Source organism: Pinus tabuliformis, chromosome X, assembly GCF_031772625.1.
Source record: "Pinus tabuliformis cultivar Carrire ecotype Pingquan chromosome X, CPIR1, whole genome shotgun sequence".
In the NCBI taxonomy this organism is placed as follows: domain Eukaryota; kingdom Viridiplantae; phylum Streptophyta; class Pinopsida; order Pinales; family Pinaceae; genus Pinus; species Pinus tabuliformis.
In genome coordinates this window covers 1352841417-1352913505 of record NC_142308.1, presented here as the reverse complement: position 1 = coordinate 1352913505, position 72089 = coordinate 1352841417, and the positions used below count along the sequence as shown (strand labels likewise).

General features: G+C 36.0%; 1 protein-coding gene and 1 pseudogene across 1 annotated transcript; both read right to left on the bottom strand.

Annotated features, from left to right (window-relative positions):
- Window positions 1–42514: 42514 nt before the first annotated feature.
- LOC149145093 (pectinesterase inhibitor 9-like) lies at window positions 42515–43138 on the bottom strand. Its single transcript, XM_089447579.1, has one exon. It carries the CDS (start codon window positions 43136–43138, stop codon window positions 42515–42517), a length of 624 nt encoding a protein of 207 aa, XP_089303705.1.
- Window positions 43139–57001: 13863 nt separating this feature from the next.
- Window positions 57002–67228, bottom strand: LOC149145092 (21 kDa protein-like; annotated as a pseudogene).
- Window positions 67229–72089: the final 4861 nt, after the last annotated feature.

Genomic DNA, 72089 nt, shown 5'->3' with positions numbered 1-72089 from the left:
AGTGGAAATAATACATCATTTCATTACTGTAAAATACTGAAATATGCTTACAAACAGAAATGGAAAGAAACCAACTAGGGCGATGGTAGCTTATCTCTGAGAAGAGATGTGGCAGCTACATGCCTCTGAACTATGTTACAATGAGGCTCGAAGGCCTATTTATTGTTGAGAAACAATGGAAAACCCTTAAAATCCCAAAACCTAACCCTAGAAGATGAAACGCCAACTTGTGGGCCCCGTTTTGGGTAAGTTGGTATATCAACTTCCCGGGGTCATAACTTTGGCACCCGATCTTCGTTTGACACGTACAATAGCTCGTTAGAAAGATCTATCCGAGCAATAAAACTTTGGGAAGAGAAACATCGGTCCATGGACCCATGTTGCTCCAATATTTCCCAAAAAACATCATTTAGGGCCTGAAAAACGGCTTCGGATGTTTAGGACCCAAAAAACTGCTAAAATTAGTAAATTGTGTTACAATTACGGAAACTAAAAAATTGAAAGAGGCAGTTGTGGGGGTCCAAATGGGATAGGTGGGTGGCCACTAATGTCCACTTGGATCATAGTGACAGTGACAAAATGTTGTGTAACAGATGCCCCCTAAAGCGTGAAGGCCGAACTATAGCGAGGGATGAAACACTTCATGAATCAGTGCGGGGAACCGTAGTCTGTTGTCGGAAAAAATGCAAGCAAGTACACATACATATACATAATTGAGAACTATGTCAAATGATACATGAATCATGGTGTGGACACAACCATCTAGAGAATGATCATCTGAATGGATACAAGCATGGGTGTAGCCATCCGTCAAAGAGGATCATATTATTATTATTATTATTATTATTATTATTATTATTACTATTATTATTATTTGGTAATATACTCCTCATCTATCATTTGGCCCAATTTGAGCTCTTATAACTCCTTAGCCTTGCTATCAAAATATCTATCAAATATATACCTTTTCCTAAAATATCCTTCAAATTTGTTCTAGGATAGCTCTTCTTGTTTTATGCTTTATAAATTCCTTAAATGTTCCTACTAGATGTCAGCTTTACCTTTCAAGCTGAAGGTGGCTATCTTAGCTTTCATGTTCTCCGAATAGCTATGAATCCTAAAAAAATTCTTCATTCCAAGGTGACATGCGTCAACATATTTTGACTTCTTCACTTTACCATCAAATGTAGCACACTCAGAATCCTCAAACTCCTCAGGTATATTCTTTTTCCCTCCTTTATTCATGGTGTTCTTGGTTAGGATGTTTTTGTGGTCTTCTATGAGTATTTTCATGCTATTTTCTAGGGGTGCTTTGAGGAGTATCCATCAGCCTCCTTTCACAATCTCTTCATTTGAAAACCTTTTCCTTTTCTTGGATCCACTACCATCTACCCCATTAGTTCTTTCTTCATGTCCCAAACAGATTTCCATGTTTATATGATTGACTCCCAATTCATGTTGCTCTTGCCTCTATAAATCTAAGAGGCTATATAATATCAAAACATTCACTTATTCTTGCCTTTATTCTACTTTGATAAGCCTTTATTGCGCCTCAACAATTCTTTCATTATCAAACTTACAACTCCTTATTTCGTCTCTTAAGCTCCTCAAAGTGTCCATCCAATCAAGATATTTTTCCTCCCTTCATTGTCCAACTGATCTTTCCTCTTCAACTATACTTTCTTATTCATATCGATGTTGTGAATGATCAAAACTATATTGCACCATTCCTTTCCTCATCTCCTTTGAATCGTAGTGTATTCTATGTGATTTCATACACACATATAACTGTTAGATATTAACGAAATGCTAGTGCATAATAAACATTATCACCTTGGATTGTTGTTGGAAATATGGTAATGTAAAGCTACCTACAACATTACACCTATGTTTGCACATCAATATCAATAAAGGTCGGTTGATGCATCTAGTTTGTTTCTTTCCTCTTTCGATACATGAAACTATACGGGACAACCAAAAATTCTAAAATGTGAGACAAGACCTCTTACTGGTGGATACTTCTTTAGGTGTCTTGAAGCCCAAATATTGATGTGGGCATTGTTTTTGTACATACACATCGGTGTTGGCAGCTTCTCCCTATAAGAACTTCAGAAGACCTTGATCCTGAAGCATAACTTGGGTAGCTTTTATGATAGTACGATTCTTCCTTTCGGAAACACCATTTTGTTCAGGAGTATAAGTAGTTGTCATCTCCCTCTTAATGACAACTTATCTACAATAGTCTTTGAATTCATTAGACTCATATTCATCCCCATTTTCGGTCCTGATTATTTTGATCTTCTTCCCTATTTGATTCTCGACCAAGGCTTTGAAGGAAAAAAACCATTTTAATATTTAATCCTTCTTCTTTAAGAAAAAAATCTATGTCTTGCAAGAGAAGTCATCCACAAAAATAACATAATACAAATATCCACCAAAAGATGTCAGGAGAAACATACCTGATAGATCATAATGGACCAACTGAAGAATATCAGTAGTTTGAGTCTCACTTGAGGGGAATGGTCCCCTTGTATGTTTTCTAGATTCACGTCCCTGACAAACACCTTCATGATTTAATTTGAATTTGAGCATCCCTGTGACCATCTTCCTTACATTGGGTAATGCTTTGAAATGAAGGTGAGAAAATATCTGGTGTCATAATTTGGATTGAAGAGAAGTATCACAAGTCATTGCTCCCAACAGAGTTCCTCCAACTTGATAAAGACCTTCAACCCCGAATCCTAGAGTGAATGCATCTCTTGGATTCCTTTACCAAATACTAACCTTCCCGTAAACGAAGGACATCTTAAAACCTTTGTCTTTCATCGCAGAAATAGAAACCAAGTTATTTTTCAAGTGAGGTACATATAACACTTCTTGTAGGTGAAGGGTTTGACATTGATTTAAGTCAAGAGTAATAGTCTCAATTCATTTCATGGGATAAGTGGCATTATCCCCAAGTATAATCTCCATATTTTTCTTCTTTTCAACCAAGTTTGAGAGATTTTCTTTGTACCCAGTGAAGTGCCTTGAGGCACCACCGATGGTCCAATGTATCCAGAGGAGAGGCGGTGGAGAGAGCATAAATAAGATAAAATTATTTTTTCTTTACAACATTAACTTCATCATACCTGGATTTTCTCGAATTCTTGGGAGGACAACCACCTCTATTTCAAGCAACATAAGCATTCCTCTTTCCTTTGTTATTGAACCTGTTGTTCCTTTGATTGCCATTTCCCTCGAAGTTGTTTTTGTTATTATCATCATCTCTTGGAGTATCCTTCTTGTGAGGACACTCTCTAGTGAAGTGGGAAAACCTATTACAATTGAAACACCTTTGTTTTCTTCCTTCTTTGAATCTTGGCTTCAACCCTTGTCCTTGATCATTTGGACCAACATTGTTCCTTCTCTTAGAATGAGCGGAGAAGGTAGTAGGATTGTTTCCATTTGAGGGCTTGTCTCTTTCCATCATCCTTATTTCTTCTTGAGTGCATTTCGCCAATAATTCATCAAATCCAAAAATCCTGTCATTATTGAGAATGGTAGTGTTGAACACATCCCAATCTCTCATAAGGCCCCAAGTGAAATAAGATAAAGTTCCCGGTCACCAGTGATTTCACCTATAGATATGAGATCATTCTTGATCTCAGTAATCCTTATGAATTAGGATTGGATGGATTCTCCTTTATCCATGTTGATATCTTTCAGCTTGTTCTTGAGAAAGAGAATTTCATTTTCATTGTTTACTTTAAACATCCCTAAAAACTTTTCATACATCTCCTTAGTTGTTTACAAATTAGAAATATAGGTAACTAAAGCCTTATGAATGGAATCAACAATAATATTCTTATTTTTTTACCTCACCTTTCTTGTACTTGGTTTGAGTAGTAGCGGATGCATTTGAAGGAGGCTTGGTTATTCTTCCTTTGACATAGTCCATGGCATCATTATCTTCCAAATTCAAATACAAATTCATCTTCCATGCATGATATTCAGACTTGTCCTTAATCTTGTCCTCAAATTTAAATAAAGTAGTAGTCGTCAATGGGACTAATTCCAAGTCCTTTTCCAACATCTTCTCTTAGTGATTGCTTTGATTCACTCTTTCTTGGTATTTTTCTTCACCTGATCTTTTATACCATGTTAATTTTATATAAAAATGCTATGTTATATGCTTAAGCACAATTTACTTCAATGTTCCTTCAGCATCCCAATGACAATTTCCAATTATATCTAGTAGCAGTCACAAAAAATTATAAACATTGACAATAAATGCAGATAGAACATAAAATCATATGCGGAAGACAAGCCAAGACAAGAGGACATAAGATGTGATGGATGTCAGGGACAAACCCCAATGTGGGGAAACCCTTTGATCAAATCTTCTTATTATTCTTCAATAGTTCAGCGGAGAGAGAGAGAGAGAGTAGCCCTAACTAGAAAGTCAATGGTGGCCAAAGCTACCCCAAAATGTCCTCCAAGAAGCTTGGTCAACAATAGTTCAATTTGGCCTTCTAGGAGAGTCAAAGTCAGTGCAAAAAAATTTGGTCAAACCTAGTCAAAGGAGAGAGAAACAATGCTATAATTTTCAGTGGTCAAATCTAAAGTCAATATTGTTGAAACTATCCCAAATTCCTCGATTTTTGTGCCAAGAAATGTGGCCTAGATAATTCATAATTCTAGCCCAAAAACAGAATTCAAAGATGGTCAAATATCCCTTGGTCAACGTTGGTCAACACTAAACTGAAGCTCCAAAATTTCGTCCTGTTTTGAATAGGAAAAACTCAGCCTCCTTCCATAACTACGAAGAAGAGCGAGACTACCTCCAAGAAATACGAACAAAGTAAGAGAAGAGAGAGATCATGTGATATGTGTTGATGTCCAAATGATAGAAGCACCACTCTTCTCTATACAATTTTTTGAGGGTGATGAGACCCATCCATTGGGCTTCATGAGCCTACATTTGACTGAGGCCAACCTTGAAAATTTGACCATAAGAAGAAAAAATTCATAATTCCATTTCTTCTTGTCAGAATTAGATGATACTTATATCAAAATTATACCTCTCTGAAAGAGGAATCCAATGCAATAATCATCTCCATCATATCAGTTGTCTTAAGGTGGAAGCTCGCCCTAGTTTCCAATTTTAACAGAGAATCTCCGGAACTATAGTCTACCACATTGCTAATCATCTTTAATATTATTTTTGCAAGGTATATCATGCAAGCTAAACCAAATAACAGTAAACCAACGTACCTTAGAATAATTCAGGGAGGATACCTTGTTTGCAAGATTAAAAAAACAATGTAATGCATGTATAACCTAATCATGTTAGCATATAGAAATATAACACATAAGTATGTAACCATATATCCATGATTCTAACTAGAGTATAGTCATCAATGCATGCCCATATCAACAACACACACCATGAACTCATGGATGACAACAACAACCATACTAATGTATATTGACAGTATGCAAGCATAAACAACATGTAACCAATCATACACTCATGATGACACACTTCACAACAAAAACATCCTCGTTCATATGATGACAAACTTACAATCATGACTGACACCATGCATATGAAACAAGCATATAAACCACAAGGATGATTAACACACATGCAACCAACATGAATGCATGACCAACAAAAAACCCATCGAGTATAAGGGGTGAACCATGCTTTGATACCACTGTGTAACACCCTCCTCCCACATCTACCCAAGTAATCGACCAATCGAGGTAAACATGTGATGAGAAGTTACCATCATATGATTCAACCTCTTAAGTGACCTCATGGAAGTGGGATTGATGGAAACACACCACACCAGACCTTATGCACCTACTATAGGACTCCCAGAATTAATCCTAGTGATTCCACTGACCAACTCCTTGGTCCCACCGAAATTTTAGACCACTAAACCCCTGGAAACTCCTTTGATATGGATAAGGGTGCATCTAAGGACCTCTAGATGCATGCACAGGATGGGTACGCCAACATCTAGAGAATTTTCTTCTCAGACTTGTGTCTGTGACTCTAGGATTTGTGCCACTTTTCAAGCCCAAAATTAGGGACACTGCCCATAAAACCCTACAGCTTTCAGAATCCATAAATTACATTATGAAAAGACTTATGAATCAAAAATTGACTCCAAGAATAGGCCTGACCATCCCTAATCAGCGGTGACATTTTGTCAAACACTTGGCATCAATACAATCTACAGTAAACAAATATAAGAAAAAGCATAAATGGCTGATACTCACATGGAACTTGACAAGAAGGATCCCCACCCTCTTCCCTTAACTATTTTGACACCAATTAGGTCTTTCATCCTGTTAAGACCTAATCATCAGGATTGGGTGAATAAGTGTAACTGATGTAAATAAATAATAAGAAATATGAATAGTCACTCGGAGATGAAGTGAAGAGTCTCTCCCTCATGTATATAATAAAGACCAACCTGAATGAATATGAATGAATTGTTTTTCAGTATTTACTGCCTAGTCTGACATGGTATTAGAGCCAGTGCCATTTTTGGCTTCTATCTGCCACTGTAACTCCCTTGTGTCATTTCTTCAGAAGTTTGTGAGTTTGTCCTGCATTTTTTTGCCAATTTTGTAACCTCCCATGCTCCTCTGACATAGTCCAATAACGTTGCTCTGCTACGCTACTCGAATTGTGTTAAGAATGTGAATTTGGAACATTGACTGCATTGTAATGAATGTGAGACCATGCGTTGTGTGCTCAAAGGTCTGCATGTAAATGTCCTAGCATGCGCTGAGGGTGGCTATTTAAAGCTTGAATATGTTGAAGTCGTAGAAACCTGCATTAAATTTGGAAATTGTTGAATGGTATGCTGGCACTGTCCCACTATCCAATTATACTATAAGTTGTTCTTTTTAATGGCAGTGCGTTGAAGTGAAAACTATTCAAGCTGATTTATTAATGAATTAACTTGGTATGTTGAAGTGAATACTATTCAAGAATTCATATAACATTATAAATCTTCTCCAATTTATATGCGGTTGAATACGATGTTATTGTTGGAGAGATCTGTAGTTGTGTCTCGTTGATGTCATTGTTGGATACCACGTTGTTGGTCTCCGAATTCGTTGTTGGCCTCCATATCATATCACTCTCCCTCCATACATTGCTCTCTCCATGCTGCTGGCCTCCATATCATATCACTCTCCCTCTCAATACACTGCGTTTGGAATTCCAGTATTACATTGTTGCCAGCGTTCCATTACCAGAACTGAGACCTTCGTTGCTCCCAACAATACGCATTGGTAATACTGCCTCCATATCCCCTCGACATCATGCCTATCTACTCTACTATGCACTGTAACTATGGTGCATGTGTTATGAAAAGACCTCATTAAAAATTGGTTGAAATCTTTTATATGTTGAGCCATATGTGATTGATATATAATGGGCATATAATATGTGAAGTGCACGTCAACTTTAGAAAATATTCTATCAGCAGAAGTATTTTTCCTATCAAAAAAAGTATTTTTACAACACTTAGATTTTACAATGCATTCAATCATATCCATTGTAGGAATAGTTCTCACTGGAAATGAGAACTATCCTCAGTGGTCCTGGATCATAAAACACACGCTCATTTTCAATGAGTTGTGGAAAGGAGTGTGTATTGGAGATAGAGACAAAGAGCCAGAACAACCTACCTCAGATAAAGAGTTTTCCATTTGGGAAAATAAGAACAACAAATCCTATGCATTAATTGCAGCATCTGTAAGTGAAGAGGTGAGTCGCCATATTTCGCCATTTTCAACTGCTTTCAAAACCTTACAGAAGCTAAAAGAACTCTATGACTCACATTCTGCACTTGAAGTTGTTCAACTCATTATTAAACTCTTCACTCTTGAATTACAAAATAATGATCCTCTTTCTCTTGCATCCGAAGTAAAATCTATAATGAATTATATCCAAGACACTAAGGTTGAATTGGATATCCCTTTTATCACTTTTCTCAAGGCACTTTATCCTACTTACTCTAATTATCTTGAGTCATTGCAAGAAAATGGAAATCCCAAAGATATTACCTTTGACTCTCTTGTGAAAAAATTTGCTGAAAGAGAGAAAGATTTTGGAAAGAATACAGCCCCTGAATCTTTTGAAGAGGCTGTGTGCCTTGCTCATAAAGAAAAGAATCTTGCCCAAGATTCTTCCAGAGGAAGAGGTGATCGAAGAGGAAGAGGAAGATATTTCAGAGGTGGGGGGGGGCAGACACTCTCAAGGAGAAAAGGCAGATTTGCACTGCATATGCTGCAAAAGAAATGGATCATATGATGCCACCACATGCAAGTTACCTTGGGACAAAATTGAGAAACAAAGAAACCAACAGAAAGGTAAAATTAATGACACAGAAAAAGGTAAAGCACCTGAATCTGCTCATTATGTTGTGGCACAATGTAATATTGGAGTAAATGAAGACTTATTTAATGCTTCACTTTCTTCTTGGAAAAATTATTGGTTGCTTGATTCAGGAGAAACTTGCCACATGACTCATAGAATTATTTTTTTTGAAGAATTTACTGACAATGTTGATGGAGCAGTATACTTTGCAGGCCAATCAAAAATCAAGCCATCAGGGCTTGGCACAATCAGGCTTAAATTTCCTGTTCTTCCAGACTCTCTTCTGTATCATGTTCTATATCTCCCACAATTGAAGAGAAACTTGTTGTTCTTGGTCCACATCCGCCAGTAAGGTCACTCCATTCATATGTTTGATTGAAAGATTGAGGTGAGAAAAGCATCTGACCACTCACTTGTCATGAGGGGGATAGAAGAAGAAAGGCTTCTCAAGCTACAGGGTACCTCTGCTCGTGCACAACATTTCTCATACAAATCTCATTATGAAGAAGGTACACTTCCATCAAGTTTATTATCGCATGCTAGATTTGGACATTTGAACTATGAGATCCTTTGCTTGTTGAAGAAAAATGGTGTTGCTGGTTTGCCTGCAATTCCTAGGAAACTTAAGCAATGTGATGCTTGTATTCTAGGAAAGCGTAACAAACGGTGTTTTCATGATTCACATTCCAGAGCACATAGAAAACTTGAACTCAAATCTGATGCTTTTCAAAGATTCAAGAACTTTCATACATGGATTGAAAATGATGCACAATCTCATATTGGATCTATTCTCACTGATAATGGAAAAGAATACACTTTAAATGAATTTGAAAACTACCTTCACCAACATGGGATCATACATCAAACAACTGTGCCTTATAATCCCCAACAGAACGGTGTAGCTAAAAGAGTGAATAGGACAATCTTAAATATGGTACGCTCCATGATGTTTTTCAAAAATGTAAAGTTGATGTTTTTGGCTGATGCAGTTCTATGTGTTGTATATATAAAGAATATATGTCCATATAATGCTATCAGAAACAAGACTCCCTATGAAATGTGGTATGGGCACGTTCCTTCAGTAAGGCATCTCAGGGTCTTTGGTTCCACCTATTATGCCTTGATACCAAAGGTACATAGAAACAAACTTGGTGGAAGAAGTCGTAAGTGTATCTTCTTGGGGTATTCAAACACCTCGAAAGCATACCGTTTCTATGATGAAGTCAATAAAAAGTTTGTTGTATCTAGAGATGTAATCTTTCTTGAACCATCCAAAACTGACAATGTTGTTGAGCGGCAACTTGATCGCTTGGATAGATTTGCAAATGCAAAATCATTTCAAGAATTTGATAATCAGATTCCACATCTTGAAGGGGGGATTCCTATACTAGATCAACATGTGGAATCTTCTTCTAAAGAACTCTCTCCCTCGCATGAAACTCCAACAACGGATGCTACTTTAAGTGATGTGATTGATAGAATTGGGAGACTCAATCTTGATTCAGTCCCAACTCAATCAACAAAGCATCCTGGACCATCTGAGAAAGGTCCCCCAAAGTGGCTGACAAAGACACTTGAAAGTTTTCATCCTGATGAGGTTGGAAAGACAAGAACTAGAAACTCAAATAGGCAAAATGGAGGTGATGTTGATGACTCCAATTCACCTGTTGATATGGATGTCTCTTATGATTGTGAATTGAATTTGTCTACAGATTTTGAACCAACTTCCTTCAAAGAAGCTACTTCTCATGATGAATGGAAAGAAGCGATGCAAAAGGAGTATGATGCACTGATAAAGAATGGCACGTGGAAGCTGGTTGATCCTCCATTAGGAACCAAACCAATTGGCTGCAAGTGGGTCTACAAGAACAAGTATAAAATTGGTGGATCACTTGACAAACACAAAGTGGAAGGGGTCGATTATGTGGATACTTTTGCCCCCATAGCAAAATGGGCTACCATCCGGACACTCTTTGCCCTAGCAGCTCAGAACAGTTGGAAAGTCCATCAAATGGATGTAGAAAATTCTTCCTTGAATAGAGATCTAAAAGAGAATGTTTTTATGTCCCAGCCTGAAGGATTTACTGTGAAATGACATGAACATAAATTATGAAAACTTGTGAAATCCTTATATGGCCGGAAACAAGCACCGTGAGCCTGGTATGAAAAACTAACTGAGCATCTTCTGAAACTCAATTTCAAACATTATGATCTTGATGATGCAACTTTATTTGTCAAGAAAGTTGGCAAAACAGTTGTATATCTTGTGGTATATGTAGATGATATTTTGATTACCAGGAACAATGAAAGCTACATTGCATCCATAAAGAAGGAATTGAGGAAAGTTTTTGAAATGACTGATTTGGGCTATGTTCATTACTATCTTGGTATTGAAGTAACTCAACATCCGAAGTCCATATTTCTTTCTCAAAACAAGTACATTGGAGATCTGTTGAACAGGTTTGGCATGACAGAATGCAATCCTCTTATTACTCCAATGGAACAAAACTTAAAGCTCACATCCATTGAAGGAAAAGAATTTGAGAATGCAACAAAGTATAGACAACTTGTAGGAAGTCTCAACTACCTAACTACTACCAGATCAGACATTCCATTTGTTGTTGGAATCCTCTCCAGGTTTATGCAAAAGCCTTGTGAGGGACATTGGTCTACTGTAAAAAGAGTTCTAAGGTACTTGAAGGGAACTCAAGAATTTGGAATCAAGTATACACAAGTGGATGAATTCAGCTTGATTGGATATTCTGATTCAGACTTCGATGGAGACAAAGAAACTGGGGTATCTACTTCAGGTTATTCTATGAGTCTTGGATCAGGAGTTTTCTCCTGGAGATCACGCAAACAATCGGTTCCAACAGATTCCACAACACAAGCATAATATGTGGCAGCAGCTGAGACAACAAATTGTGTGGCTTAGGAAAATTCTTGAAGATTTGCACGTAAAATAAGTACAATCGACTCCACTCATGATTGACAATACCTCGGCAATAAAGTTGGCCAAGAACCCAAAGTTCCATGATCGAACGAAGCACATCAATACTAAATATCATCTGATTCAACATCATGTTGAGGCCAAAACAATCCATCTCCGCCATTGTTCCACTAATGAGCAAATTGTTGACATCTTCACCAAAGCGCTTGGAAGAGAAAAGCTTGAATGATTTAGAATGATGCTTGGACTCATCAACATCCCTTTAGATTAAGGGGGGGAATGTTGACACCTAATCATCAGGATTCGGTGAATAAGTGTAACTAATGTAAATAAATAATAAGAAATATGAATAGTCACTAGGAGATGAAGTGAACAGTCTCTCCCTCATGTATATAATAAAGACCAACCTGAATGAATATGAATGAATTGTTTTTGAGGAGTTACTGCCTAGTCTGACACATCGATTATCCTTTTAGTTACCTGTAAATACATGGAACAACCATGAAAGCAACCAGTCACATAGCAATTCTTATAACCAACATTAAACCATGAAAATAAAAATGAGATTAAAAACATTAAAGCCACATATAAAGAAGTACAAAAGTAAGAGAACTTAGCTTTTATTAAACATAGGCAAAGCCAACCAAGTTTGGGACTTCCACATACCACCCTGTTTTAGACATGGTTGAACTAAATATATCTTTCGACCATCACCCCCCTATGATATTCCAAGCATGAATGTGGGATCTCATGGATAAACCAATCCAAAAACAACCAAGGGAATCTAGAGGTTAAACCACCTCCACCTTCACCAAACCACGATCTCACCAAAACTGGCACCGAGATCACAAAACCAAACCAATATTGTAATTCCTCCGAACTCCATCACAATCCTTGAGGAATTTTGCGTCTCCTTGTATCTCAGGCTTTACCGCAATCCACACTAGATCACTAGGTCGTAAACCAAAGCACCAATCTCTTAGGATTTACTGCAATCCACACCATATCACTAGGCCCTAAACTGACACTCCACCCTCATGATTTACTGTGTATCCCAGCAAAATCGGTCAAGGGATTCCTATGCCTTTAGGAATTTTCTTGAGACCACCTTTGCCCTTGATTCCAAAACTATCTGATAATTCTAGAGCTGAAAACCAAGAAAAAGATGCCATCACACCACGACTATTCGAAAAAATGCAAGGTGGAAAACCACTATCATAGCACGTCAAAACCATGCCACTGACAATACGAGAATCATATACCAACATGCAATGTTATGCATGTCAAAACCAACTAGGAAATAACGCATGCAATATGTTACCTGCAAGTATTCCTACTAAATTTGATTGATCCTGCTCTTTCTTGCTTCATCCTTGCTCTCTTTCCTTTCATTTTCTTGCTTTTTTCTTCCTTTCTCCAAAGAGAATGCAACCTGCTCTGATACCACTGTGTAACTGCCTCCTCCCTCCTTTACCCACTTCCACCAGCTTGCCCAGGGTAAACATGAGTTTAGGGTCACTATGATATGAGTCAACCTTGTATGCAACCTTAAGGAAATGGAGTCAACAACTTAAGACCTTACTAACTTTCCTCATGTGTCACACGACCTTTAGGAGTAACCCTAACCCTCTAGGTGTCAAACCTGTGAGAAAACTCACTTTTTCCCTTAACTTGATCCCTAATCACTCCCTTGCTGAGGCCTCCATGTGATTATGGGTTCCCATTTGCTCCCATAGTCTTGCATCAATGCGACTCTTGCATTTTTAAGTAAAAGCCAATGCAGTGCCAACCACTGCATAAATTAAGGCTACTTTCTAGGGTTGGGGCCATGCCTTAGGCCATAAATCCATGAAACATCCAGAAATCATAAAATACATGAAGACAATGCTTACAAAAAAAAATTGGAACTAGGACTTAACCTAAACATCCCCAACCCGGACTAACATTTTGTCAAACACTTGGTAGATATGAAAGGCTTAACATAAGGAATGAATGCAAGGTTGAACATAAGGGACTGAAAAATTAACTGAGGTTTAACCAGAAGCGTTGTCACATTAGTTGTCGTATCATCAATTATTTCTTTCATTCATTATATTCAGTTACACATAAAAGCATGAATAAAGCCATGACCGAGAAGTGTCATATAACCATGCATATAACCAATATACAACCATATAAATAACCATAAGAAAACAACCATTAAATCCATATAATAACCCATACATTTCTTTAGCAAAAATAAGAGAAACTTAGCTTTTATTAATCATATGCAATTACCACGTTCCACCTATATATATATATATATATATATATATATATATATATATATATATATATATATATCTATATATATATATATATATATATATATATATATATATATATATATATATATATATATATAGATATATATATATATATATATATATATATATATATATATATACATTTTATTTTATTTTTTGAATTCATTTCTTATTGTTATGCAATTTTAGTGCATCAAAATATTTTAATTAATAATTATAATCAAGAATATTTTTTTTTAAAGATTTACTTTTGGCTTTTATGTAATCTTATCGAGTCGAAATGTTTACATAACATGACAATTCAGCATCTCTCGATGGAAAGTATCTCTCTTTTCAAAAATGTAACAAACTTAAATTCAAAAAACATTATAAAATATTTTCGTTGTGAAATGAGGGATGGTTCTTTGGCATGTATTTATGAGCAATAGTATTAGCCCATGGTATTTTTAAAAAACCTATTTGCAATTTAATAATATCCATGGTAAAGTGGAGGCAAATATGAGCAATTAAAAATCTTGTTAGACCCTAAGTCTCACGCCCCTACACCTGCGGTAGTCTTCCAACCACTTGTAGCAAGGTGTGGCACCACTGAACGCTTTCTTTTCACCAATACTAACATTCGTGGACTACGCCTACTTTCACATTAACATACTTAGCTTGTGTTTCACAACTAAGTAAAAGAAATTATCCTTTATACTTAATGAAGCCCATACTCATTCATTATCATCATGCAATTAAACTGAGAACAACAATTGCAACAAGTATAAAGGGGAGGGGCAACTCCCTGTAATGTGAGTCTGCCCGACAATATATATCAGTTTTTCAATAATACAATCATCAAGTATACTTAGCAAAACTCCAAGTCTATACTTAGAATATTTTACAACCAAGGCATAGAACAGCCTTTTACAATCATGTGCACCCTTGCACAAAGAGAAGTGCTCACCCGAGCCACTTATCCTCTCTACCAAGTCCTGCACATACAACCCGAACCTCGACACGCTTGCCTACACTTCAACCGGCATAAGAAACTCCAAATCTGCACTTGGGTAGAGCGCATGAGCTATGCGCAGCTCCTCCTCTTCCTTGCACAGATTTTACCCCTTCCTCATGCGCATAAGTGAATGAGAGTTCGTTGGTTTATGAGCCTTCATGCTCCACATACTTATACCATATTCAACGTGGGTTTACATTGGGTGTGCAGCCCCATGGCCGACCCCCCAAAGCCACTAACGCGTGCCCATATGCTCCATTAATAAGTCAGCTTTCATACTTTCTTACTTTGCATATAAAAGCTCACGCTCAACACTTAGTCGCATAAGTGTTCATGTTATCGTCGCATCGTCGTGCAAGGTTTCGTCACATTTCTGCCTGCCCGCGCGCCCGTCTGCACCCTCGTGCACAAGAACTCATCGTCGCCCGTCGCACCGTAGCTCGGAGGCCTTACATCCTCCTCCACCTGAAATTGTTGTCGTCCTCAACAACATACCATCCCAGTAGCCATCCACCAAGATAATCACCAACCATGATGTTGACTCCTCTGCACAAAGCAAACATCGTTGCAACATGTGTAGAGCCTCATCTCCATCATGCTTCGACTTAGTGACCAACTGCCACCAAGCTCACCATACCAAGGTATGCACCTCCACGGTATGCACTCCATCAGATGTCATCTTGATCCATGATTACCGACCCTGTCTTCATCATGTGTCCTCATGTGAACTGCTGTCATGATACTCCAACACAATGCCGACACATCTTTATACACTACTAGTCCCCATGTTTGAACTAGTCGGATGGCCAGTCCAACTGTCACGCTCAAACCATGAGAGTGAACATCCTCATGCCACCATCAGTCGTTTCTCAAAACATTCTGCCACATCCTTGACTCATCAAGAATCTATCTCCATAATCCATGCTCAGGTCCATGGAACTCCATCCACCTCATCTGCAACATGTTGTCCATGATGTTTGGTGTCAATGTGCTACATGAAATCAGCCACATCTATCCCAACATCATCATGTGTGTGTGTGTGTCTTCCATATGAAGAGATCATCTCCTCAAACCGACTCTCGATGTGCCACATCTAGATCCATGAAGCACCCCTTCATCATATCTACAATGTGTCATCCCTCAAATCTGCTATCGAAACAAGTATGCACTTGTCTCATCTATCCATGTGCTACTCAATCAGCTCCCATGTGCCAAAAGTAGTTGAGCCTCGGCTCAACCCATGTCCAAGTCAAGGCATCATCATCATCGTAACTCCATCACTCCAAAGTGTCTCATATCGATCCTCCACATCAAGTCACTCTTCCAAGCCATGCCCATACATGTACTTTGAAAGTATGCATCCCATACTGCATCAAAGTCTCCTGACCTCAGCTCCTCAATGCATTAGATCCTCTAAGTCCACCATATATGAAGTCCCTAAAAGTCACAACAATCTCATGTCATCATGAGCTCCATAAATCATCCCCAACCAATATCTCAGCAAGCATACAAGTCTCGGCCCAAAGGTCTCTGCAAGATGCCTCAGCTCTCCATGTAGTAGGAATGCTCCATAGCCTGCTCACAAATCCATCTAAGTCCATGGCCTTGTTGTACAAGAGTGCACAACCTCTCCATCGGCTCATAAGTAATAAGTCTCCATGTCACACTAGCAAATCCATCTGCACAACATTCCTGCCTTGGCACTCCTCCTTGGATGCCCATAAGTGACACCTCTACAAGTGCTCCCACACAATGTCCTTGCATAAGACTGCCATGCTCCATGTCTCCAACCTGATGTCCATGACTAAGTTGCCCATGTAGTCCAACCAAGTAGACTCATCACAACAATTGGTCATCCTTATCCAAGTCTTCAATCTTCGATTTAGTGAACTCGGTCACCCAACCATATCATCATCATCATGAGTTCCTTCCCTCATAGTTCCTCCACTAAAGGTTCCACCAAGACTATCTCTTGGTCTCGGCCATGAGAAGTCCACCCAAGCATCATCAAATGTGTGCCCTCCTCAACCTGTCCATGAGTCATGCCAGGCACTTAGCCAAAGTGGCTAAAGCATGACCCAATCTTCCACAACGATCATCATGTTCCTCCCTTGTCACGGGCCCTTGCACCTTTCATCACAAGGTCACAAGCAACCCCAACAAGTCCTGACACAATCGACAATCCTTGCTTCTCCATACAAGGTCTCATCATAGACATCCATGGTAAGATCCTCCCTAGCATTGGCAAACTGGCTTTGCCTGTCCCTGCATGTGGTCCATCCACCAAATGCTCAAATGAAACACAAGTATCAATACTTGCTTCATCATCATCATGAGGTTCTTCCTCATTCATACATGTTTGCAAACCACACGATCTTGGTCCAACTTGATCATCCTCAAGTTCATCCTCCATCATGGTCATGTCTACAACATCTTCAATCATGACGGCTTCCTCTTCTTGGCCAGCACAATCTGCAACTTCATCTTGCCCCATTGTCCCACCAAGTTGAAGAAGTTCGATTTCAACATTCTTCTCCAAGACTTCAAGTTCCTTTCAGATCCGGGGATTCTCTTCTTTCAACCGCTTCAACCTATATAAGGTAAGTAAGAGCTTCCCTTCACCTTCTCCCAAACTTGCCATGCCTTGTCGTTCAGCTTGGCCCAAGCACTAAGCTTCACCTCTGCTAAACCTGCTGCCACTGTCACGAGCAGCCTTGCTCAAACCGAGTCTTGAAACTACCTTCAAATGCTTCAACACCTGAACCTTGTTCAAGTCTCAACATCACTTGTCATCAACTTCAAACCTTCACGAGCAAACCTTGCTCAACAGCTTCATTGAACCAAAGCTTTGATACCACCTGTCACGCCCCTACACCTGCGGTAGTCTTCCAACCGCTTGTAGCAAGGTGCGGCACCACTGAACGCTTTCTTTTCACCAATACTAACATTCGTGGACTACGCCTACTTTCACATTAACATACTTAGCTTGTGTTTCGTGACTAAGTAAAAGCAATTATCCTTTATACTTAATGAAGCCCATACTCATTCATTATCATCATGCAATTAAACCGAGAACAACAATTGCAACAAGTATAAAGGGGAGGGGCAACTCCCCGTAATGTGAGTCTACCCGACAATATATTATATCAGTTTCTCAATAATACAATCATCAATTATACTTGGCAAAACTCCAAGTCTATACTTAGAATATTTTACAACCAAGGCATAGAACAGCCTTTTACAATCATGTGCACCCTTGCACAAAGAGAAGTGCTCACCTGAGCCACTTATCCTCTCTACCAAGTCCTGCACATACAACCCGAACCTCGGCACGCTTGCCTATACTTCAACCGGCATAAGAAACTCCAAATCTGCACTTGGGTAGAGCGCATGAGCTATGCGCAGCTCCTCTTCCTTGTGCAGATTTTACCCCTTCCTCATGCGCATAAGTGAATGAGAGTTCGTTGGTTTATGAGCCTTCATGCTCCACATACTTATACCATATTCAACGTGGGTTTACATGGGGTGTGCAGCCCCATGGCCAACCCCCAAAGCCACTAACGCGTGCCCATATGCTCCATTAATAAGTCGGCTTTCATACTTTCTTACTTCGCATATAAAAGCTCACGCTCAACACTTAGTCGCATAAGTGTTCATGTTATCATCGCATCGTCGTGCAAGGTTTCGTCGCATTTCTGCCCGTCCGCGCGCCCACCCGCGCCCTCGTGCACAAGAACTCGCCGTCGCCCGTCGCACCATAACTCGGAGGCCTTACACTAAGTATTAAGTTTCTATGGCCTTTTTAATAAGATTTAAATATGATTGCAAAATTATTATTTTAATTTATATGGTAAAATAAATCTTAATTTATAGTTACTATTTATATATTTAATGTGATATAGGGTTTGGATATAATTGAAAAGTAATTATAACATTTTTCCTTTTAGATTTAATTAAAAAATTGCCAAATTAAATTAAGATAATTTTTTTTATAAAATATTTTGATTGTGAAATAAGTTATGGTTCTTGGGCATACGGTATTGATAATACATGGGATTGGTCCATGGTATTGTAACAAATCCTATTTAAAAGTTAATAATATCCATGATAAAATGAGGATGAATATCCATGGTTAAGAAACTTATTGTATTCCAATAAAATATTCTGATTGTGGAATAAGTTATGTTATTTTGGGCATGTGGTATTGATAAACCATGGTATTGAAACAAAGCCTATTTACAGGTTAATAATATCCATGGTAAAGTGGAGGTGAATATCCATGGTTAAGAATCTTTTCATATTGTTATAAAATATTTTTGTTGTGAAATAAGTTATGGTTTATGAGCAATGTGGTATTGATAAGCCATGGTATTTTCCCATGGTATTGAAAAAACAATTATTCATAAGTTGATAATAAATCAACATATAAAAAAATTAATTTGATTATTTTTATCACTTTAATGTTCTATTAGTAATTTACCAATCTATCTTAATCCGTTATTTTATTTTATTTTTAAATTAAAATTTTATTTTATATGAAATTTTACTTAGTCAAAATATTTTTAATTAATAATTATAATTAACAATTTTTTTAGTTTTACTAGTTATTCTTATGTAATTTTATCTAGTGAAAATGTTTACATAACATAACATAATGAGATATTACAACATCTCTTTCATAGTCCAAATGTAATAAAATTATATTGAAAAACAAAGTTATAAAATATTTTTAATTAATAATTAATTATATATATATCTATATCTATCTATATATATATATTTAGTTTTACTTGTTATTCTTATTTAATTTTATCTATAGGATATTACAACATCTCTTCCATAGTGGGCTCGAAAGTGTCTCCTGGCCAAAAAATGTCATAAAATTATATTGAAAAAAGAAATTATAAAATATTTTGGTTGTGAAATGAGGGATGGTTTTTGGGTATGTATTTATGAACAATAGTATTGGCCCATGGTATTATAACAAATCATATTTATAAGTTAATAATATCCATGGTAACATGAAGGTGAATATACATGATTAAAAATCTTGTTATACTGTAAGCATTAAGTTTTTATGTGCTTCTTAATGAAATTTAAACATGCTTGCAAAATTATTATTTTAATTTATATGGTAAAATGGATCTTATTTTATCTAGCTATTATTTATATACTTTAATGTGATAAAGAGTTTAGATATATCTGAAAAGTAATTATAACGTTTATCCTTTTAGATTAAACTAAAAGTGTTAAATTAACTTAAAATGAAGTATTTTTAAAAATATGTTGATTGTAAAATAATTTATGGTTTTTTGGCATATGGTATTGATAAACAATGGTATTGGCCCATGGTATTGTAACAAAGTTTATTTAGGAGTTAATAATATCCATGGTAAAGTGAGATGAATATTTATTGTTAAGAATCTTGTCATATTGTTATAAAATATTTTGATTGTGAAATAAGTTATGGATTTTTTGGCATGTGGTATTCATAAGCCATGGTATTGGCCCATGGTATTAAAGCAAAGCCTATTTACAAGTTAATAAAATATTTTGGTAGTGAAATATTTTTATGGGTTTTGAGAGTCGTATTGAAAGGTATTTGCCCATGGTATTGTAACAAAGCTTATTCATAAGTTAATAACAAAATAAAAATATAACAAATTGAATTCTAATATTTTTATCACTTTAAACTTTTCTTATTAATTGAGCCAACATTTAAATGTTACAAGTTGTCTTTGTTTGATTCTGCAGGGGTGAAGAGAATCCTGCAACTTGGGCACCAAAGCTTGCAAACAACTAGAGGACTACAAAAGACATTCAAGACAATTGGGACATATAATGGACAACATAGGTTCATATGGAGAGTTTATTGTCTTATAAAACATTGAAACTGAACAATATACATTCCTATGTATGATATATATTTAATCCCAGTTTTGAATGTTGTTGAATGTGATTTGTGTCTTACAGAATGACATCTAGGGCAGACTAGAATGACCAGTCGGCAGATTTTGCAATGCTTGGTGGATGGAATGGTAAATTAATAACCCTATTGATATCATATAAATCATTATGAAACTTCTGCTATTATCAATGATAAACTCTGACCTCTCTGTCTAATTTAAGTTTTTTTGGTCATTGCTTGAATCAGATCCTGACATGTTGGAGGTTGGAAATGGGAATATGAGCACTATGGAATACAGGTCACACTTTAGCATATGGGCTCTGATGAAGGTAACAAATGGTTCGCAAATAAAGTTGAATAAATAGCCCGGAAGTCAATAATATCTGTGCAAAAGGATGCTAAAACAAAACAGAATAGGAAAAATAACATTACCAAAATAGAGTGTACATAAAATAATTGACTAAAAGTCAAAGAATCGCCCCTCCTATAGGTTTAATTTCAATGTTTCATGATGATTTAATTGATAGATTGCCCCTCTGTATATGTTTAATTTCAATGTTTCATGATGATTTAGCTGATAATCTTATATACTGCAGGCACCCCTTTTGATTGGATGTGATATAAGGTTTTCAACCTCAGAAACATTAGAGATTCTAAACAACAGTGAAGTCATCAATGTCAACCAAGGTTAGCTTGATAAAATTTAGATATTTTTCAGTATGAATTTCAATGTTTATTTTGACTCAAATGATATCTTTTGGTTCTTCTTGCTTTGTGCAGATCCACTAGGACATCAAGGGAAGAAAGTCGACAAGCAAGGGGATCTTGAGGTACATAATTCTTGTATGTTGAATATTTAGTTTCCGTCAAAACTAATTCTGTGTCAGTATTCTATTTACCACATGTACCAGTGAGTAATAGCAAAGGTTGTTGTAATTTCTGTTCATCTACTTGTGTTTGTTCTCTATGTAGAACACCTCACTTTCTATGTAATTTACTTACAGTTTCCTTGATAGGTTGCTTATTTCTCTTACAGGCTACTTATTTCTAGGAAATCACAGAGCCTATGGGTCTCTACATACATTTTTCATTTGTACAATTCTCAGGAGTAGTGGTATAGGTTTCTAGTTTGATCATTTCCTGCCTTATTCCTCCCTTTATAAGTTTAGTCATGGATTGCGGTCATATGGAGATGTTAGACATTTCTATTTTGCCCATGTATTCTTCACATTGCTTCTTACCTTTTTTCCATAGACAGGGCTTGTATATAATATCGCATGTCTATGTTTCTCGTGCGTTTGTTGTTTTCTTTGAGCAGTGTTTTAAGCTTCTATGCTTTCCTTTTATTTTCCCCTTTTTTGTTTGACTCAAGTACAATTTTTACTAGTTGATTTTGCTGCAGTAATATTTAGGTCCCTGTTCCAAGCATCTATGTTCACAAAATTTGTCTTCAATGTCATATTTTTCTTTATAGTTTCTGTAACCATGGTTATAGGCCATGTTTGGACAGTAATGTAATCTGTCTTTGTTTTTAGGGTGTTATTTTTCACTTCATTTCCTTTTAATTATAAACTTTTTTTGTATAAAGGGTATAGGACTCCATCTTTAGAATGAGGAACATTTATTATAGATTGTTTACCTAGAGAATGTATGGAGACTCTTCTTCCAGCATGATAGCTTCAGTATTATTTGTGCCCTTTGTCATTTTCGTTGCTTGTGTTAACTTGTTTTCGTTATAGTGTTCTCATTTGAAGATAAGCTTCTTGTTTTTGTTCTCTGCAATTTAAGTAACATCGTATTCTTGAAGTGACGTTACAAGTTATAAATTGGCAATGAGAAATAATTTTTCTCTGGAAAACTACTCTCTCCTCAATTTTTAAGATTTTTATTACAAATTGTATTTTCACAGTAATGTTATATGTTTCTGTTTGTGTACGTTTTCTTTGATTTTCTATATGGAAAGCAAATATGCAATGGGTAGCCCTTAAGATAGTCTATCACTTTATGGCAAAAATATGTTTCAGAGATTTTCTGGATTTATGGTGTTTCTATAGAAGTGGGGCTTTTGTTGTTTCCATGTTATCCAGATGTCAGACATTTTATGTGAAATCAACTGTTTGATATACCGGCGGACATTGTTTACAGAATTCATCCATGTTTATATTCTAAAGGAGCAGTAGCTGTCAAAGAGGTATTTCTGCAACTTTCCCCTTGGAATAATTAACAGCTATACAATTATTAGATTGCCTCCAGGATGATATTTATGGATCAGCATTTTATGCAGTCACCTGGATCAGGAGAGAAAATTGGCCAACATGTTTGCAATACCAGCTGAACTTGAACATTCTTAAGGAAACTTCCAATTCAACCTTGCGAAACATTTCATTGTTACAGCTTTCCCAGGTGTTGAACTTGATGCCATGTAATATTATGTTTCTGAAGTGCTTGATAAACCAAATTTTCATTAAATTCAATCTTTCCATTGAAAGGGGCTCGTATATGTTCTGCAATATCACCAGTAAATACCCCCTCGGTATGAAAAGTCCTTAGTGTTAGTTGAGTTCCTGGTTCTCCAATGGATTGGCCCGCAATAATTCCTATTGCTTCTCCTAATTCAATCAAGTGACTGTGACTCAGATGTCGAGACTGATCAGTCTAATCCTGACTGAAACTGAAAGTGTAAAATTGGAACATGTTAAAATTACTACCAAAGACATTGTGGCAACTCAAAGAATTGGAGTTTCTCAACCCCGGCAGGGACTACCGCTATGATAGTGGCTCCCTTATTTAGTACAGTACTCAGTGCGCATGATGACCACATATCTATTTTGGAATTTAGGCATGGGTAGCATTATCACCTTTGATGGTAGCATTAAGTAGATTTAGATCATTAATGATCAATTTTGACTCATTCTACACCATCGCGTTAACCCTCCCCATTTCGGCAACATCTTGGTCAATGGAGGATGCACTCATAGATGTCTACATGTCATTAGTTTGAGAGTTGAAAGTGTTTCACTTCCACTGCTCCATCTTCGTTGAGTTTGGAAAAATATATACATTCATAAGAAACCATTCAATGATGTAGATGCTAAATCCTCTATTGCAATATTCATATGATCTTTGAGTTATACAACTCATGGTGAATAGATGTTGTGAGGTAATTTTATGTTAATTTATATGACCCAAAAATAAATAAATAACTACATAGTACAACGGCAAGGTGCTTTACATTTTAAATTTTATTATGGTGAGATGTTGTCTCATCCAAATAAATAAATAAATGGATATTATGTGTTATAATATTTAAAAAATAAGTCATCTTAATTGTGGATTTATTATGTATTAATAACTATTCAATTTCCAAAAGTGTATTTAAATGGAAAAAAAATTACACATTATAATGGATCTTTCTTTATAAAATGTTTATAGAAATATTTTGTAAAGTTTCATAGTGATAATTACCTAGGGATATTATTATTATTATTATTATTATTATTATTATTATTATTATTATTATTATTATTATTATTATTATTATTATTATTTGGTAATATACTCCTCATCTATCATTTGGCCCAATTTGAGCTCTTATAACTCCTTAGCCTTGCTATCGAAGTATCTATCAAATATATACCTTTTCCTGAAATATCCCTCAAATTTGTTCTAGGATAACTCTTCTTGTTTTATGCTTTATAAATTCCTTAAATCTTCCTACTAGATGTCAGCTTTACCTTTCAAGCTGAAGGTGGCTATCTTAGCTTTCATGTTCTCCGAATAGCAATGAATCCTAAAAAAATTCTTCATTCCAAGGTGACATGCGTCAACATATTTTGACTTCTTCACTTTACCATCAAATGTAGCACACTCAGAATCCTCAAACTCCTCAGGTATATTCTTTTTCCCTCCTTTATTTATGGTGTTCTTGGTTAGGATGTTTTTGTGGTCTTCTATGAGTATTTTCATGCTATTTTCTAGGAGTGCTTTGAGGAATATCCATAAGCCTCCTTTCACAATCTCTTCATTTGAAAACCTTTTACTTTTCTTGGATCCACTACCATCTACCCCATTAGTTCTTTCTTCATGTCCCAAACAGATTTCCATGTTTATATGATTGACTCCCAATTCATGTTTCTCTTGCCTCTATAAATCTAAGAGGCTATATAATATCAAAACATTCACTTATTCTTGCCTTTATTCTACTTTGATAAGCCTTTATTGCGCCTCAACAATTCTTTCATTATCAAACTTACAACTCCTTATTTCGTCCCTTAAGCTCCTCAAAGTGTCCATCCAATCAAGATATTTTTCCTCCCTTCATTGTCCAACTGATCTTTCCTCTTCAACTATACTTTCTTATTCATATCGATGTTGTGAATGATCAAAACTATATTGCACCATTCCTTTCCTCATCTCCTTTGAATCTTAGTGTATTCTATGTGATTTCATACACACATATAACTGTTAGATATTAACGAAATGCTAGTGCATAATAAACATTATCACCTTGGATTGTTGTTGGAAATATGGTAATGTAAAGCTACCTACAACATTACACCTATGTTTGCACATCAATATCAATAAAGGTCGGTTGATGCATCTAGTTTGTTTCTTTCCTCTTTCGATACATGAAACTATACGGGACAACCAAAACTTCTAAAATGTGAGACAAGGCCTCTTACTGATGGATACCTCTTTAGGTGTCTTGAAGCCCAAATATTGATGTGGGTATTGGTTTTGTACATACACATCGGTGTTGGCAGCTTCTCCCTATAAGAACTTCAGAAGACCTTGATCATGAAGCATAACTTGGGTAGCTTTTATGATAGTGCGATTCTTCCTTTCGGAAACACCATTTTTTTCAGGAGTATAAGTAGTTGTCATCTCCCTCTTAATGACAACTTCTCTACAATAGTCTTTGAATTCATTAGACTCATATTCATCCCCATTGTCGGTCCTGATTATTTTGATCTTCTTCCCTATTTGATTCTCGACCAAGGCTTTGAAGGAACAAAACCATTTTAATATTTAATCCTTCTTGTTTAAGAAATAGATCTATGTCTTGCAAGAGAAGTCATCCACAAAAATAACATAATACAAATATCCACCAAAAGATGTCACGGGAAACATACCTGATAGATCATAATGGACCAATTGAAGAATATCAGTAGTTTGAGTCTCACTTGAGGGGAATGGTCCCCTTGTATGTTTTCTAGATTCACGTCCCTGACAAACACCTTCATGATTTAATTTGAATTTGAGCATCCCTGTGACCATCTTCCTTACATTGGGTAATGCTTTGAAATGAAGGTGAGAAAATCTCTGGTGTCATAATTTGGATTGAAGAGAAGTATCACAAGTCATTTCTCCCAACAGAGTTCCTCCAACCTGATAAAGACCTTCAACCCCGAATCCTAGAGTGAATGCATCTCTTGGATTCCTTTACCAAATACTAACCTTCCCATAAACGAAGGACATCTTAAAACCTTTGTCTTCCATCGCAGAAATAGAAACCAAGTTATTTTTCAAGTGAGGTACATATAACACTTCTTGTAGGTGAAGGGTTTGACATTGATTTAAGTCAAGAGTAATAGTCTCAATTCATTTCATGGGATAAGTGGCATTATCCCCAAGTATAATCTCCATATTTTTCTTCTTTTCAACCAAGTTTGAGAGAGTTTCTTTGTACCCAGTGAAGTGCCTTGAGGCACCACCGATGGTCCAATGTATCCAGAGGAGAGGCGGTGGAGAGAGCATAAATAAGATAAAATTCTTTTTTCTTTACAACATTAACTTCATCATACCTGGATTTTCTCGAATTCTTGGGAGGACAACCACCTCTATTTCAAGCAACAGAAGCATTCCTCTTTCCTTTGTTATTGAACCTGTTGTTCCTTTTATTGCCATTTCCCTCGAAGTTGTTTTTGTTATTATCATCATCTCTTGGAGTATCCTTCTTGTGAGGACACTCTCTAGTGAAGTGGAAAAACCTATTACAATTTAAACACCTTTGTTTTCTTCCTTCTTTGAATCTTGGCTTCAACCCTTGTCCTTGATTATTTGGACCAACATTGTTCCTTCTCTTAGAATGAGTGGAGAAGGTAGTAGGATTGTTTCCATTTGAGGGCTTGTCTCTTTCCATCATCCTTATTTCTTCTTGAGTGCATTTCGCCAATAATTCATCAAATCCAAAAATCCTGTCATTATTGAGAATGGCAGTGTTGAACACATCCCAATCTCTCATAAGGCCCCAAGTGAAATAAGAGAAAGTTCCTGGTCACCAGTGATTTCACCTATAGATATGAGATCATTTTTTATCTGAGTAATCCTTATGAATTAGGATTGGATGGATTCTCCTTTATCCATGTTGATATCTTTATGCTTGTTCTTGAGAAAGAGAATTTCATTTTCATTGTTTACTTTAAACATCCCTAAAAACTTTTCATACATCTCCTTAGTTGTTTACAAATTAGAAATATAGGTAACTAAAGCCTTATGAATGGAATCAACAATAATATTCTTATTTTTTTACCTCACCTTTCTTGTACTTGGTTTGAGTAGTAGCGGATGCATTTGAAGGAGGCTTGGTTATTCTTCCTTTGACATAGTCCATGGCATCATTATCTTCGAAATTCATCTTCCATGCATGATATTCAGACTTGTCCTTAATCTTGTCCTCAAAATTAAATAAAGTAGTAGTCGTCAATGGGACTAATTCCAAGTCCTTTCCCAACATCTTCTCTTAGTGATTGCTTTGATTCACTCTTTCTTGGTATTTTTCTTCACCTTATCTTTTATACCATGTTAATTTTATATAAAAATGCTATGTTATATGCTTAAGCACAATTTACTTCAATGTTCCTTCAGCATCCCAATGACAATTTCCAATTATATCCAATAGTAGTCACAAAAAATTATAAACATTGACAATAAATGCAGATAGAACATAAAATCATATGCGGAAGACAAGCCAAGACAAGAGGACATAAGATGTGATGGATGTCAGGGACAAACCCCAATGTGGGGAAACCCTTTGATCAAATCTTCTTATTATTCTTCAATAGTTCAGCGGAGAGAGAGAGAGAGTAGCCCTAACTAGAAAGTCAATAGTGGCCAAAGCTACCCCAAAATGTCCTCCAAGCAGCTTGGTCAACAATAGTTCAATTTGGCCTTCTAGGAGAGTCAAAGTCAGTGCAAAAAAATTTGGTCAAACCTAGTCAAAGGAGAGAGAAACAATGCTGTAATTTTCTGTGGTCAAATCTAAAGTCAATATTGTTGAAACTATCCCAAATTCCTCGATTTTTGTGCCAAGAAATGTGGCCTAGATAATTCATAATTCTAGCCCAAAAACAGAATTCAAAGATGGTCAAATATCCCTTGGTCAACGTTGGTCAACACTAAACTAAAGCTCCGAAATTTCGTCCTGTTTTGAATAGGAAAACTCGGCCTCCTTCCATAACTACGAAGAAGAGAGAGACTACCTCCAAGAAATACGAACAAAGTAAGAGAAGAGAGAGATCATGTGATATGTGTTGATGTCCAAATGATAGAAGCACCACTCTTCTCTATACAATTTTTTGAGGGTGATGAGACCCATCCATTGGGCTTCATGAGCCTACATTTGACTGAGGCCAACCTTGAAAATTTGACCATAAGAAGAAAAAATTCATAATTCCATTTCTTCTTGTCAGAATTAGATGATACTTATATCAAAATTATACCTCTCTGAAAGAGGAATCCAATGCAATAACCATCTCCATCATATCAGTTGTCTTAAGGTGGAAGCTCGCCCTAGTTTCCAATTTTAACAAAGAATCTCCAAAACTATAGTCTACCACATTGCTAATCATCTTTAATATTATTTTTGCAAGGTATATCATGCAAGCTAAACCAAATAACAGTAAACCAACGTACCTTAGAATAATTCGGGGAGGATACCTTGTTTGCAAGATTAAAAAAACAATTTAATGCATGTATAACCTAATCATGTTAGCATATAGAAATATAACACATAAGTATGTAACCATATATCCATGATTCTAACTAGAGTATAGTCATCAATGCATGCCCATATCAACAACACACACCATGAACTCATGGATGACAACAACAACCATACTAATGTATATTGACAGTATGAAAGCATAAACAACATGTAACCAATCATACACTCATGATGACACACTTCACAACAAAAACATCCTCGTTCACATGATGACAAACTTACAATCATGACCAACACCATGCATATGAAACAAGCATATAAACCACAAGGATGATTAACACACATGCAACCAACATGAATGCATGACCAAAAAAAAACCCATCGAGTCTAAGGGGTGAACCATGCTTTGATACCATTGTGTAACACCCTCCTCCCACATCTACCCAAGTAATCGACCAATCGAGGTAAACATGTGATGAGAAGTTACCATCATATGATTCAACCTCCTAAGTGACCTCATGGAAGTGGGATTGATGGAAACACACCACACCAGACCTTATGCACCTACTATAGGACTCCCAGAATTAATCCCGGTGATTCCCCTGACCAACTCCTTGGTCCCACAGAAATTTTAGACCACTAAACCCCTAGACACTCCTTTGATATGGATAAGGGTGCATCTAAGGACCTCTAGATGCATGCATAGGATGGGTACGCCAACATCTAGAGAATATTCTTCTCAGACTTGTGTCTGTGACTCTAGGATTTGTGCCACTTTTCAAGCCCAAAATTAGGGACACTGCCCATAAAACCCTACAGCTTTCAGAATCCATAAATTACATTATGAAAAGACTCATGAATCAAAAATTGACTCCAAGAATAGGCCTGACCATCCCTAATCAGCGGCGACATTTTGTCAAACACTTGGCATCAATACAATCTACAGTAAACAAATATAAGAAAAAGCATAAATGGCTGATACTCACATGGAACTTGACAAGAAGGATCCCCACCCTCTTCCCTTAACTATTATGACACCAATTAGGTCTTTCATCCTGTTAAGACCTAATCATCAGGATTGGGTGAATAAGTGTAACTAATGTAAATAAATAATAAGAAATATGAATAGTCACTCAGAGATGAAGTGAAGAGTCTCTCCCTCATGTATATAATAAAGACCAACCTGAATGAATATGAATGAATTGTTTTTCAGTAGTTACTGCCTAGTCTGACATGGTATTAGAGCCAGTGCCATTTTTGGCTTCTATCTGCCACTGTAACTCCCTTGTGTCATTTCTTCAGAAGTTTGTGAGTTTGTCCTGCATTTTCTTGCCAATTTTGTAACCTCCCATGCTCCTCTTACATAGTCCAATAACGTTGCTCTGCTACGCTACTCGAATTGTGTTAAGAATGTGAATTTGGAACATTGACTGCATTGTAATGAATGTGAGACCATGCGTTGTGTGCTCAGAGGTCTGCATGTAAATGTCCTAGCATGTGCTGAGGGTGGCTATTTAAAGCTTGAATATGTTGAAGTCGTAGAAACCTGCATTAAATTTGGAAATTGTTGAATGGTATGCTGGCACTGTCCCACTATCCAATTATACTATAAGTTGTTCTTTTTAATGGCGGTGCGTTGAAGTGAAAACTATTCAAGCTGATTTATTAATGAATTAACTTGGTATGTTGAAGTGAATTCTGTTCAAGAATTCATATAACATTGTAAATCTTCTCCAATTTATATGCGGTTGAATACGATGTTACTGTTGGAGAGATCTGTAGTTGTGTCTCGTTGATGTCATTATTGGATACCACGTTGTTGGTCTCCCAATTCGTTTCTAGCCTCCATATCATATCACTCTCCCTCCATACATTGCTCTCTCCATGCTGCTGGCCTCCATATCATATCACTCTCCCTCTCAATACACTGCGTTTGGAATTCCAGTATTACATTGCTGCCAGCGTTCCATTACCAGAACTGAGACCTTCGTTGCTCCCAACAATACACATTGGTAATACTGCCTCCATATCCCCTCGATATCATGACTATCTACTCTACTATGCACTGTAACTATGGTGCATGTGTTATGAAAGGACCTCATTAAAAATTGGTTGAAATATTTTATATGTTGAGCCATATGTGATTGATATATAATGGGCATATAATATGTGAAGTGCACGTCAACTTTAGAAAATATTCTATTAGCAGAAGTATTTTTTCTATCAAAAAAAGTATTTTTTACAACACTTAGATTTTACAATGCATTCAATCATATCCATTGTACGAATAGTTCTCACTGGAAAGGAGAACTATCCTCAGTGGTCCTGGATCATAAAACACATGCTCATTTTCAATGAGTTGTGGAAAGGAGTGTGTATTGGAGACAGAGACAAAGAGCCAGAACAACCTACCTCAGATAAAGAGTTTTCCATTTGGGAAAATAAGAACAACAAATCCTATGCATTAATTGCAGCATCTGTAAGTGAAGAGGTGAGTCGCCATATTTCGCCATTTTCAGCTGCTTTCAAAACCTTACAGAAGCTGAAAGAACTCTATGACTCACATTCTGCACTTGAAGTTGTTCAACTCATTATTAAACTCTTCACTCTTGAATTACAAAATAATGATCCTCTTTCTCTTGCATCCGAAGTAAAATCTATAATGAATGATATCAAAGACACTAAGGTTGAATTGGATATTCCTTTTATCACTTTTCTCAAGGCATTTTATCCTACTTACTCCAATTATCTTGAGTCATTGCAAGCAAATGGAAATCTCAAAGATATTACCTTTAACTCTCTTATGAAAAAATTTGCTGAAAGAGAGAAAGATTTTGGAAAGAATACAGCCCCTGAATCTTTTGAAGAGGCTGTGTGCCTTGCTCATAAAGAAAAGAATATTGCCCAAGATTCTTCCAGAGGAAGAGGTGATCGAAGAGGAAGAGGAAGATATTTCAGAGGTGGGGGGGGGGGGCAGACACTCTCAAGGTGAAAAGGCAGATTTTCACTGCATATGCTGCAAAAGAAATGGATCATATGATGCCACCACATGCAAGTTACCTTGGGACAAAATTGAGAAACAAAGAAACCAACAGAAAGGTAAAATTAATGACACAGAAAAAGGTAAAGCACCTGAATCTGCTCATTATGTTGTGGCACAATGTAATATTGGAGTAAATGAAGACTTATTTAATGCTTCACTTTCTTCTTGGAAAAATTATTGGTTGCTTGATTCAGGAGAAACTTGCCACATGACTCATAGAATTATTTTTTTTGAAGAATTTACTGACAATGTTGATGGAGCTGTATACTTTGCAGGCCAATCAAAAATCAAGCCATCAGGGCTTGACACAATTAGGCTTAAATTTCCTGTTCTTCCAGACTCTCTTCTGTATCATGTTCTATATCTCCCACAATTGAAGAGAAACTTGTTGTTCTTGGTCCACATCCGCCAGTAAGGTCACTCCATTCATATTTTTGATGGAAAGCTTGAGGTGAGAAAAGCATCTGACCACTCACTTGTCATGATGGGGATAGAAGAAGAAAGGCTTCTCAAGCTACAGGGTACCTCTACTCGTGCACAACATTTCTCATACAACTCTCATTATGAAGAAGGTACACTTCCATCAAGTTTATTATTGCATGCTAGATTTGGACATTTGAACTATGACATCCTTTGCTTGTTGAAGAGAAATGGTGTTGCTGGTTTGCCTGCAATTCCTAGGAAACTTAAGCAATGTGATGCTTGTATTCTAGGAAAGCGTAACAAATAGTATTTTCATGATTCACATTCAAGAGCACATAGAAAACTTGAACTCAAATCTGATGCTTTTCAAAGATTCAAGAACTTTCATACACAGATTGAAAATGATGCACAATCTCATATTGGCTCTATTCTCACAGAGAATGGAAAAGAATACACTTTAAATGAATTTGAAAACTATCTTCACCAACATGGGATCATACATCAAACAACTGTGCCTTATAATCCCCAATAGAATGGTGTAGCTGAAAGAATGAATAGGACAATATTAAATATGGTACGCTCCATGATGTTTTTCAAAAATGTAAAGTTGATGTTTTGGGCTGATGCAGTTCTATGTGTTGTATATATAAAGAATATATGTCCATATAATGCTATCAGAAACAAGACTCCCTATGAAATGTGGTATGGGCACGTTCCTTCAGTAAGGCATCTCAGGGTCTTTGGTTCCACCTGTTATGCCTTGATACCAATGGTACATAGAAACAAACTTGGTGCAAGAAGTTGTAAGTGTATCTTCCTGGGGTATTCAAACACCTCCAAAGCATACCGTTTCTATGATGAAGTCAATAAAAAGTTTGTTGTATCTAGAGATGTAATCTTTCTTGAACCATCCAAAACTGACAATGTTGTTGAGCGGAAACTTGATCGCTTGGATAGATTTGCAAATGCAAAATCATTTCAAGAATTTGATAATCAGATTCCACATCTTGAAGGGGGGATTCCTATACTAGATCAACATGTGGAATCTTCTTCTAAAGAACTCTCTCCCTCGCATGAAACTCCAACAACGGATGCTACTTTAAGTGATGTGATTGATAGAATTGGGAGACTCAATCTTGATTCAGTCCCAACTCAATCAACAAAGCAGCCTGGACCATCTGAGAAAGGTCCCCCAAAGTGGCTGACAAAGACACTTGAAAGTGTTCATCCCGATGAGGTTGGAAAGACAAGAACTAGAAACTCAAATAGGCAAAATGGAGGTGATGTTGATGACTCCAATTCACCTATTGATATGGATGTTTCTTATGATTGTGAATTGAATTTGTCTACAGATTTTGAACCAACTTCCTTCAAAGAAGCTACTTCTCATGATGAATGGAAAGAAGCGATGCAAAAGGAGTATGATGCCCTGATAAAGAATGGCACTTGGAAGCTGGTTGATCCTCCATTAGGAACCAAACCAATTGGTTGCAAGTGGGTCTACAAGAACAAGTATAAAGTTGATGGCTCACTTGACAAACACAACGTGGAAGGGGTCGATTATGTGGATACTTTTGCCCCCATAGCAAAATGGGCTACCATCCGGACACTCTTTGCCCTAGCAGCTCAAAACGGTTGTAAAGTCCATTAAATGGATGTAGAAAATGCTTTCTTGAATAGAGATCTAAAAGAGAATGTTTTTTATGTCCTAGCCTGAAGGATTTACTATGAAATGACATGAACATAAAGTATGAAAACTTGTGAAATCCTTATATGGCCTGAAACAAGCACCGTGAGCCTGGTATGAAAAACTAACTGAGCATCTTCTGAAACTCAATTTCAAACATTATGATCTTGATGATGCAACTTTATTTGTCAAGAAAGTTGGCAAAACAGTTGTATATCTTGTGGTATATGTAGATGATATTTTGATGACCAGGAACAATGAAAGCTACATTGCATCCATAAAGAAGGAATTGAGGAAAGTTTTTGAAATGACTGATTTGGGCTATGTTCATTACTATCTTGGTATTGAAGTAACTCAACATCCAAAGTCCATATTTCTTTCTCAAAACAAGTACATTGGAGATCTGTTGAACAGGTTTGGCATGACAGAATGCAATCCTCTTATTACTCCAATGGAACAAAACTTAAAGCTCACATCCATTGAAGGAAAAGAATTTGAGAATGCAACAAAGTATAGACAACTTGTAGGAAGTCTCAACTACCTAACTACTACCAGATCAGACATTCCATTTGTTGTTGAAATCCTCTCCAGGTTTATGCAAAAGCCTTGTGAGGGACATTGGTCTACTGTAAAAAGAGTTCTAAGGTACTTGAAGGGAACTCAAGAATTTGGAATCAAGTATACACAAGTGGATGACTTCAGCTTGATTGGATATTCTGATTCAGACTTCGATGGAGACAAAGAAACTGGGGTATCTACTTCAGGTTATTCTATGAGTCTTGGATCAGGAGTTGTCTCCTGGAGATCACGCAAACAATCGGTTCCAACAGATTCCACAACACAAGCATAATATGTGGCAGCAGCTGAGACAACAAATTGTGTGGCTCAGGAAAATTCTTGAAGATTTGCACGTAAAATAAGTACAATCGACTCCACTCATGATTGACAATACCTCAGCAATAAAGTTTGCCAAGAACCCAAAGTTCCATGATCGAACGAAGCACATCAATACTAAATATCATCTGATTCAACATCATGTTGAGGCCAAAACAATCCATCTCCGCCATTGTTCCACTAATGAGCAAATTGTTGACATCTTCACCAAAACGCTTGGAAGAGAAAAGATTGAATGATTTAGAATGATGCTTGGACTCATCAACATCCCTTTAGATTAAGGGGGGGAATGTTGACACCTAATCATCAGGATTCGGTGAATAAGTGTAACTAATGTAAATAAATAATAAGAAATATGAATAGTCACTAGGAGATGAAGTGAACAGTCTCTCCCTCATGTATATAATAAAGACCAACCTGAATGAATATGAATGAATTGTTTTTGAGGAGTTACTGCCTAGTCTGACACATCGATTATCCTTTTAGTTACCTGTAAATACATGAAACAACCATGAAAGAAACCAGTCCCATAGCAATTCTTATAACCAACATTAAACCATGAAAATAAAAATGAGATTAAAAACATTAAAGCCACATATAAAGAAGTACAAAAGTAAGAGAACTTAGCTTTTATTAAACATAGGCAAAGCCAACCAAGTTTGGGACTTCCACGTACCACCCTATTTTAGACATGGCTGAACCAAATATATCTTTCGACCATCACCCCCCTATGATATTCCAAGCATGAATGTGGGATCTCATGGATAAACCAATCCAAAAACAACAAAGGGAATCTAGAGGTTAAACCACCTCCACCTTCACTAAACCATGATCTCACGAAAACCGGCACCGAGATCACAAAACCAAACCAATATTGTAATTCCTCCGAACTCCATCACAATCCTTGAGGAATTTTGCATCTCCTTGTATCTCAGGCTTTACCGCAATCCACACTAGATCACTAGGTCGTAAACCAAAGCACCAATCTCTTAGGATTTACCGCAATCCACACCATATCACTAGGCCCTAAACTGACACTCCACCCTCATGATTTACTGTGTATCCCAACAAAATCGGTCAAGGGATTCCTATGCCTTTAGGAATTTTCCTGAGACCACCTTTGCCCTTGATTCCAAAACTATCTGATAATTGTAGAGCTCAAAACCAAGAAAAAGATGCCATCACACCACGACTATCCGAAAAAATGCAAGGTGGAAAACCACTATCATAGCACGTCAAAACCATGCCACTGACAATATGAGAATCATATACCAACATGCAATGTTATTCATGTCAAAACCAACTAGGAAATAACACATGTAATATGTTACCTGCAAGTATTCCTACTAAAGTTGATTGATCCTGCTCTTTCTTGCTTCATCCTTTCTCTCTTTCCTTTCATTTTCTTGCTTTTTACTTCCTTTCTCCAAATATAGAGTGCTCCAAGAAAACTCTTAAGTGTCCAAGAGTGTGAGAGAGAGAAGGTAATGAGAGAGCTCCAAAACTAAACTGACAAAAGGTTACGAACTGATCCTCAGAAGCCTTTTTAACAATAAGGTCTCTATTTTCTTCATTTTCCATTATTTTCCTTCAACTTCCTCCTCACATACAACGTGTGACCTTTCACCGTCCTTTTCTCCTAATTTCCATTATTTTCATAAATAACTGTGTCAAAAATACCTTTTTGCCTTTTTAATGCCTTAGCCATTGCCTTTGCCAATTTCCCTTAACCATAAAATACATCCAGTGATTCCCACTAGGATATCCTTGCCCAACATTCAACTTGGATTCAACTTGGAATACATGTCCCTATACTGTGGTTTTATTTTTCCTTTATTTACTTTTATTACATGCACTTTCAACTATAATTTGTTACACTCTTGCATGTAAAACACCTCTTATTACTCTTATTTGGTTGTTCCTTCTCTTCCGGTTCATGTTTCTTCACTTCTTGTATTATCGAGTTGGATGGGGCAGTTCCCATGGCCATTTCCCCTGTTGTTACTACTTCCACCAGCAAGGTATCGCCACCTGAGGGCACCAACGACACGAGAAGAGGAATCGATGGCTGCTTTGCATTCAGCTACTAAAGCATTGAGTGTTAGGATTTCAAGTGAAAAGAATGAGAAGGTTGTTTGTTGTGACACTCTCTATAGCACTTGAAACTCAAGTTCTTGGTAGTTGCACTCTCGAAGAAGCCACAATAATTCAAACTGTGAATAGGCCCTTCCTACACTTGCCTCCCACTCCCTTGCTCTTACATTTTGGAGCTCTCCTTTGACGACATAGCTACAATAAGGTTGTACCTCATGAATATTATCTTAATCATGAATATAAATTTAACCATCATCAATATTATTATTGTTATTTTATTTTAATTAATATCCATAATATAAACTTATATATTAAGTTAGGTATGATTTCTCCAAATATTTAATTACAATAAAGTTGCAAAGGGATGAAGTGATGAAATTTGTATGATGGTTCTCACTTCCAGTTATTTTAAACATTTACCCTATATAAGAATTTAGTTTAATATTAAATAGTTATTTTACAAAATATTAAGGGTGGTTAAAAATAAATTAAAATGGAAAAATCAACCTTTAATTTATTTGGAATCGAGTATTCAAATAATATTTCTAAAACATATCAATAAGAAGATAAATTATATTATAAATTTAAATTAAAAAAATATAAGAAAATAAGTAATTTTGTATTATTTTATATACATGAAACAAGTAAATTTTGAAAATATATATTTGAAAATTAAATTTTATTTTTATTAGTATAATACCTTATAATAATAGATTGTAAATATTTTTAATTTACTTTTTCACATAAATGATTTAGCAAATTATGGGCCATATAAATGTGGTAATAAACCTAAATATTTAAAGTATTTAAAATTTCATTAATAAATTGGTTATCATCATCCCTAGAAATTACAGAGGGAAAATATACTAAATGAAAGTTTCACATACGAGAGAATTATAATACAGTTATTCCCCTTTCTAGAGATAAATCATCTCAGTTGGGAAAAAGAGGCAAGAGGGTTTGAGGGAGAAAGCTTCAGGGTAACTACTGACTTAGAGTCTGGTTGGAGATTACAGAAGAGAGGAACATGATTCTCCAAGAGAGGAACATGTGAACAATTGTACCTCAGATAGGGCATTTCTGAGGAAGGCAAGACACTTCTAGGAGAGTAATTATCGATTTGGTTTACCTAGTTAGACTTGTGAGGTCTGAGAACTCTAGACTGGACTTAGTGTGGTGAGATAAGCCTTAGGTGAACCACGTGGGGTCCTTGTTAATAGACTGCTCTAGAAATGAAAGTGGCTCGGTGGAGTTCTAGTATTGAATACCATTCTTATTGGCTCCGTGGAGTTCTAGTATTGAATACCATTCTTATTGGTTTGGAGTAGTGATCTTCTTCATCTGCAAATTGCCCAGCAACCCAAACCAAATTAACAAATAAGTGTCACATGAATGTTTTTTTTGGTTTCCTTCCACATGCATGAATTTTTTTTTTGCAATTATTGTGGTATGGTTCTTTCAGAAAGGGTGGACTTCTATTGTGATTTACTATAAATAGACCCAGTGGACAATGAACAATAGTTTGCTTTGATTTACTATAAATAGAATTAATGGACAATGAATAATGAATAGTAGTATGTTGTTATTTACTATGAAAATAATGGATAGTTAATAGTATTTTGTTATGATTTTAGGTAGAAAGGACTATGGACAAATAGTGTTAGTCTAATATATACAAGACCAATGGAGTAATTATCACTATAAGGTGAGTTATATTAATTTCTGGGTCAACTTAGGTCAACATCAAAAACCGAGGAATAATTATGAATTCAAAAGGGGTGAAGGTCTAGAGAGAAAAGGCAGGCCTGAAGTACAAGCATGCACATGTTACTCTAAACTAATTAACATTACAAAAGAAAAACAAAATAAACCCTTCTGAAATTATTTCTGTGTGTAAAAAGAAAAAACATTATTAACTTCTGCATAGATACATGAAATGTCCAGAAAAAGATAAAATTACAACTTAAAAACAAAAAACTTAAATTACCATAAAGATGGTACAATTCTAAAAATCATATTTTTCCACAACAAAAAGAAAAAATGAAAATAGAGCCTTATTAATAAGGTTCAATTAATAAAACCTATAATAAATAAATAAATAAAAAAATATATTAATCCTTATAAGTACGAGTACATTAACTTATGCCATTTCAAAACTACACCGTACAAATCAGTTTGGAGAGCGAATGTAAAAGAAACTCCCTTCTCTATATATATATGACAAATTAGGAATTAAAATTTCCTATCAGTAAAACTGCACACCGTCCCTTTTACATTAACATATGCCCTGGCTTCAGAGAAAGAGTGAAGGCCTGACAACTATCGCATAAACACTGAAGTTTTTATTTCCACAAGGGAAAGGATTGTAAAGAACTACAAATTAGCCTAACGACCAACTATGAAAATTGATTTTTTCAAGCCTAAACCCTTGAGTGAGTACCGTAGGCTCTGAGGACCGTGACTCTCTTCATGCGAAAATGAAAGAACGTGTTAGGGTTCCATCGTTAAGCGAGGACCGTGACTCTCTTGAAAGAACGTGTTAGGGTTCCATTTTTAAGTGATAAACCCTCATGAACTTGATTAAGAACTGTAAGTGAATGGGAAAGAACAGTGAGAACTTAGCCATAGAAGAAGAAATAAACCTCACCATCTAAGAGCATGCCATCACAGTCAATACCTTTCAACTCATGTTAAACTTTAATGTGATCGTCTACCGATCCATCTTCTTAAGTCTTGTTTCGGTACAGACAAATAATTTTTCGTGTGTCTCGACAATTTCAGTCCGGAAAGCATGAACATTGCTAATTGGGACTACACCCTTGAAGACATTCACCATTAGACTGCTCATGACGTTGGTTTTGCCACATTGTCACTTTTTCCATGCAGACTTGTGGAGGGCACTCTGCATCTTTTCCACTTGGTTGCCATTGAATATATGGTCATGAATCCTCTCGCTATTGGGTTAGACCTCTTGCAACATCAAAATTGAATTTCCCCTGTTTTGGAGACTTCTCTCGGCTTTTCGCCTTAGCCCTTATTCTCCGACTTTCTTTTGGTTTCTTTCTGCATTATTTCTGGGTTTGGCTTACATGTCTCCATAATTACCCAGTGTTATGGTTGAGGTGGCTTCACATCAATCTGATTATCTAGGCTTCTCAACACCCCTCAAAGTTCTGCTTCCTTGGTTTTGAGTCCCCTCACTTTCTCTTTCTCTCACTCGCTCCCTTCCTTGATTCTCTGTTAGTTTAGTTTTTCTCTCTTTATCTTGGAGGTATTCGTTGTTTCATCACCCTCCAGTGATTTTCCTATGCATAGCTTTTCGCTAGCTCTTCAATATCCACTTTTTGCTGTCTTTGTAGGAGAGCGACATCTTACCAACAATACCTTAGTTGGGGGTAATACATGAACACAGTTGTTTTTGGAAATTGATGCCTAACAGAGCTTATGGCGGGCTCGTCGAGGATGAGATCACCCATGTCGAGAGAAGGAAACTTCCATAGGCATGACCTCTGAGTCTTCCTGCTATTATTGTTCATGATATAATCCGAAGCCTAATTCTCAATAATTTAATATCAATGGTGCAAATTTGTATTTCATGAGTGTGGGGGTGTCGTGATTAATTTTTTTTTTTTCTCGGTAAGACTAATCTAAGTACCCACGGGGGATTTGAACCAGTGACCTATCGCAAGGAGTGCCTTAACAGAACACCCATTCACCGTCAATCCAAAGCCCCGTGGGCTGGTGTCGTGATTAATTTTAGTAATAGTTTTTTTTTATAATTATATTTTTTAATAAATATTTAAAAAAATTTATGCTTGAGATTTGCAGTCTTTAGAATAACAATTTATTTGGTTTTTTAAGGTGTTGAATCTATTTATGCTTTCAAACATACAGTTTAAATAATAAAAAATGACAATCTCACCCAAAATTATAAATTATATGGTAGAATTCTATAAAAAGAAACAAAAAAAAATCAGATAGCCAGATTATTTGTATTACTTGATACAAGGGCATGAACTTCTGTTGCTTAATCTATATAAAGGAAACAGATTCATGCATTTCTATTATTTATTTTATTATTTAATCCACATGTAAAGAGAATGGTCCAACCATATGTATCATGAATGGTCCAAACAATATGTATCATGATGAAGCATATATAAGAGCATCGCACCATTTACTCATTATTCATTTCTATTGCTTAATCTAAATACAAAAGGAATAGTAAAACAATATGTAACAATGAAACATATATAATAGAAAAACAAATAAATTTACTCATTATTCATTTCTATTGCTTAATCCAAATGCAAACAGAACGGTGAAATAATATGCAACAATGAAACATATATGAAAGAAAAACAAATAACATAAAAGAACTACGAACAATGAACCACGTTTCCTAAGATCTAGGAAAACCAACAATGTATAGCAAAGCAAAATATATGAAAGGAAAAAAACATAACAGAAAGGAACCACGAACAATGAACCATATTTCATAAGAATGTGCAGCAATAAAACATATATGAAAGAAAAACAAATAACGGAGAGGAACCAAGAACAATGAACCATATTTCATAGGAATGACAAGGAGATACATACAAGTTGACCGAAGCCAATGTTTAGGTACCTGTCCAAGGTTAAGTCCATTGCTGATTCTTTGAATATTCTGGAATCAGACTAACATGGGCGCGGTCAAAAAAATTGATGGTCCATGTCCATCCGATTCCTAAATATTTAAGAAATCAGCAATATAAAAATGGCAGGTAGACATAGATAGCAGCTCTGAGAATCAGCAATATAAAAATGGCAGGTAGACATAGATAGCAGCTCAGAGAATCAGCAATCAACATAAAGATGGCCGATAGACCTAGCTCACCCTTCGCAAGCAAGAACAACTCCCCTCGACAACTCAAGATAGTGGCGGTTATCATTATTCATAGTAAAAGCGCAACAGACTCGGCTAAAGCTGTTGAAAGTGTGATAATACCTTAGTATACCGCAATCAACCAAAGAAATATAGAACATTTTAAAACATATACTTACTCCTTCGGCGGTCGTTAAGAGTGAGCTCGCGCAGGAAAACTATACATATATTTGATTCAACATTGTTGAGTACATATTTAGCGGAGCAATCGGTGCCTTGAAGAGGCATAATGACCACTTAGCCGTTTTGAAGTTCATCATGTGTTTGTATTTTACCATTATTACTTGGGTGGCAGTGAATGCGTTATGAAGAGTTGGAACGTTGAGCTTTTTTTCAACAGAAAGCTAGACCGTTACTCGTCAATTTAACAGAAGCTTGTTATTCAAACGCGGGATGCAAAATTTAACCGAGTCACTACAGGATGGAAGGATGAATTAGTGTAACTCCATTACTTCATCACTTCGAAAACTGTATCACTATTTTTACAACAAAAACATTAATTTTATTATTTATACTTACTACTATTAACTGTTAATTTTAAATTTCTAAAACATAAAACTTTAAAATAAAATGGTGTTTTCTACTCTACCATGATCCATCATTTTAAGGAAAAAAACTATAAATAGACATTAATAAAAATTGCGGAGTACATATTATTTATTTAGTAGAGTAGAGGAGAGTACTAAGTGAAGACGGCCACACTGCTTTTGCAATAAGATTATTTTATTATTTATGCTTCATAATACAACTGTTGTTTTTCCATTTCTAAAACAAAAGCTTTAAGATAAAATAAAGCTGTTCAAATTCTAACACTGGCGCTAATAGGCCATGATCCACCATTTAAAGTGAAAAAACCCACAAGGCAGAAAAACTATGAATAGACAATAATAAAATTTGTGGAGTACATATCATTTATTTATTTAGTAGAGTAGGGCCACACAGCTGTTTTGGGGTTCAGGCATGGATAGCATTATTTCCGGTGGCAGCGAATGCGTTAAGGAGAGCTAGAGCGTTGCTGATCAACTCTGACTCATTCTGCACCACCAACCTCACCATCGCGTGAACCCTCCCCTGCGCCTTCACATCCTCAAATCCGCCGAGGCAGGAGTCTTGGTCGGCGGAGGCGGCGCTCATAAACGTCTGCATGTCGTTCACTTGAGAGTGGAAGGTGTTGCGCCTCAGCTCCTCCATCTCCGTCAAAGATTTCTGAATCTCGTCAACGGCGTCCACGAAATTCTGAATACAATCGTGCAGCGCCGTTCCTTCTCTTTCGCTCATCTTGACGCCTCTCTTTTCCATGTCGGCTGCCCAAACGGAAACATTGCGGGCGTTAAGCAGGCTCACGTTCATGGCCACCTTTACCAGGTCGCTCAGCCTGGGATCCAGAGATACCGCGTATGGAGAGAGCGATGAAACACAGAGCTGCGGATACCGGGTCACGTTGCACGACGATTTGATAAATTCAACGATGTTGGTGTCGCTGTGCTGGCGATTCACCTCCTGATCCGTCGTAGCTGAAGCCATTATCGCAGCAGAGACTAGGATAATTAAACAAGTTGCAGCGCCGCGTGATTCCATGGCAATACAATACAAAAAACAGAGAACCAGAGATGATGGCAATACAATACAAAAGCAGAGAACCAGAGATGATGGCAATACAATACAAAAACAGAGAACCAGAAACGAAAAGCACCCAAGGCGAACGCAGGGACGGAAGAGAGTTGTAACTGTAAGTGGGCAGACGCGCTTTAACGCCCATATATAGCCGACTTCGCGCGCCTCTGGAAATGGTCAAATAGCCATTACGCCATACTGTCCCGGAGGATTGCCGATTTTTGGGGGAGGGTTCATTTGTTCGATGTTTTCATTCCCACGATATTAAGATATATATTTTTGGGGAGGGTTCATTTGTTCGATGTTTTCATTCCCACGATGTTAAGATATATATTTTTAAATTAAATCTTTTGGTCGGATTTAGTGTTCTCTTACTAATTTAATTTAATTATATAAAATTTTAAATATTTCGTTGTGGATTGTATATTGAAAATTTTAAATATTTAGTTGTGGGTTGTATATTTATAGTTTATGATACTAATTTTCGTTCACTTAATATTAGATTTTATTTTTTTAATTATATAGATATTGGGTTTTATTTTACTATTGGAATGAATTTATTTGATATGGTCAAAGTGGACACAATCTCTCCAAATCAAATACCGTGGGCCAATGGACAAATTACACAAGGGGTTTTAGCCCGTGGGATCAAACTGGAAGGGGTCATGTCAAGTTCTCAAGAAAACACAATAGGATAGATGATCACATTATCAAGCTCCTATCCATTTTTATACGTGGACTCTGCAAAGACTTTATGTCGTACAAGGCCGAGGTATTTCACATGTCAAAGTTTCCTATGGGAGATGTTGTCTCATCCAAATAAATAAATAGGTAGTATGTATGTGATAATAATTAAAAAATAAATCATCTTAACTTTGGATTTTATCATGTATGGATAACTATTTAATTTCTTAAAGTGTAATTAAATGGAAAAAAAAATTACACCTTTATAAATTCTATCCCTCTCCATGATGTAGGTTTAAAATGGATCTCTTTATATAAAATGTTTATAGAAATCTTTTATAAAATTTCATAATCATAATAACCTCATGGTCAATATATTATTATTATTATTGAATATATTTTACATTTTTAATTAATTATTTTTTATATTAATAATTAGAGTACAATAATTTTAAATAAATAAAATGTCATTGTGAGAATGTAGAAGAAGCAAACAATATGCTCTAACTAGTAGTTTTTTATTTATTATTATCTAAATATAATTTGTCATAATTTTGAATTAATGAAATCATTGTTTTTGGATGTAGAAATAGATTCAATACCCTCTAGTAATCTTAATGCAACCAAAATTTGTAGTATTAAATCCAATATGAATCCTCTTAACTTGTATGCCAAAAATGCCTTCTCTACCAAGATACTTGTTCCCACCTCAATAATAATTTTCTAGCAAAAATATTTACTCCTTCTACTACATTGACAAGTAATATAAAAAATACCACCACTAAAAGTAAGGAAATTAGGAACTCATTGTTATGCTCTTGACCCGCGAGAAGATCCCAGAATATGAAATATACGAAGAAATACAACCCAGAACACAGAACAAAATGAGAAATAACAAGAAGTATTTTATTATTCAGAGATGAGAGCAATGTTCACTTGCTTCTTCGAGGGGGAAACCTACAACATATCAGAGCTCGATTACAAAATAAGACACGACACTCCTCAAAGGGGAGTCTCTATCCTTTATATAGTATTCATATATGCAATACCATGGGTTAGTACCATGGTTCTCTCAATACCATCTATCTAATAACATGGCCCATTTGCAACTAATTGTGGTCCCTTTCTTTAAATGCGGGTCAACCACTTACAATTATTAATATGGGCTTTATTGACTCTTTAACTAACTATAACTATGACTCGACCCTATTACATAAATAAGGGGGTTAGGGTTGGACCCTAACATGCCCTCCCCTATAAAAACAACCTTGTCCTCAAGGCTGAAGCTGTGAAAACTTCTGAAGAATAGTGGTTGGTTCCCATGTCGCATCTTTTGGAGAGGTGTCTTTTCACTTGACGAGGACTTCCTTGATCGTGCGGCCTTGCAGATGTCGTTCTCGTGTGTGGAGGACCTGTTCAAGTTGGAGCTAGAGTGAACACTCTTCATCCAATTTAGGTAGACTGGTTTGAATTCTGCAATTGTTCCCCACCACTTTCTTGAGGCATGATACATGGAAGACGGGATGGATTTTTGCAGTTGGTGGCAAGGCTAGCTTGTAGGCTACTTCTCTTATGCACTAAAGTATTTGATAAGGTTCATAGAATTTTGGAGCTAATTTCTGACAACCCTTGTCCTTGAGTGATTTTTTCTTGTATGGTTGTAGCCTCAAGAATACCTAATCCCCTTCTTGAAATGTGCGCTCTGAATGATGTTGGTCTACCTGTTGCTTCATGTGATTCTGAGCATGATGAAGATTATCTTTGAGATGGGCTAGCATGGTTGCATGGTTCTGTAGGAGTTGATTCACTGCTTGCACCTTAGAGCATCTAGGGATGTAAGAAGTAGGTGAAGGTGGTAGTTGACCATACACTACTTCATCTGGAGCCATCTTGGTGATGGCATGATAATTAGTATTATACCACCATTCAGCTAAAGGTAACCACTGTACCCATTGATGTTGCTTTTCGGAAGTGAAGCACCTTAGGTAGGTCTCCAAACATTTGCTGACTGCTTCAGTTTGACCATAAGTTTGCGGATGATAGGAAGTACTTAGTTGGAGTTAGATTCCTTGTAGCTTGAAAAGTTCTTGCCAAAAGTGACTAGTGAAGGTCAAGTCACGATCAGACACAATGGAAGCGGGCATGCCATGCAGTTTGAAGATCTAGTCCATGAAAGCTTGTGCCACCAAAGTGGGGGTAAATGGGAGGGGTAGGGTGGAAAAATGAGCATATTTAGAATGTTTGTCCACAACCAGGATGATGATTGACTTGTTGCCTAACTTCAGAAGACCAGTAATGAAATCCATAAAAACATCCATCCAGATTGAGACAGGGATGGGCAATGGTTGTAAGGTGCCTCAGGACTTGACTGTTTCTCCTTTGTGGCGTTGACACACATCACATTCAGCTACAAAAGTAAGAATGTCAGTTTTCATGCTTGTCCAAAAGAAGGAATGACGAGTGCGAGCATAAGTCTTCTGAAAGCTTGCATGGCCTGCAGTGGGAGATGAGCGCAACTCTGCCAAAATGTTTGTTTTTAGGGTGGATGTTGGCGATATCACTACTCTATCCTTCTAGCGAAGAATCTCATCCTTCCAAGAGTATCTCATTGTGGAATTAGGATCTTCTCTCAAGTTATTAATGATTTGGGAGAGAGAGGAATGTGAAAACCATTCCTTGCGGGCTTCTTCAATCCAATCTAGAATGGGAAGATAGATTGATAACAGGGTGTTTTCATCCTCAAATTGGCATGATAAAGCATCCGCTACTACATTTTCATGCCCTTTCTTGTAAATTATCTGATAATCATATCCCAACATTTTAGCCAGCCATTTATTTTGTTGGGGAAATGATAGACGTTGCTTCAAAAAATATTTGGGGCTTTGATGGTCAGTGCAGATTTGGAAACGCCGCCCCAATAAGTATGGTCGCCAGGTATCTACTACATGCAACATGGCCATCATCTCCTTCTCACAGGTAGATTGTCTCAGATGTTTCCCACTTAGTTGTTGGCTGGTGAAAGCCAAGGGTTGACCTTCCCGCATTAAGACAACCCCAATACTCGTGCCCAAAGCATCACCTTCAATCACAAAAGATTTGGTGAAGTCGGGTAGTGCCAATACGGGAGTGGAACACATGGTCTGTTTAAGAGCCATAAACGCTTGTTGTGCTTCATCAGTCCATAAGGATGGATTTTTCTTGATAAGGTTAGTGAGGGGTCTAGCAATGCGACCATAATTGCGGATAAATTTGCGATAGTAGCCTATGAGACCCAAGAATCCCCTCAAACTCTTAAAGGTCTTTGGCTGGGGCTAATCCTGCATTGCCTGGATCTTTTTGGGATCCACCTTGATACCTTCATGACCCAAATACTCGACTTCTTCCATGCCAAAAGAGCACTTGGACAATTTGAGAAATAATTTATGCTTCCGGAGTAGTTGCAAGAGCAAGTCTACATGCTAAAGATGTTTCTCTGAGGTGAGGCTGTAGATGAGAATGTCATCAAAGAAAACGAGGACAAATTTTCTGAGATATGGTTTGAGCAGGTGATTCATGAGGCTCTGAAAAGTGGATGGAGCATTACAGAGACCAAATGGCATGACCAAGAATTCATAATGGCCTTCATGAGTTCGGAAAGCAGTCTTGGGAATGTCTACTTCTTTCATGCGTATTTGGTGATAACTCGAATGAAGATCTAGCTTAGTAAAGAATTGAGCACCATTTAGTTCATCCAACAAATCATCAACAACCAGGATAGGGTATTTATCATTGACCATGAGATTGTTGAGGGCCTTGTAGTTTAGACACATGCGTCATTCCCCATCTTTCTTGAGCACCATGACCATTGGTGATGAATAAAGATTGATGCTAGGATGAATGGCACCAGCTTCCAGGAGTTCCTTAATGATTTTTTCAATTTCATTCTTTTGGGCGAAAGGATATCTATATGGGCACACATTCGACGGTTCTACCCTTGGGACCAAAGTGATGCTATGATCATGTTCCCCTCTAGAGGGTCAAAGCTCTTTAGGTTTGTTAAAGACCAGCTGGTGGCAGTTTAAGACCTATTGCATCTCAGGATGAATATGAAGAGTAGTGGGCTAGATGGCCTGGATGGCATTAAATTGGGCAATAACTCCATGATGGCCCTTTTTCAACAAATTTTCCATTCGATGCAAGCTGATTATATAAGGAACACCTACCTGGAGTCCACGGATGGTATGCATGTGGTCGTTCTGGTTAAAACTCATATATAACTCCTGGAAATCCATTGTGATTGGGCCTAGTGTGCAAAGCCATTCAGCACCCAAGGCAATGTCACAACCACCCATGTTGATGGCAAACATGTGGGTCTTTAGGTGGTAATCTCCCATCTGAAGTTTGATATTTTCGTAGTGGCCTTCACATTTCATTGTCCCCCCATTAGCAATTTGGACTTGGAAATTAGAGACTGCCCTGACAAAACAATGAACAACTTCGACGACTCTTTGATGGATAAATTTATGAGTGCTGCCACTATCAATCAATACTACTATAGGGCGATGTTTAATAAAACCTCTGATTTTGAGAGTTTGGGGCGCATAAATGCTTGCCAAAGCATGTAGCGAGATAATTGGTTCTTCTGGCGTAGCTGGGAGCTCATTGTCCTACTGGGTGTCCTCATCTTCCTCCTCTGGTCCCTGAAGGGGTGGGGCTTCCTTAGATGAGTTGTGATCAGTAAAATCAATTTGAAAGAATTTGGGTTCCTTGCATTTATGCCCTGGGGAGTATTTGTCATTACACTAGTAACACAAGCCTTTTTTCCTATGTTCAGCCATTTCTGCAAGGGACACCTTTTGAACCTTAAGTGTTTGGGTAGTGCCCTGAGCCTGGGTGGAGTGTCCCTTGGCTATGAAATTTGGACGAGGCTACTGGGTATCTAAAGCACGTTCCACTTCGATAGCCGTGGTGTAAGCATCCATCCAGGTGGGTGGGTGGTGCATCTAGACATGGGCTTGGATGGCTTCTTTGAGACCACTTATAAAACATTCAAGTAGAATGCATCTCCCAGACCTTCTGTGCGGATGGCCAATGTCTCAAAGGCTGCAATGTAGTCTTTTATTGTGCCTGTCTATAAGAGCTTAGTAAGACGACCCAGAAAATTATATTCGTGGTCAAAGCGGTCACAAATGGATTTTGTGAACACCTCCCAAGTAATGTTCCCGAGATAGCATTTTTGATGCCATTGCTACCATTGCCATCTCTCTTGGTCCAGGTAAAGGCTTCCCACACGTAGTTTAGTTTCATCCTCTATGATATGATTCAGAGTGAAATATTGGTCCATTTCTGCTACCCATACTGTCAGATTAGAGCCATCAAATTTGTACATGTGCAGCTTGGGTGGTCGAGGGTGGGAATGTTGGTAATTTCCATGGAAGTGGAGATGATGGCTAGGTTCTCCTTCAAGGTCTTCATTAAAACCATGTGCCTCTGACTGCGACACTGACTTTCCCCTTGTGAATGTGGCCATGAATGTCTGCATCTGGTCTATTAAAGAAGCCGGTTGTTCTTCAATGCTCTCCATATTCTTGTTGGCCATGGCTTGAGCTTGGGTTCTTACCATACACAGATACAGGTCACTTGTCGTCACTTTGAAAAAAATTGGGACCACCCAAAAATTGAAGTTGACAAGTGAATGGTACCACCTCGATCAGCTTGTCGTCCAGATCCTTATGGGCTATGTCTCTTATAAGCATCCCGGGAAGGCCTTAGATTTTTTATTTGTTTTTACTCCAAAAGGAGTTTTACTCCCCACTTATCAATACTGCAGTGGCCAATTTCCAGAAAACCTAATTCTACCCAATGTCCTGTGAGAATCGCCCCAGGGTATATGCCACAACCCTCCCTGCACAAAAGGTCAGATCTGGCTACGAAACCCTTACTACTGAATGTGAGTTGGACTGTGGCGGTGACAAGACCCTAGCTGCTAGATCTGAATGGTATTGTGGTAGTAGACCCTCAACTGGTGGATCTGATTATTGTGGCAGCGACGAAACCCTAACTGCTAGATTTGATCTGGTAAAGAAGATAATGGGAAATCTTCAGAGAGACGAGGGAACTATGGTCTTAAGGAGTGTCAGGTGCTATAGATGGAATTATACATAAGGGTCCAAGAGTAGTACTCGGCCCAATATTTTAGGGAACTAACTAAGGAGGATCAATCGTACCCTTAGCCATATTACCTGACTACCCTATCCTATGTGCGAGTAATCTTCCCGAGTGTTGTTCTCAGTGTACTGTAACAGCAAGACGGCCGATGCTTTATCTAAGGCGAGGTTTCAGGTAAGCCTAGGGCGCTTCTGATATACCCAAAGGGTACGTGGAAGACATTCTGTGTGTGATTCTGTCTAATGCGCTACTACTAGAAGGGGTACCCACAGGGGTTACAAGGGAGTCCAACAAGCGTGACCACCTCTTGTATTTCCTGCATGCATGCCACCCCAAATCCATAGGTTTATGCGCTCAACAATAGATCTTGTGGTTTAAAGACGCTGGAACACGTCTCGAGCCTAAAAATATTCTGCTAAAAAATGAGATACCATCAGCCCTGGAAAGCACTCTGATACCACTTGTTATGCTCTTGACCTGCGAGAAGATGCCAGAATAACAAATATACGAAGAAATACAACCCAGAACATAGAACAAAATGAGAAATAACAACAATTATTTTATTATTCAGAGATGAAAGCAATGTTCACTTGCTTCTTTGAGGGGGCAACCTCCAATAGAGCAGAGGTCAATTACAAAATAAGACATGACGGTCCTCAAAGGGGAGTCTCTATCCTTTATATAGGATTCATACATGCAATACCATGGGTCAATACCATGGTTTTCTCAATACCATCTATCTAATACCATGGCTCATTTGCAACTAACTATGGTCCCTTTCTTTAAATGTGGGTCAACCACTTACAATTATTAATATGGGCTTTATTGACTCTTTAACTAACTATAACTATGACTCGACCCTATTACATAAATAAAAGGGTTAGGGTTGGACCCTATCACTCATGGCTTGGCAAGGGCCAACATCTCTAGAGACGCTCCAATACAAGGGTCTCAGTCCAACAGGAAATATTAATCATTCAACTTGTATACTCTCTAACCCCTCTAGTTCTAAACTTATGAAATTTAACGATAAAACACATGTTCATATAAATCTAGAATATATTTTGGCACATAATATATACGGTACGCTATAACTAACATTTTTCCATAAATTTTGATCCAAAACATTGTTTTAAGAATGTATTAATAATTAGAGTAGATTACTTTAAAATAAATAAAATATAATTACACGGATATCTAAATCTAGTTGGAATCTAATTATGCAATCTTCATTGAAGTAATAATTTTTAATTAATGAAATCATTGTTTGTGGATGCAAAACATACTCAATACCCTCAAATAATCTTAATGCAACCAAAATGTGTAGTGTTAAATCAAATATGAGTCTTCTTAATTTTTTTTTTCCAAAAATGCATTCCTTCTAGAGATACTTGAGCCCATCTCAAAAATAGTTTTCCACAAAAAAAGTGTAATTCCTTGTAGTGCATTGACAAATGGTATAAAAAAATAACATCACTAAAACTAGAGAAACTATGAACTTGTGGCTTCAAAAGGGCGAATACCCCTAAAGACACTCCCATATGAGGGTATCATTCCAAGGGAAAATATCAATCATTCAACTTGTATAGACTCTACCCCTTCTAGTTCTAAACCTTTGAAAAATTAAGGAGAAAACACATGTTAACATAAATCAATAATATCCCTTGACCCATAGGATACATGGTAAAATATAACCAGAATTTTCCCATAATTTTTATCCCAGACATTGTATTAAAAATGGATTATACCATTGTAAGGGTCAGAACAACGTATAACAACCCTGACATTATATAATTTTGAAATTGATGTACAATGTTTTCTATAACTCTAGAAGAAAAATGTAGCCATGTTTTGACACTTAGAGTATATGATAGAGGAGAGTAAAACCCAATTGTTATTGTTAATAGTTTGTCTCTTGGTGAAGATTGTGGTAGGAGGCTTCTTGCTCATTTTTTTTAATTTGCATGCTTTCTCTTCATTTGATTTCAAATCTAGAAACAAAAATCTATAAAACATTTGCTTCAAAGTTAGGCTTTAGTGAATTATGGAAGTTAAAGTTTTCAACCATGCTTTCTTTCTTCTATATACTACATGAGGGTGAGTGTAAAAATGGGAAATAAGAGAGCGTTGAAGAGAACTTTGGTATCTTCCTCAAATTAAATTACAAAGTAGTTTTTAGATAACATCACTCCATTTGGAAAAACAAGGTTGTTCAATTGCGAGTATGTTTCATGATTCCTTCCTCAATTTATCTAAAATTTGTGTTGAAACACTATTCAATTTCATTCCATAAGAATTATTTAGTAAATAACATACCTAAGAGAAACATGAAATTAAAATCAACTTGGATTGCTTCTATTTTATAGAGAAAGTAGCATCAATGTAGGTGATATGGGATTAGTGGTAAGTTTGGAGTGCAAATTCTTGAATGCTAATTAAACAAGACTAGGATTCCATTAAATAGGGCAAAGTCCATTAGTAGAAAAAGGTCCTTCTTGGGAATGTAGTTTTCACATAGATCAAGTTCAATGTAGAGATATCCTCTCTCACTCTTATTAATGGGTAGATGCATACTAAGAGGTTTTGGTAGAACTCGTAGATCCTTGGAGTGATGCCTCTTATATAAAGTTTAATTGTAGGAAGGAGGTATTTTATTTCCTTATCTCACATAGAATCTTGAGTAACAACCATCCAACTCAACTACTAATTTTTGAGTGTTAAAATAAGTGGTTTTTGTTAGGTTTCTCAAAGGTGATGCAAGTGAGAACTATTCATGCTAATTGAGGTGCATGCATAATGTTCCCCTTAAACCCCTTACGAGGTGCTCATGTTGACAAGGGTACATGAACCTTGGGTGATTGTTGCATGAAGGATGTTCTATGTATATCTTCTTCCTTCATTGGTTGACATTTTGACTCACTACCTTAGGGTATTTTTTGAAAGGATATTTCTGTCTATCCACTAAGTGTGGAATTAAAGATTTCATCACATTTGTAATTCTTTGGACTAGTGCATTATGTTGTTTTTCCTGTTTAGGAATGTTTGAATGGAGTGTTGACAAGTGGTGCACATAGTTGAACTTAGGACTTTTGTATCGAGTGAAAATTATGTCTTATGTGAGTCAGTTCCTATTTTTCTAAAGTGGTTGACTAGTACCTTCATTGGTCTCAAAGGAACTAGGATATTTCCCTTGAGCTCACGAAGGAACTTTCCATGAGGAGTAGATTATTAACCCTTTAGGTGATTCTTAGGATGAAGTGACGATTTATTTTAATAGTATAGTTGAAGAAGTTCATGTTATTGAGGAGTTTCTAGTTGAAGGTGTAAGTCAACATATTATTCTACAAGAGTTGGACGTTAGTGATAGTTCTACAATGGATTATTTTCAACCTCCTTTGGATAATTAACAGATCTAGTAGCAATACAAATGGGTTTATTTTGACACGGAAATCTATTTGTTTGTATGTAACATGGTCTTGGTTCATGAGGTATCAAAGGTTCTATGATCATTAGTATTATTTCTACTACTTGGGTGCATGAGTAACCCTATTGTCACATAGGTTAGTGGCAGTAATCCTTCTGGTAACTTCCCTTAAAGAAATATAAATGATCATTTTGGGATGTTACTTGGGAGCATTACTATAGGTCCATAATTGGGTTTCATTTCTATTATACTATCAACTAGGGGAATTATTTCTTCTAGTTTCATATCTACTTTTAGGGGTAAAAAATATTTTTGGATTTGGATTTTACCCTTTCAACTACATTTTATTGTATATCTATCTTTTCACCTATAAGTCCATTCACTCATATTTCTATAATTCCTGTAAAAAGTACAACCATACCTAACATGGTTTTTTCTTTTGGAGGAGGGTTTAAGCCTAGCACTAGTTACTAAATGCACTCTAGACCTATCCCTAGTAGTGGAAACAATACTAGGGGTATTTATCCAAGAAGTAATGTGAAATATGATCGGGTGAATTTTTTTCCATTTAGAAACCTAAAATCTATTTCCATGACTTGGTTTCCACTTCTGGTGATGCTAAACTTGCCTAATTTTTCTCATCTTATGAATAGCCCAATCAACCATAGTTATTGATGGAATGTTATTTTCTTTAAGTTTCATTTATTTATAGAATATTTAAAGTTCTATAATATGATTACATATGTAATCATAAATTTTGAGATCATATTAGTATGAGTTGTTAATCCTTATTTATGGTGATGGATTTTCATCATTGAGTAGTGAGCTACTAGTGTTAAATCATGATCTAGAATGGTGAAATTCATGTTCCATAAATTCATATCCTAGTGTCAAAAATGTGTTGAGAATTTCTTAGCCCTTTTTTGCTATATACTATCACGCTTTTCCTTGTGCTCAATTACTAACACTGATTATTGTTTGAAGGAAAAGAATATTGATTTTCAATATTAGTTTTTGAGTGATTTGATTGCAGAAATGAAGGTCTTACTAGTACAATTGGACACTTTGAATAATGTTTCTAATTGATTAACGAAATCTATGAGCATCAAGAAGTTCTCTTCATGTAGAGAAACAATATGTATCACTACCCTATATTGTTGGTAATGTACTCTTGTGAGCCATGACTAACCCTCTTGTTGGTAATGTACATGTGGAGCATTATTATATTATTTCATCACTAACCCCATGCAAAATTTATATGCACCATGCACATGGGGGTTCACATGTGGGGCTATCATTCTACCTTATTTAGGGGATACGTAGGGGGCATTAGTGCTCATCAAAAAGTTTGTGGAAGTTCCTTGAAAAATATTTTCGATGGTTTTTTTGCATATATTTTTAGCATATTTTGGCAAGTAGTTTTCACTTTTAGCTTCTTTCAAGAGCATGGTGATTTCTCCTAATGTCAATAAGATTTTTAAAGGAACATCTAAAGAAATGCATTGGAAAGCACCTTATGCCAAGATTGTAGTTTTAAAACAATGTAAACTTTGAAACGAGAACTATAAATTCAAAACGGTAACTCTGGCAAAAAACCCCGAAAAAACATCAAAAGTGTTGATGCTGGAATAACACCTTTTTTATTCTTGGGTAAATTTTCAACATGTTTTAAAAATGGCGGTGAAAACCAATTTTTTGTGCAAAAATTATCCAAAAAGCACCCTCAAAACGAAAAGTGTTAATGCTGGGAGAACGCTCTTTTTTTTGAAAAGTAAAATTTCAACATTTCGAAATAATGGCGTAAAATATTTTATCATGACCCCGAAAAATTAAATTAAAAAAAAATAATGAAAACATAAAATAAAATAAAAGTAAAAAAAAATTAAAACAATGAAAAAATACAAAACAGAAAAAAAGTTAAAAAAAAAAATAACAAAATATAAATTAAAATATATACTAAAAACAAAACATAAAATAAAAAAAAAAAAACGAAAAAAAAATTCAAAAACAAAAAACGAAAAAAGGAAAAAAATCAATCATAAAAGTGTAAAAATAAAATAAAAAATTAATGATAAGAATTAAAAAACTAAAAAAAATAAAAAATTATAAACAAATAAATAGTAAATATATATATATATATATATTATCTTGTAAACCATAAAAATAAATTGGCAAAAAAAAAAAAACATAAAACATAAAAAAAAAAACAAAAAAAACACAAAACAAACATTTAAAACAAACTAAAACTTAAGTAGGTAAAAACAGAGAAATAAAAAATAAAATAAAAAAATAAACAAACAAAAAACAAAAAAAAAAAATTAAAAACAAACTAGATTTAAAAAAAATAGAAAATTAACCAAAAAAAAATAAAACTACTAAAATTAAGATTAAAATGTTCATTACTTAAAAATATATATATATAAAAATATATATAAAAGATAAAAATAAATAATAAAAAAATGTTAAAAAAAATTATCTCACAAAAGATAAAAGAATTTGGAAATATATATATATATATATATATATATATATATATATATATATATATGTATGTAAATAAAAATAGAGAAATTAAAAAAAAAAAACATTAGCAAGAACTGGGAAAAAAAGAAGAAGAAAATTAACGAAAAGAATTAAAAAACTAACAAAATTATTATTAAAAAAAAATAAAAAAAAATTCAAATTATCAAAAAAAAAAAGAAAAAAGAAAAAAAAAGAAAGAAAAGAAAAGAAAACCAACCAAAAAAATGAGTATTTTTTATTAAAAAAAATGTAATTATTTTGTATTAAAGCTACATTTAAAACAAAAAAAATAAATTAATTTTTTTTTTAAACTATATATATATATATATATATATATATATATATTTTAAATACAAATCATTAAAAATATTTTAATTTTTTTTAAAACCAATTTAATTGTTTAATTTAAAATTAAAAAAAATTATTATAAAAAAAATAAAAAATTAATATTGGTTTTTTAACTTTTTTTGGTTAAAAAGAAAAAATAAAATTATTGTGGCCCTCCGCCCCCGGCCACCAGTGGTGGCACGGCTGTGGGCGGAGGGGCCTACACGCAGGCCCTCCGCCCACGGTCGCGCCACCACGGGCGGCCTGGGGGCGAGCGGGCGATTCCGAGAATCGCCCGCCCGACCCCTGGCCGCTCGTGGTGGCATGGCCGTGGACGGAGGGCTTGCACCACGACCGCACCACCATGGGCAGGCGATTCCCAGAATCTTAGGCCCTCTGCCCACGGTCGCGCCACCATGGGCAGTCAGGAGGCGGGCGATTGATTCCGGGAATCGCCCGCCCGGCCCCCACCCGCCCGTGGTGGCACGGCCGTGGGCGAAGGGCCTGCACCCCAATTGCGCCACCACAGGCAATCGTGGTGGCATGGCTGTGGGTGGAGGGCTTCCACGCCGGGGAGCGAAGGGCCACAATAATTTTTTATTTTATTTTTTTAATAAAAAAAAACGTTAAAAAACCAATATTAATTTTTAAATTTTTTTAAATAATTTTTTAAATTTTAAATTAAAAAATTAAATTTGTTTAAAAAAAAAATTAAAATATTTTTATTGATTTGGCCCTCCGCCCACGGCCGTGCCACCACGAGCGGTCCGGGGCCGGGCGGGCGATTCACCATGGGTAGCCGTGGGTGGAGGGGCCTGCATGTAGGCCCTCCGCCCACTGTTGCGCCACCACGGGTAGCCTAGGGGCAGCCGGGCGATTCCGGGAATCGCCCGCCTGCCCCCCGACCACTCGTGGTGACGTGGCAATGGGCGGAGGGCCTGTGTGCAGGCCCCTTCGCCCACGACCACGCCACCATAGGCGGCTAGGGAGCGAAGGGCCACGATAATTTTTTTTATTTTTTATTTTTTTTAATAAAAGAAACATTAAAAACCTAATATTAATTTTTAATATTTTTTTTAATAACTTTTTAAATTTTAAATTAAAAATTTAAATTTGTTTAAAAAAAAATTAAAATATTTTTAATGATTTGTATTTAAAAAAAAATTGCTTAAAAAAAAATTTAAAATTTGTATTTTTTAAATAAAAAATGTAGGTTTAATAAAAAATAATAATTATTTTTTTTTAAATAAAAAAGACGCATTTTTTTGGTTTTATTTTATAATTTCAATTTATTTTTTGGTTTTTTTTTTATGATTTGAATTATTTTTTTTTTTAATAAAAAAAAGGCATTTCTTTATAAACTGTAAATGTTTTTTTTATTTTTTATTTTTATTTACTTTTTTCATTTGAAAAAGACATATATTTTACGTCATTTCCTTTTTTTTTTTTTTTTTTTAATAATTTGAGTTTATTTTTGTTTTTTTTAATATTAATTTTACTAGTTTTTTATTTTTTTTCGTTAATTTTCTATTTTTTTTAAACTAGTTTGTTTTTAATTTTTATTTTTTCGTAGTTATTGCTAATGTTGTTGTTGTTTTTTTTTTTTTTTTTTTTTTTAATTTCTCTATTTTTACTTATATATATATATATATATATATATATATATATATATATATATATATATATATATATATATTTTGTTTTTTTTTTTCCAAATTCTTTTATGGTTTATGAGATAATTTTTTTTTAACATTTTTTATTTTTTATTTTTGACTTTTTTATATATATTTTTATATTTGTTTTTTAGAGACAATTATTTCATGTGGATTGAAAATTTAATTAACGATGTATAAATATGTAGAATATTGAAAATGCAAAATATCGACCTTCTTCTTTAAATATGCAAAACAATAAAAACCTCACTACAAAAAAAATAAAAGTAAAAATAAAAACAAGAAGATATGAAGAAGAGGACCACTTCCAAAATTATTAAATTTACAAAATAATTATTTACATTTCATACATTAGAAAATTTAAAGTCAAAAAATAGGTCTTTTAAAAAAAGTGTCTGATGCAGAATAACCACTTTTTTAAATCAGCAAGAAAAACACTACCATTATAAAAAGCAATGTACATAAAAAAATTAAAGTGCCAAAAATTGTGCTCTAAAAAAAGCATGTGTGTTCTGCATCACCCCTTTTCAAAATTGGGTCACTTTTTTGCTATCTCTATAAAACGGGTAACAGTATCAGTTCCCATTTTAAAGTTTACGTTCTTTTAAGCATCAAGAAGAATAAATATGGGGTTATTGTTAGGTAAAAATATATGTATGATTTTATATAGTTGTTGGAAACCATGGCCTATATGACTGCTTCTACTAGTGAAGCTACTTCCACCTCACCTCTGCGATCTCCCCTTTCCTCGTGGGAGGTCATCATCTAAAAGCAAGTGATACTTAAGCTTTGGCAACGCACAGAAAATGATAAGAAATAGAAGAAGACACCAACGAGGAGGCCCTTATGGAGCCCTAGTGCCAAGACCCCGAAACAAATGGAAAAGTCTCTCGAGAGTACCCATGACTTCAAGACACTTGGCCTCAACAATCTCGTGGCATGCTTATAGGTCAAGGCCCCTGAAGGCCTCCTTGGAAACCTCATTGGCTTCTCTGATTTAAAAAACCTCGCAAAGAAAATGATGATGTACCAGGTTCCCTCATAGAGGAGTGTTTTGGTGTCATATACTATCAAGATAGCAGAGTGAATGATGGTGGTCGAGGCTTGGTTGTTAGGGTTTCTTGGGACGACATCGCCACTATAAGGCACCATGTAGCTAATGGAACAACTAGGGTTTTAAATAGGATGGTGAATCCCAATATTTACCCACTCTAGCCTCAATATCTAAAGTAGAAGAGGATTTCTCATTCACTTCAAATTTATTCTTGCATCTTAGATGAGGGTTTTATCCCAAATTTGGTGATTCTTTTTGTCTTTGTATGAACATTATTAGGGGTTTCCTTCTGAATGTTGGTCAAAGCCTTGGACCTCGTCTTTAGACTCATCGTTAGAATCTAGGATAAACTGTGAATCAAATCTAGAAGCTTTCAACTCTTATATGGTGGAAGACAACCTGAAGACGGGTTGTACCAGCTACAACCACCCTCCAAATTTTTTTCTATGCTTCGATTTTAGAGCCTCCCTTCTTATCCACAAAAACATCTCTTTCACTGCTTCAAGTATTGATGCTTCGACTGAGATTTATATCTTCATTTTTTCTTGTGTTTGCTTACTTAGTTGATTCTTTTATGTCATAAGTTGATCTCCCAACTTGGTCTCACAATAGTTATGGGCTTTCCTCCAAAAGTTGCGCAATCCTTGAGCAAAAGCATCTTTGATGATGGGAATTGCACATTCATGGCTGCTTGTCATCCTTGAGGTTAGAAACTATGTAGTCATGGTATAAAACCCAACGCTCGGCCCAGAAATTGTGCAACCCTCACTAAGCTTTGAAACTGTGTAGTGCACTTAGCTCGAAAGTTACTTAGTTCCCTAGAACTGCACAGTGTTTCCGAGCAGTGTGCATAACAAATTTTGCCAAAAAATAAAAAATGAAAAAAGATTAAAAGAATCCATAAAATTAGGGATCTACTTTTAGTATTCTAAAGGAGGCACTTGTGCTATTTTTAGAAACTTTCGCCAAGTGTCATTTTTTCCTTGATTTTAGGCATGCACGTCATAAACCCTAATTTGTCCAAATATATTTAATCGACTCTTATAGAGCTCACTTTCAAACTCGATCTTGGGGCTCTCGCATTCCCTAGGATACCAAGGAACCTTTGGTGTGATCGTTATCGCTTTTTTGGGTAAGTTTTGATTTTGTCATATTTCACCACTTTTTTTGTCGCTTTTAGTCATTTGGCTTGTGTTAGTGTTGTTTCAGTTGTTCCCCTAAGTGGTATTTGGCCTTTTGACTTCTTTTTTTTAACTTGTAGAAGTCTTTTTTAAAGTTTTATATCATGTTTCCCAAGTGTTGCACTATTTTTCATACTTTTTCATTAATGGTCATCGTTGCGGCAACACTCCTCGCATACTTCATTTTTCCTTCTATTTGATTAATTATTGCACTTGATTCACATGCATTTACTCACACTTAGTCAGGTCTGCACTCAAATTCACACAATCTCTCAGATCTTCTTGTTTTCCATACATCCCTTGGGCAGATATGGGTTTCCCTTGGTTCGATTCCACTTTTCCCACCTAGCACTGCGAAATCCTCAGGACCAAGGGAGAAGCTTGGCCTATAGGATTGTGTAGTGTGTAGTCCAAGCTGGCTCCAGCTATGCGCTTCGAAGTTATAGGAGCCAACCTATCTCCTTGGTCACTGAGACTATGTAATGTGCAGTCTCTCTCAAGCTTCTTGCTAGGTTGAACTGCTTAGTGTGCAGTTTCAACCATCAAGCTTCCACCTTGGCTACTGGGACTGCGCAGTGCACAGTTCCCACAGGTAGCCAGTCCCTATTTCCATGGAAAATTTTGCAACCCTCCCTATCAAATGCCTGTTTTGCTGCCTGAATTTGCCTCATAAGTAGATTTCCTTAAGACCAACTTTTTCTTGCCATGAGTATCCTTTCTGTCCCACAGGTACAATAATTATTGAGCACCTCTCTAGGAGTCACTGTTACCATGGCCCCTAAGAGAGTTACTTCAAAGGAAATCACTGAGAGAAGTATTGGGGAAGCAATTGAGAAAACATCCGTTGATTTTCCAGTTTGTGCAGATATTTAATTGTTTATAGAAATGGATCATCACTGACATGGCACTAGATTAAAGATTATTTTTCAAAAAACTTTGAGGTAGACTTAGAGGACCAATACATTTATCTCAGCATCCAGAAGTCAATACTATACAATGTTTCATGCATGTATCCTGCCTTCTTGTGTGTAGATATAATCATCTAGATTGTCTCACACATTGACGATAAGACCATGACATTGAGTAGTGCCAGCAGACAAAAGCTTTCCACCTTTCGGGCAGAATAATTTCAGCAAATGTATCACTTTCCCGAGTTAGTAGAGTTCATGGACTTACTCTTTTATGCCAACCATAGCTATGTAAATAGAAGAGACATTGTCAAACAATGGGTGAAAGAGCCATTGAGGTTTTGACATACACCCACCCATGTGTACAAGGCAAAGTCCCTTGGGAAGGCTTATCATCTCTTGTTTATTTTTGCTTACAAGATCCATGGTCAATAGAGCGTCAAAACCTTTCGTAAAGGGTGGGAAGTATTATTGGACTAGGTGGTCAGTGATGGAAAGTCGTTCAATAGGCTCGGATTCCACCCGAGGGTGAGCAATCAAGGTTCTATATGTCTGCGTACTTACTCGATGCATTATGTGCACAACAATAGTTCCCTGGCATGACCTGGACATGGATACTCCGAGAAAATTCCATGCACATCTATTTCAAGTTGCTTTCAGAATGTTGTTATCAAGGAGTAATCACTTCATCATCTCGCTTTACAAGCTTCTCTTTAAAGAAGATCTACCTTGCATGTCACAAGAAGTAATGGAGGGAATAATAGACATCACAGATTGGTATGCCTCACCAGGTGGCACCTTCATAGAGTGTTTGGCGGAGAGAATCCTCTGCAAGTGTTACCAAGGTATGCCACTGACAAACTTATCATGTAAGAAGTATTATACCATCTCGCCACAAGGTTGTCAGGATCACTCGATATGAAGAATAAAGCACCATGGCCCACTCTTCCCTTGTATATTGGATTATGGGAGATAAATAACTTGAAAGTCACAAATGTAGAGGCAAAGGAGATAGTAATATTTAATTTGACACTCGGTACTTTAATCCGTATGATCCTTGTAGTATTGGTAAGGACCACTGTGTGAGAATTTACTTTCCGTGAATCGGTGGGGAATTTCAGTGGCCAGAGAAGGATCCTTGGAGGTACTACTAAAATGCCTCAAGACTTAATGAGTTGGTTAGTTTACCAGGGACTTCATAGTCTTCTCCATAGATAACAGCAACTATAGAAGCACCAACAATAGAAGGAAACAATCTCGTGCAGGACAAGGGAAAGAGGAAAATTGTTGACAACCCAGAGGGAGGAAAAAGTTGCAAGATGAAAGAAGATCCTATTATCAGGAAAGAAACTTTGGCAGTAGATGCAAAGAGAAAGTAGAGGATGCAAAGGGTAGAAAGGAGGAAGAGAGAAAAATAGAGGTTGTAGGAAGAAAAATTGAAGTTGCAGCAGACGGAGCAGAAGCCGAAGGAAGAATAGGAGTTGAGGAGGAGAGAATGAGAAGAGAAAGTGAAGCAGGAAGAGGAACAAGGGAAAGGCGTGATGACAGAGGAAACAATGTATATAAAGGTTGAAGAGAAGGAACAAGAACAACCACCAGCTCAGGAGGAAGGTGAACAAAAGTAGGATTGGGAGCTTGCTCGGCGGATTGAGAAAATTGTAGAAGCGAAAAACATGGAGATGGAACACAACTCATTTATCTTATGTGGCTATTACAGGCTTCCAAGGAGTGCACTTCCGTTTCCCTTCGTGTGTTGGAAACTTCACACATCACACTTGAATCTCTGCAGGGGTCACACACTTTCTCTTAGCCCAAGTTATCATACTTCCTCTCCACGTTTCCGCATGCAAGGCATAACATTACCACCCACTGTTGGGACTCCTACTCCAAATGGTGTGAGGTCTAGTTTGGACTTGATATAGGGGAGATCCCCTGAATGTTGGTGGGTCTAGAACCATCAACATTTATGGTGCTAAAAGGAGGGTCAGATGACAAGTTGAGCCCTTGATGTTTGTTTTAAATCTCTACACTCATTTAATGACTTTTCACCATGGCATGAATATGAGAATGGATCTAAATATTTTGGTTCAAATCTTTCATGGTTCCAAAAACGATGATTATGAATGCTTTTTTTTATACAAACAAGATTCAACTCTCATTAAACTTCAATTGAATCCTCTTCAATCCCATCTTCAGGAGTCTTAGTTGGGCACATATCGATAACTTTCCATATGTCTCCACAATTTCGGTAAGGAAAGTTTTCACTTTGCCAAGTGGGACTATATCCTTGAAGATAGTCACCACTAGACTGCTCGAGAGCTTGGTTTTTCCATGGTGTCACTTTTCCTTGTAGGCTTTTAGGGCGTTATGCATATTTTCCACTTGGTTTCCAATGCATATATGGTCATGAAACTTCTAGTTGTTGGATTGCACCTCTTGTAGATTCAAGACTAGATTTCCTCCGTTCAAGAGGCTCCTCTTAGCTCTTGGTCTTACCTATTATTGTAGGAATCTTCTGGTGCCTCTCTACATTATTTATTTTTTTGTCTCACTTGTCCCCATAAGTACCCAGTGTTAGTGTTGTGGTGGCTACTCATCAATCTGCTTCTTTAGACCTCTCACCAACCGTCAAAGTTTTCCTTGGTTTTGAGTGTCCCCACTTTATCTTTCACTTGCTAGCTACCCTCCGTGATTCTTTATCAGTTGTTTATTTTTCCCTTGTATCCCAGTCATATTTGTTGTTTCGTCACCCTCCTTTTATTTTCTTATGCATGGTTTTTTGCAATCTCTTCGAACAAACTCTTTTCACTCTATCTTCGTAGAGGAGAAACATGTTACCAACAATGGGCTAGTCGAGATAACACATGCACACAGTTCTTTGGAGGAAACCAATGCCTGGTATCTATAGCTTACCCTAGGCCCCATCCAAGATGAGCTCACCCATGCCAAGAGAGAAGGAACCTCCCATATGTATCACCTATTGGACATTGAAGTTCCTACTCATTGGGTTCTTGACATTGGGTATATATTTGGACAATTCAACTAGTACATGCACATCTTGTATTTGTATTGGAAAATGAAATACCTTTAGAGTCTCTTTGGATGGGTTTGACCATCTAGCAAATGTTCTCCACTCCATGGAACATTTGTATCACGACATAAATAACGTAGATCAGAAATTGGAGCCCATTGAGTAGCACCTTAGTATCCCAACCCTCGACAGGAGGCACCATAGGAGACAACAAGGATCCTACCCAAGTTGTGACTATGGATTTAGAGCCCTATAACTAGTCTCTTGATGTGTTACCAATTTCCTCTTTTCTTGAATTATGAGTAGTTTGATATCCCATGCCTCTTTAAGGAGAGTAAACTTTTGGCTACAGTTTGGTCTTCCTAGTGATAGACCAACCTAAAATTTCCAATATTTTATTGTAGATTTATGTTTATAAGATAGCGCAATATTTACCACAAAAAAAACATTATTAATATAATAATAACATAATATGATGGTTGACCATGGCCAAGAACAATCAACATTTCTAGTCAAATCACTGCTTAGAAATTAATGAGTGAGGAGATTTAATACAGGGTTTCTTTATCCATGATCCATTTTAGTGACATTCTTTTGTCTTTTATAGTCATATTTTATAATGAGGATTTGTTAGAATCTAGGTTTGAGATTTTTAATCTCTAGAATAAGAGTATCTTACATCTCTTAGGTGTTGAATCTATTTATGCATTTAAAAATACATTTCAAATAACGGAAAAGGACAATCTCACACAAAATTATATGGTAAAATTCTATTAAAGAAACATTATTTTTGTTACTTGGTACAAGTGCATGGATTTCCATTGCTCAATCCACATGTGAAGAGAATGGTCCAACAATATGTGTCATGATAAAGTATATACAGAAGGATCACACCATTTATTCATTATTCATTTATATTGCTTGATCTGATCAAACATAATGGTCAAACAATGTGTAGCATGAAACATATATGAAAGAAAAACAAATAATAGAGAGGAACCACGAAAAATGAAGCATGTTTCATAAGAAAAACAAGGAGAACATTTAACAATATTTTCATAATGGTACCACGTTTCATAAGAATTTGAACAATATTTTCATAATCGTATTTGATGTGAATTTAAATGTTGTATATGTACTTCTTCTTCCACTTTTGAGTTAAGCTTGATATATGACCATTAACAAATGTCATGACAAATTGACAAATTGATAATCATATTGACTGTGAAAATATAAACATGAATTTAAAATAGAAAGTTTGTTTCTTAATATATAAAAAGGAAAATATATTCTTATCTTTTATTAAAAATTAAATTGATCATAAATCACCAACAAAGCCAGAAAAATAAGATTAACGTTATCTATACTAAGTAACATTTTATCAATTCTAAAAGCCACATCCCCTTTCACACAAAAGGAGAAATCTATCCATACAATTGGTCCAAGGGCGTCCTTATCTTTCGGGAATCTGAAGGTGAGGAGAGGGGGAATCTTCGACCTCTTTGGTGAGATTCTAATGGGGGATATTCCTGGAATCGGCAATCAAGCAAATTCTCTTCCAAAAACCAGCTTGGTGGAGACCCATCTGTTACTTGGCAAGATGCCAACAACACTGAAAGAGAGATACTTTACAAGTTAACCCAACAGTTACAAGTTAACCCAAGAACACTAAGAGAGAAATGATACATACAAGTTGACCAAAACTAATGCTTGAGAAAACCTAGATGGCAGATCACATGCCCCGGTACCCTTGGCAAAAAAGAACAACTCCCTCCACAAAATATAGTGGTGGTTATCATTCGTCACAACATTCTAGCCATGGGCAACAAACTAGGCTAGAGCTGCTGTTAAAATTGTGATAATACCACAATCAACCAAAAAAATATAGAGCATTTTAAAATATATACTCACTCGCTGGGGTCATTAAGAGTGAGCGGGGCAGGAAAACTATGCATAGATTTGATTGAACATTGTTGAGTACATATTTAGCAGAGCAGTCGGTGCCTTCGAAGAGGCATAATTACCACCTAGCCGTTCTGGCGTTCATAATTTGATACCATTATTACCAACCTCTCGGATGGCAGCGTGCGTTATGCAGACCGTTACTCGTCAATTATTCCAACACATTATTATGCTATAGCGGTTTTTTTTCCCTGTTAACAGAAGCAAATTATTCAAATTTAACCGTCACTGATGGATGGATGGATTGATTGGTGTAACTCCCACACTCAATCATTTCATATAAGATTGTGTGAATCTAAACACTATTTTTACAATAACATTATTTTATTATTTATACTTCATAATAAAACTGTTATTTTTCTGTCTCTGAAACAAAAGCTTTAAAATAAAACAAAGCTGTTCAAAATGCTAAGGGTGCCACTAATCTACCATGATCCACCATTTAAAGTAAAAAAAAAACCATAAGGCAGAAAAACTATGAATCGACATTAATAAAAATTGTGGACTACATATTATTTATTTAGTCGAGTAGAGTGAAGTAGAGTAGGGCCACACAGCCGTTTTGGGGTTCCGCCATGGATAGCATTATTTCCAGTGGCAGCGAATGCGTTAAGGAGAGCTAGAGCGTTGCTGATCAACTCTGACTCATTCTGCACCACCACTCTCACCATCGCGTGAACCCTCCCCTGCGCCTTCCCATCCTCAAATCCGCCGAGGCATGTCGTTCACTTGAGAGTGGAAGGTGTTGCTCCTCAGCTGCTCCATCTCCCTCAAAGACTTCTGAATCTCATCAACGGCGTCCTCGAAATTCTGAATACAATTGTGCAGCGCCGCTCCTTCTCTTTCACTCATCATGGCGCCTCTCTTTTCCATGTCGGCTGCCCAAACGGAAACATTGCTGGCGTTAAGCAGGCCCACGTTCATGGGCGCCTTTACCAGGTCGCTCAGCCTGGGCTCCAGAGATCCCGCGTATGGAAAAAGCGATGAAACACAGAGCTGCGTATACCGAGTCACGTTGCACGACGATTTGATAAATTCAACGTTGTTGGTGTCGCTGTGCTGGTGATTCACCTCCTGATCCGCCGTAGCTGAAGCCATTATAGCAGACACTAGGATAATTAAACAAGTTGCAGCGCCCAGTCATTCCATGGCAATACAATACAGAAAACAGAGAACCAGAGATGATGGCAATACAATACAAAACCAGAGAACCAGAAACGAAAAGCACCCAAGACGAACGCAGGGACGGACGGAAGAGAGTTGTAAGTAGGCAGACGCGCTTTAACGCTCATATATAGCCGAGTTCGCGGGCCTCTGGCAATGGTCAATTACCCATTAAACCTTACTGTCCCGGAGGATTGTCGATTTTTGGGGCAGGGTTGATTTGTTCGATGTTTTCGTGCGCAAAAACTCGGGTGACACTCATGCGGCAGAGTAAATATCGGAGGACGATATAAATAACATGGTAGCTATAAGAAGGCAACGCTCTCTTCGCTTACGCAATTTCAGATTCTTATGTTTTAGAGATTTTTTAATTATATATATATATAGATGTAGTTTAATTATTTTTAGTTAGTTTTAAAATTTGAGTTTAAATTGTATAATTTAAGTCTTCGAAAAGTTATCTAAGGTGTTCAATCTAATTATGTTTTTATAAATATATTTTAAACAACAAAACATCTCTAAATTGTATTTTCTGATTTTAGTGAATTTTTGTGAAAAAGACTATTTCCTTTAAACTACACTTATATAGAAAGACACGTTAAATGTTAAAATATGCATTTTTTAAATTACATCCTTGTGATAGAATTTACATTTTTCTTAATATTTTAATTTGAATATATTAAATATTAATTTTGTTGTGGGTTGTATATTCCTAGTTTATCAGATTTTGTTGCACTTAATATTAGATTCTTTACATAGATATTGTGTTTCCATCATATTTGGAGTGAATTTATTAATGTTTATTAATTTTTATAATTGGAGAACAAGATACATCTATATGATTAGCTGGTTGTAAAAGTGGGTGACTTTTATAGGATTTTGGATTAGGATTATGCTTTCATAATACTATAATACTAGATTGATCAATTTTTACAACTAGAAAACAATATTTCTTTGGACACATAGGCTATGTAATAGATGAAATGGTCTTTTTCCCAATTCTTTTTTAGATGAAATGGTTTTACAGCTCGAAAACAATATCTTTTTTGACACATAGTCTATATAATAGACAAAATGGTCCTTTTCCATGCTCTTTTTTAGACGAAATGGTTATTTTCCAACCTTTTTTTTCATTGGTAAATTCTGTTCAAAACCCATTTTTTAAGGAGGAAATGATCCTTTTCTGACCTCCCTTTTTTTTATTAGTAAATTTTGTTCAAAATCCAATACATGCCTTTTAAAATCAAAAGGAATCCATTTATGCTTTCAAAAGCCTATTTTACACAACAACATTTCACTAGAAACTTGGGTCAATAAACCATTTCCTCTATTAGTTACACTCACATTTTTAAATACATCTCTAGAAACTTCCGCCAACAAACTATTTTGTCTATTACTTACACTAGCATTTTTAAATACCTATAACAGTTATAAATATTCCATAAAATCTATTAATATTTATTATTTGTTAATTGTGAATATATGTTGCAAGGTAATGTTTTGTTAATTTACATGACCCATAAATAAATAAATAACTATGTAGTACAAGACCCACATGTTTCCCATATCAGAGTTTAGTATAGGGAGATGTGCCATCCAAATAAATAAATAAAAAAGTATTATGTATGTGATAATATTTAAAAAATAAATCTCAATTTCTTAAAGTGTAATTGAATGGAAAAAAAAGTAAGCGTTTATAAATTTTATCCCACTCAATGATGTAGTTTAAAATCGATCTTTCTATTTAATATGTTTATACAAATCTTTTGTAATGTTTCATAGTCGTAATAACCTCATAGTAAGGATATTATTATTATTATTATTATTATTATTATTATTATTATTATTATTATTATATGAAAATATTTTACATTTTTAATTAATATTAATTATATTAATAATTAATAAATAAAATGTAGTGGTAAGAATATAAAAGAAGAAGACAATATGCTCTAAGACATAATTTTTTTGTTTGTTTGTTATTATCTAAATTTATTTGGGATCTAATTATCAAATCTTCATTGAAATCATAAATTTGAATTAATGAAATAGTTTTTTTGGAATAGATTCATTACGTCCTAATAATCTTAATTTAGCGAAAATTTGAAGTATTAAATCCAATATGAATCCTCTCAAATTTTATGCCAAAAATGCCTTCTTTCTAGAATAGTTGTGCCCACCTAAATAATAATTTTCTACAAAAAATATTATTTCCTTGTATTCCAACTACAAATCATATAAAAAATAACATCACTTAAACCAAGGAAACTCGTGATTTGGCACGGGCCAAGATTTCTAAAGACACTCCCATATAGGGTCCCATTCCAAGGTGAAATTTAATTCATTCAACATGTATACTCTCTATCTGCTCTAGTTCTAAGCCTATGAAATTTAATGATAAAACACATTTTCACATAAATCTACAATATCTTTTGGCACATAGGATACATGGTAAACTATAACTTGCATGTTTCCATAACTTTTGATCCCAAACATTGTTTTAAGAATGGATTATACCATTTGAAGGGTCAAAACATCGAGCACAATCCTCACATTATATAATTTTTAAAATTTTGTACAATTTGTTTTATATCTCCAAAAGAAAAATTTCCCCATCTTTTGACACTTAGAGTATATAGTAGAGGAAAGTAAAACCCTATAGTTGTTGTTACTAGTTTGACTCTTGGTAAATATTGTGGTAGGAGGCTTCTTTCTCATTTATTTTAATTTGCATGATTTATCGTGGCGTGATTTCAAAATCTAGAAACAAAAAAACATAAAACAAAAAAACATAAAACAATTTCTTAACAGTTAGGCTTGAGTGAACTGTGTAATTTAATGTTTTCAACCATGTTTGTTTTCTTCTCTATATTGCATGAGAGTGAGTATAAAGATCAGAAATAAGAGAGCATGGAAAAAAACTTTGGTATCTTCCTCAAATTAAATTACAAAGCAGTTTTCAAATTACATCACTCCATTTGGAGAAATAAGAGTGTTGATCTGAAAACACATTTCATGATTCATTCTTCAATTTATGCAGAATTTGTGTTAAAACACTATTTAGTTTCATTGAATAAGATTTTTTAGTAAACAACATGCCTAAGAGAAACATGAAATTTAAATAAAATTGGCTTTTTATTTTATTTTATTAAAAAACTAGCTTCAATCTAGGTGATACATGATTAGTTGCAAGTTTAGAGGGTATACTCCTCAAGGTCGTTGAAACAAGACTATGATTCCATTACATAGTAAAAATTACATTAGTAGAAAATGGTGCCTATTGGTAATGCAATTCTCACATAGGAAACAAGCACTAATCTAGATCATTTTCAGTGTAGAGATACCCTCTTTCACTCTTATTAGTGGGTATACGCATACTAAGAGGATTTTGTAGAATTTGTACATCCTAGAGTGATGCATCTTATATAAAGTTTTATTATATGATGGATGTATTTTTTGTCCTTGTATAATATAGAATCTTGAGTCATGACCATCCAACCTAGCTACTATTTTTAAAGTGTTAAAATAAACAGTTTTTGTTAGTTTCTCACATGTGATGCAAGTGGGAACTTTTTTTGTTAATTGAGACATATGCATAGAATTCACCTTAAACCCCTTGCAAGGTGCTCATCTTCACAAGGGTACATGAACCTTAGGTGATTTTTTGATTCCTCACTCAAATAGGAATAAACAAAAAGGTATCAAGTGTACACAATGAATATTTCCCATATTTGGGCTATGAACACTCCACACCACACACACAGTCTATATCCTCAGATGACACAAAGTAATTGAGAATAAAAGAGAGAGTACCAAACAAATAACACAAGAATTGAACACTTTAATCAATAGACATTCAAACCACTCTAATGTATTTTAGGAATAAGGCACACAATACTATATAATAGAGGAGCGATGATCTGGACTGGTTGGTTTCAAACAAATCAACTCATAGCCTCGTTAAAAAGAAGTTAAACTACAGATAAAAAGAATTCATTAATAGGATACGGAAAAAATAGAAGGAGAACCTCACTTTGAATCTTTTTATTAAGAAAAACTTAGTGCTTAATACATATTGAGCTCAGTAGTCTAGCTCCAAAATGATCTGAGTGATATAGAGTTTCAACTTAACAGTATACCATCTCACAACATCGTAACCTAGTTTCTCTCATGGCTCATAGTATATAGACATTTTTACATTACATATCATGGCTATGACCAATCCATTATGTACAAAACAAGATAAAACTAGCTACAACAAGTTCCTAACGACAGTTTTCAGGTGAACTATCGGCTATTCGTTGAGCTTTGCTCCATATCATACTTGTCTCTTTTAAAAGAAATGGTCATGCAATGTGTGTTCTTTATTGAATTCTAGGGGGGTATGACATAATTTCTTCTCAATCATGATCCTAGAAGATCTCTGACAACTTGGTTGACTTGCCATCTCGACTTTTTACCCAATGGTTTGTGCTTTTAACTTTGGTGCAAGAATACTCATACTAGTGTAGGAACCCCAAAATGTATGAGGTTGCTTCCTATGAAGTACCATTTGTGCTTCATATGGGTTATTGACTCATAAATGATACAATACCTTAGGAATACATTAAATGTAAGAATTTTGACCACTAAAACTTAATATATAAACCTTTTTTAAAGATAAGAAAATCTATACCCATATTATGAGGATTACCACAATAGAGACTAGGGAATTTGTAGATAAATTCCTTTAAATTGTGAAACAGAGGGTAAAAAGGAGGGTTATGTAGGTGAAAATTGAGACATTCCTGGGGCTTGACATTCCCCCAACCCGATTTCATTGTGTGTCCTCACACAA

Excerpts from the sequence above, each read along its gene's own strand:
- LOC149145093 (XM_089447579.1), bottom strand. The coding sequence starts at position 43,138 with ATGGAATCACGCGGCGCTGCAACTTGTTTAATTATCCTAGTCTCTGCT.